The following is a 72089-nucleotide window of genomic DNA, read 5'->3' as shown; positions in this document are numbered from 1 at the left end:
GGCTCCTTCTAAATTGAAGGCGTTCAAGGAGCAGTTACAAGAATTGCTTGATAAGGGCTTCATTTGGCCCAGTGTATCACTTGGGGTGCTCCCGTCTTATTTGTGAAGAAGAAGGATGGTTCTATACGGATGTGTATTGATTACTGCCAGATAAACAAAGTCACAGTTAAGAACATATATCATTGCCTCGTATTGATGACTTATTTGATCAGTTACAGGGTTCCAAAGTGTTTTTTAAGATTGACTTACGTTCAGGCTATCATCAGTTGAAGATTCAGGAGCCTGATATCCCAAATACTGCTTTCAGGACTCGGTATAGCCACTATGAATTCCTTGTGATGTCTTTTGGGCTGACCTATGCCCCAGCAGCTTTTATGCACTTGATGCACAATGTGTTCCGGCCTTAATTTTAATTCATTCGTCATTGTGTTTATTGACCACATTCTGGTGTACTTCCGGACTCGGGAAGATCATGAGCAGCATTTGAGGACTGTGCTTCAGATTTTGAGAGAAAAGAAGTTGTATGCAAAATTTTCTAAGTGTGAGTTTTGGATAGACCTAGTGGCATTCTTGGGCCATGTAGTATCGAGTGATGGGATCCAGGTGGATCCGAAGAAGATTGAAGCAGTGCAGAGTTGGCCCAGACTGTCCTCAGCTATAGAGATTCGGAGTTTTCTTGGCTTGGCAGGGTATTACCGTCACTTTGTAGAGGGATTTTCATCTATTGCAGCACCTATGACCAGGCTGACCCAGAAGGGTGCTTCGTTCAGGTGGATAGAGGAATGTGAGAAGAGCTTTCAGAAGCTCAAGACAACTTTGACTACAGCCCCAGTATTGGTATTGCCTAGCAGCTATTGTTCATGCCTTGATGATTTGGCGGCATTATTTGTACGGTGTTCCTCGTGAGATTTACACCGATCATCGAAGTTGCAGCATCTGTTCAAGCAAAAAGATCCTAACTTGTGTCAGCGGACGTGGTTGGAGCAACTTAAGGACTATGATATCAACAATTTATACCACTCGAGGAAGGCCAATGTGGTGACCGATGCTTTGAGCCGCCGCGCAGAGAGTTTGGGAGTTTAGCATATCTACTAGCAGTAGAGAGGCCCATGGGTTGGATGTTCAGGCCTTAGCCAGCCAGTTTGTAAGATTGGATATTTCTGAGTCGAGTCGAGTATTGGATTGTATGATCTCTCGATATTCTCTTTATGATGGTATCAGGGAGCGTCAGTATGATGTCCCACATCTGCTTGTCCTTAAGGACATGGTACAGCACGGTGATGCTAAGGAGGTCACTATTGGGGATGACGATGCATTAAGGATACAGGGCAGGCTATGTATGCCTAATGTAGATGGTTTGCGTGAGTTGATTCTTCAGGAAGCTCATAGCTCGTGCTACCCTATTCATCCGGGTGCCGCGAAGATGTATCAGAACTTGAGGCAGCATTACTAGTAGAGGAGGATGAATAAGGACATAGTGGAGTATGTGGCTCGGTGCCTAAATTTCCAGCAGGTGAAGTATGAGCATCAGCGGCCGGGTGGGTTACTTCAGAAGTTAGAGATTACGGAGTGGAAATGGGAGCGGATCACTATGGATTTCGTTGTTCGACTCCCACAGACTCAGCGAAGGTTTGATGCAGTTTGGGTGATTGTAGATAGGCTGGCCAAGTCAGCTCATTTCATTCCTGTGATGACTACATACTCTTCCGAGCATCTAGCTCGAATTTACATCCGCGAGATCATCACACTTCATGGCGTACCGGTATCTATCATCTATGACCGGGGTACGCAGTTTACATCACGGTTCTGGAGAGTTGTACAACATCAGTTGGGTACTTAGGTTGAGTTGAGCACAACATTTCACACTCAGACGGACGGACAGTCCGAGCGCACTATTCAAATACTGGAGGATATGCTTCGTGCATGTGTGATAGATTTTGGGGGTGCTTGGGATCAGTTCTTGCCACTTGCAGAGTTTTCCTACAATAATAGTTATCAGTTGAGCATTCAGATGGCATCACATGAGGCTCTGTATGGTAGGCGGTGTCGGTCCCCAGTTGGTTGGTTCGAGCCGAGGGAGGCTATATTATTAGGTACAGACATGGTTCAGGATGCCCTGGATAAGGTGAAGGTGATTCTAGATCGAATTCGCACAGCCCAGTCCAGACAAAAGAGTTATGCGGATCGGAAGGTTTGCAATGTTGGATTCATGGTTGGAGAGCGGGTCTTGCTCCGAGTTTCGTCTATGAAGGGCATTATGAGTTCGGGAAGAGCGGTAAGTTGAGCCTGAGGTTTGTTGGTCCCTTTGAGGTGTTGCGGTGAGTTAGGGAAGTTGCTTATGAACTTTCCTTACCTCCCATTCTAGCAGGTGTTCATCCGGTATTTTATGTTTCGATGCTCCGAAAGTATCACAGCGATCCCTCCCATGTGTTGGATTTCAGCTCAGTCCAGTTGGACAAGGATCTATCTTATGTTGATGAGCCAGTGGCTATTTTAGACAGGCAGGTCAAAAAGCTAAGGTCAAAGAACATTGCTTCTATGAAGGTTAAGTGGAGGGGACAACCGGTCGAGGAGGCGACTTGGGAGACCGAGCAGGATATGCGCAGCCGTTATTCTCACCTTTTCACCACTTCATGTATATCTTTATGTTCGTTCGAGGATGAACGATTATTTTTCAAGAGGAAGGATGTAACGACACTGGTCTTTTTGAGAGTTATATACCCGATCCCCTATTAACTGCTTCTTCCATATCTATTTCTTCTATTGTATATTGCCGGGAGGTTTTGTTATGGTTTTTGGAGTGTTTTGGCACACTTAGTACGTAAATGGAGGTTTAAGCCTTAAGATTTGGACCGTGGTCGGAACTGTGTGAAGACCACTCCGGAATAGAGTTTTGTTGGTTACGTTAGCTTTGTTAGATGATTTTGGACTTAGGGGCGTGTCTGGATAGTGTTTTGGAGGTCCGTAGCTTATTTAGGCTTGAAATGGCGAAAGTCAAATTTTTGAAGATTTGGACCGGTAGTGGAAATTTTGATATCGGGCTTGGATCCCAATTCCGAAAGTTGGAGTAGGTCCATAATGTTGAATATGACTTGTGTGCAAAATTAGGGGTCAATCGGACGTGGTTTGGTTGGTTTCAACATCGGTTGTCGAATTTGGAAGTTTCAAGTTCTTTAAGTTTGAATCAGAGGAGGAATTGTGATTTTAGCATTGTTTGATGTGGTTTGAGGGCCCGTCTAAGTTCGTATGGTGTTTTAGGATTGGTTGGTATGTTTGGTTGAGGTCCCGGAGGCCTGGGGGTGATTTTGGGTGGTTAGTAGCTTGATTGGAGTTAGGAATTTGCAGTTGAAGTGCTACTTCTACTGGTGTAACCGCACCTGCAGAGTGGGGACCACAGGTGCAAGCCCGCTGAAGCGAAGGAGGAGTCACAGATGCGGCCAAGAAGGATCTGGACAGAAACCACAAGTGCGAAGAATTTCCCGCACCTGCGAGAGTCGCAGATGCGGGCAGCTGGGCGCAGGTGCGAGGGGGAGCCGCAGGTGCGATGCATTTTCGCACTTGCGGTAGTCGCAGAAGCGGTCGCATAGCCGCAGGAATGGAGCCTGGGATTCTAAGTGAAATCCATACCTGGGATGGTATTTCCGCAGGTGCGGCATCGCAGATGCGATAGAGAGTCTGCAGGTGCGAGATTTCTGGACAGAACACTTAAATGCAAGGGTTCACGATTTTTGCTCATATTCAACATTATGAGCTCGCGTTTGGAGATTTTTTGAGAGCATATTTGAGGGGTTTCTTGAGGTAAGTCCCTTGTGCTTATTTTTGTCAATAATCTTTCTTCCCCATTTATTCTTCCACCTAATTAGTGTGTGTTTAAGGTGGAATTTGGGAGTTTGAGACTAGGAATTTGGAAGTTTGATTTGTGGATTTGAAGGACCATTTGATGTCGAATTTTAGTAAATTTGATATGGTTAGACTCATGAGTGAATGAGTGTTCATATTTTGTGACTTTTACCCGATTCCGAGACGTGGGCCCGAGTCGACCTTTTAGAGCGAATTTTGGAATTCTTATTAAAAATTTTGATTTCATTAATTAGATTAGTTTATTATAGTTGTATTTATGATATGTAATTATTTTTGGCTCGATTTGGTCCATTCAGAGTCAGATATTTGTGGAAAAGGCATTGTTATCGATTGATTGAGCTTGGTTCAAGGTAAGTGGATTGCCTAACCTTGTGTGGGGAAATTCCCTTAGGATTTGGTACTATTTTGATATGTGAGCACTGTGTACGTAAGGTGACGAGTACGTACACAGGCTAATTATTGTAAAAACCCCGATTTATATTACTAAGTAGTAATATGTTCTTCTTTTAAATTAAGTTATACCGTTTAAATAAGTATTAGAATATCTTCATTCTTAATTGAGCTATCCCAATATGTGTAGCTATCCTGTTTAGTCTAATACCGCATGTCTATGTGCTTTAGCTACTTAATTGAACTATGTGAAGCATGCCTAGTTGATTTCCTATTTTTCCTTGACTTGTACTTAGTCTAAATTGTACGATTTCGTGTTAATTCTACTGTCTGAGCCGTGTATTTACTTTGGGACTACAGAACGTTATTCCGGGAGATCCCCCCTGCATATTTACTTTGGGACTATGGAACGGTATTGTGGGAGATCACCTCGTCTTGAATATTTACTTTAGGACTACGGAACGGTATTCTGGGAGATCCCCCTGTCTTGCATATTTACTTTGGGACTACGGAACAGTATTTCGGGAGATCCCCCTGCACATTTACTTTTGGGAATACGAGATGGTATCTCGGGAGATCCTATGGTATATTTCTGTGTACTGAATTGTTACTTTCTATGAATTTTTTCTTGTTAAATTTCAGTCCTTATTTTACTGCGATATTTCATTCTTGCCTTACTTTATTATTATATATATACCAGTAGGGCCCTGACCTGACCTCGTCACTATGCGACCGAGGTTAGGCTTGGCACTTACTGGGTACAGATTGTGGTGTACTCATGCTACTCTCTGTACATGTTTTTCATGTGCAAATCCACGTGCTCCTTATCAGCCGCGCTAGCAATGAGCCGGGATAACTTTGGAGACTTCAAGATATATATGCCGCGTCCGCAGACCTCAGAGTCCCCTTCTACTCTTCCCCATGTCCATTATCTTCTATATTTTTCTTTTGTTAGACTCTGATGTAAAGAGACACTAGATTTTCCTTCTGTAGTTTGTGATTCACGATCTTCTGGGTTTTGGGATTGTTGTGTATTTTTGAATAGTTGTAGAGACTAGGTGCCGTCATGACATCACACAGAGGGGAATTTGGGTCGTGATAGGCTTTAACCCAACCTAGTAGCCTCTGCTTTTCCGGCCCATATAGCACTTTTGCCCTTCCTCTTCTACGGACAACAAGCGATTCTACGCTCACGCACTTGCATGTCAAAGCCCGCTCCTACGGCCCCAGGCCTTCTTGGCCAAATCCGTTTTCTCGATTTCCCCTCCGCATATGCAGCTTCACAGGTGCTTACAATTCCTCGCACCTGCGCTTGTGCCCAGCTCGCCCAAAATAGCTTTTGCGACCCTCTTGGTCGCTTCTGCGGCTTCGCACCTGCGGCCAAAACCTCCCAGGTGCGGTTACACCACATGCCAGTCGCTTCAGCATTTTCATAAGGCCAATTGCAACACGTTAACCATCTGGAATCCACCCGAGCCCCTCGGGACCTTAACGAAATATACCAACACAACCCAAAATACAACACGAACTTAGTTGAACCTTCAAATCACGTCAAATAACATCAAAATCATGAATCGCACCTCGAATCAAACTTATAAACTTTCAAATTTCCATATTCTATATCTTATGCCAAAACGTATCAGATCAAGTCCGATTGACCTCAAATTTTGCACACATGTCATAATTGACATTACGGACCTACTCCCACTTCCAGAATTGGAATCCGACCCCGATATCAAATAGTCCACTCCCGGTCAAACTTCCCAAAAATCATCAATTTTCCAACTTTCACTAACTGACGCCGAAAGGACCTACAGACTTCCAAGTAAATATCCGGACACTCTCCTAAGACCGAAATCACTATATGGAACTATTCTCAGGCTTGGAATACCAGACGGACACAGATAAATTCTAAATCCATTGCAAACCAAACTTAGAAAATTTGTAAACCTTCAAAATGCCAGCCTTCCATAATAAGCGTTGAAATAGTCTCGGGCTACCCGACACTCGACTCGAAGATACACCCAAGTTCGAAATCATCATGCGAACCTATTAGAACCTTCAAATCCTAATTCCGAGATCATTTATTAAAAATCCAAACCTTAGTCTATTTTCCAACTTAAAACTTCCGAATTCAGAATTTTCTTTCCAAATCAACTCTGAACTTCCCAAAATTCGATTCCGACCACACGCACAAGGCATGATACCTGAAGTGAAGCTACTCAAGTCCTCAAACTGTTAAATGACGTGCTAGATCTCAAAATGACTGGTCGGGTTGTTACATTCTCCCCCACTTAAACATACATTCATCCTCGAACGTGCTAAGAACTGCTCCATAGTTATCCAAAATCACTGTTTATCACCTCGTGAACCTTCCCCATGCCATCACAATCCCAGTTTGGCACCTCAGCTCGAGCCGGACAGAAGGCCCTCCCTTTTATTCAATCAATAAGCCTTAGAACCAAATTCCAACCTTCAAATTTTCTTTACAATACCTGATTCTAACATACGAACACCGTATCAATCAATACACACTATATTAAAACATGATTGTGCATATGTGCTGAAATTACACCACATACCACATAATTCGCATGACCCTAATAACATCCTTTGACAACAATAACTGAAATTCCACTAATCTGATGCCCACAACACACCTCATGACGCATGTAAGTCCTGTTCCAACTCTCGTAATGCTGTCACAATGGAAGAGATGTGTAGGAGTTCATAACCACCTGCCGAATCAACAATTCATTGAGCCTCTCCTCCTGATGAGAACCATTACCTCATTCTGAACTAAATAACGATGTGTTCTCTTCAATATGCCTTATATAAATTTGTTTGCACTGACTTCAGGTCCAATAGTATCATATCACCCAGTATAAGCTACACCAGCCATAAGCAACCTTAAACACTGACTAAGATCATGTATGGTGCCAACAATGCACCAGTAGGCTACAAACTCAAATGCAATACATATGGAAAAGCGTACTCTGAAATGGAACTTCCTAGCTCACGCAACAAATAAAACGATCAAACACAGTTGCGGCATGCAATCCGATCCACACATGGTACAGTTGCGGCGTGCAACCCGATTCAAATAACATACCCATGGCGGCGTGCCACTGATCCGCACATATAAATCAAGAAGAAAACACACACATCAAGCCGTAGAACTTATACTTACGAAATGCTCGAATATTGACCATAAGCACGCCCAGTGCATAATACAAATCCTGGGGAGACGAATAGTGTTGCACACTACGAAACCCAAGCACAACTAACGTGAGATAATTGACCTGCATCTCGAGAGCCATCCTACTCACATAACACTACAAACTACATGGGACCTCACATCGATTCTGATCATACCATACCAGGCTAATAAAATTTCAAGGATCCACAATAACCTATTCATGACACATAAGAACAACTGTCAAATTTGAAACAATTCACATGCCCCACAACCTAAGGAATACAACGCCTCTCAGGCATAAACTCTTGCATTTGCGATATTACCATAACCTCCAAACTTGGTTTCAATCTTTAACAATCAAGTGACTGACATGTCACACTTATACAAATCTTCCCGTGGGGTACACTTCCACGACCTTCCGCTTAGGTAGAAAGGTCCTCACATCCATACCACCAATCATTAAAATTTCGTAAAACAAATTAAAAATCCGTAATTCAATACACAAGGCCTTTTACACAGTACGACGTCCTCAGGTGACACTAAAGAAAATGCCAGCTTACTCTGAACATCTGCTCATCCGAGCTCGTGACATTCTAATCAACATCGAACCGTAACCTTGACCTTCAACTTCCAGTTCTCATGTCGTTCACTGAACCTATCATGTTGCTACGCGATAATACACGTATTCACCATAACCCTTGAACTACTAGTGGAATAAGTCACTCCATTTGCTACAAACCTTTCACTTAGCACATTTACGAAGAACCAATGCAACACGTAACTGAATTCCCAGACCGTGGAGATATACCAACCTCAAGTTGCTATCTAAACGGCCATGACTTTTCTAGAATCTGTTTACACAACAAGACCGTTTGAATTAGATACCTCCCAAATCAATCAAGTTATGGTGGCTGTCAAGCCCACAAGTACAATCAAAAACCATATGTATAACTTCAAGATGAAGGAACTGATCACTTCCACAATCATGTTGATTCAACCATTACTAACCGACCTAACTTCTTCAAATTAACTCTTGACTTGCCTTAGAAATACTAGCAGCTCCATTCAAACATAACGAACTACATTTGTACTCATACTGAGTGACCCGCATCACGAGACCACCTCGTCTCAATACTCATAACTCATCCCATACCTTCCCACATGCGCACAATGGCATTTCCAACTGGTATACCTATTCCGCAAGACCTTCCGTGAAGCCGAATCTATTTCTTCCTATACTCCAATACTGCACTATATGCCCAATGATAAGATAGAACATCCCAGTTCCTTAGGCATTACACTTAAATTCTGGAACCCGCTAGGATCACTGTTGAGAGTCACCCACTCTGACTTGGTCCCGAATATAAGCCAAACTCTAGTGCACTGTTAGGACAGGAACACCCTATCAAAGAAGCACCCGACTAAATTTTCTTGCTTGTAAATAACCCTCACAAGAGAGATAAACTTTCAATCTTCCCAAAACCCAATATGAATTGATAAGGCCAAGTATAACACACGTTCCTCAAATCCTTTGCTCGAATTACCACTGATATTTTCTTTTGTTAGTCATAATAACCCACTAATACACCGCTGACCAGAAACTACACAAGCAGACATCCACGTGATCCAATCATAGATGGTGGGGCTCCCCCACTTAGCTTGACGCTACAATTTCATAACCTTGGAACCCACTAAGATTCTTCCTTCTCAATCACCGTGATGTTACATCGTTAACTCGCCAAATTCTCGAAACTTCCTGTTAAACCCTTCATATAGCATCCCGAATTATCAGCCACAATTTCCTGTTCGACCTCCCACTGGATAGTAAATAGAACTCATCGTAGAAATTTCACCAAAATCACATGACTGCTAACCTGCTCACAGGAGATAACCCACATGTGGAATTCCATGCTGACATCTTCCAACGGCACTGCATTGGGTACAACTACTACAAAATCAGTAGACCCTCCTAAGCCCAGGGCCGTCCACCAGCTGTACAAATCCGTTCGTTCCCTATTGACATCAACTAAGAGTTCAACAATCTCATCCAAACTCAAGTCATATTGCATCTGAACGATAGTTAATTCTTCACATCCCTCCTTATTTCAAGCAAACTTCTTCCTACCATATTCACTATTTCTCCATACAATGACCATTACTCCAAATAAAATACGTAGACCAAATCACCTTTCATCATGATTCCCCAGCCGTTTAATACGTTCTCAAGTTACGTGGCCATTCTACCACAAAATCCATATGCTAATCTACCTCTCCCACTTCGGTTAAACCAATATTCCGCATGTCTTTCCTCATTCTTTGTTACCCAAATGTTGTATCAAATCAAAATCCTGCTATATAGCACCTGAGTTACTAAATTTTTACCAACCTCAAGCCTCTTAGAAGATCATCATCCTCGTGCCATCACATTAGAATTACCAATCCGATCCTAGACCGTTGCACACCGCTATTTCTGACCACTACCCCGGTGGCACCATTTCACAACACACTGCTCCGAAGGCAAAAATCAAAGAAGACCCTAACACCGGCGAACCTTGATGCGTTCAAACAAGGACTATGACACCGCATCACAATGAAAATTTCACCACGCTCAAAAATACCAAGTCTCGTTACTCCATCAACCCAAACCTGAACATTCCTAGTCCAATTACCTTTATTTTGGTGGAATTAAATACTAAGCCTCTAAATCATGCAGTGAGAAATCCTCCTTTCGAGTCATTCACTAGCTTGACACGTAGACATGCACCCTACCATTACCCCAACACTGTGCATAGCCTCAAAACCATAGACAACACCGATACTAAGCTAAAATGATAGAGCCTTCTTCCGCAAGAATACGATAATAACTTGTTTGAATGCGTAGGGAGAAACATCCTACTCCACATCTGTAGTACCACTAAAACTCCTCGATGCCCAATTGACACGAGCTCTTTGCATCGCATAATATCGATTAGGAAGGAAATAAAGGCATAAGCCTCAAATAAATCAAATCGCATGATGAGGAAATCAAGAAGGGAAATGTTCCTAACAGCCCTGTAACCTCTCGAAGATAAGTACAGACGTCTCCGTACCAATCTACAAGACTCTAATAGACTTGCTCATGACTCGTGAGACCTATGTGAACCTAGTGCTCTGATGCCATGCTGTCACAACCCAAAATTTACTATAGTTCATGATGGAGCCTAACGCCGCATTCAGGAAAGCCAATAATAATTTACCAATTTCATTACCCATTTTAGAAATTTGAAATCAACATTTTTCGTTAATAAAATAATATGAAATATAAATTGCATGGTGAATGATATATGAACTACAATGACGAACTACTTGTTGTAACCCCCAAACCCAGTATCACAAGTGCATGAGCATCAACTAAGGAATATAATAAAATAAAACATCTGTATAGAATACAAATGAGATAGGAGAATGTAAATAACTATGATGGAGACACTGTATGTTGCAGATCCGTAGCGTGGAATGCAGCTGTAACAACCCGACCGGTCGTTTCCAGCATTTACGTTCCTTTCTACAATTAGAAGTCTTGAATAACTTCCTACATGGTATTATGACTTGTGTGAATTGGTGGTTTTGGTTTTAAGGTATTTCGGAGTTAGCTTGGAAGAATGAATTTTCATATTGGAAGCTTAAGTTGAAATAGTTGATCGGATATTGACTTATGTGTAAATGACCTCGCAATTTAATTTTGATGATTCCAATAGCCCCGTATGGTGATTTTGGGCATAGGAGCGTGTCCAGAATATTATTTGGAGGTCCGTAGTGAAATTTGGCTTGAAATGTCGAAAGTTAAATTTTTGGGAAGTTTGACCAGGGGGTTGACTTTTTGATATCGGGGTTGGAATTCAATTCCGTAAATTGTAATAGGTCCATTATGTCATTTATCACATGTGAGAAAAATGTGAGGTCAATCGGACTTGATTCGATAGGTTTCGGCATCGAATGTAGAAGTTGGCAATTTCATAAGACTAAAGTTTCAAGTGAGTTCACACAAGACCCAATTTTGAAAGAGAATATCTACATGTATATATGGATTTATATGATGATCTACCTTTATAATGAAATATCTTCGAGTCTAGTTTCTAACGCTTAAAACCGTTTGTCATTTGGACATTCCTACAAGAAGTTATGACCAAATTACCAAAGGCTGGAAAAATGCAATTCTACGACCCATTATGTGATCGCAAAATAGTTATGCGATTGCAAAACTACTTCTGCAACCGCAAAACTACTTTTGCGACCGCAAAACAGGTCGCAGAATGGACCAGAAGAGCCCAGTTTTGGGCGCCGATTTTGCGATCAGTTTTGCGGCCTCCATACCCCTTCTGCGGTCCATTATGCGACCGCAGACCTGCTTTTGGAGGGTTAATTTTTCTATTTTCATAACCCGACCCCATTTTGATAAATAGGCCTTGGGACTCATTTTGGAGCAAAACTCTGACATTGTTAGAGAGAAGGAAGAGTGTTCTAGAGAGAGGAAGAAGCTCAAGTGCTTTGTTCATCAAGATCTTGTCCAAGCTTTGAAATCCAACAAGGAAATATCACAAGATCTTCACCCAAGAGGTAAGGTTCTAACCCCTAGTCTTCAATTTTGAGTTTGGGTAAAGATGGGTGATTAATGGTATGATTCTTGTGTGTAATAGTATCATTTATACATATCAATAAGGTTTATGGAAAGATTGTGAGTTCAAATGGGTATAGATTGGGTTTAAAATGGTAGAAATCTTCAAAGAATTTAATTGAAGATTTGAGGGTTGAGTTGATGTCGGAATTTGGTGAAATTTATATGGTTAGACTCGCGGTTGGATGTGCGTTCATATTTTGTAACTTTTGTCGGTTTCCAATATGTGGGACCCACGAGCGATTTTTGAGTTAATTTCGGATTTTATTGGAAAAATTAGTATTTCCTTATGGAATTAATTACAATAATTGGTATTGATTGAATCGAATTAATTGTGGCTAGATACGAGGCTTTTGGAGACCAATTCTCGTGGCAAGGGCATAGCGGAATAAATAAATACACGGGTTGAGGTAAGTAACAGTTATAAATCTGGTCCCGAGGGTATGAAACCCCGGATTTTTATGTCATGTGATTATTGTGGAGGTGACGCACATGCTAGGTGACGGGCGTGTGGGCGTGCACCGAAGGGATTGTGACTTGGTCCGTCCCGTGAAACTGTAAAGTTGAATAACCTGTTTTTAGCTATAAGCTCTCTTTATTTTGAAAAAATTTGACTGTAAATCGTGTTAAAAATCATGCTTAGGCTATGTGATAGTACTGTTGGGATCCACAGAGGTCGCATGTTTGTTGAATTAATTGCAAATTTTTGTCTTGTACTCAGTCATGATTTTTCTTGTGTATTATACCTTAGTCTTTCTGGATATTTGTTGATATACTATGTTATCTTTGTTTGGGCTGATCTTTGTGATTTCTGAGAGCCCAAGAGACTTGAGAGGTTGAGGACTGAGTAAGGCCAAGGGCCTGTTGGTGAGGTAAGGATATTATGGCACATGAGTTGTCAGTGCAGGATATTATAGCATGTAAGTTGTCCGTGCAGATTATGGCGCTTGGGCTGTAGGAGCCCCTCTGGAGTTTGTACACACCCCCAGTGAGTGCGGGTACCCATTGAATGTGAGTGTTGAGGGCTGAGAGCTGAGTGGTTGAGCTGTTATGATGAGCTGAGTGACTGTTGCCTGAGAGACTGTACTTGCTTTGCATTTGTTGTAGCACTTGGTTGCTATCTGTCATTGTTGGGAAATATCTGAAAGAATTTGTATCTGGATTACTTGAAATTGAACTATATAAAATTGATTTGACTTAAACTGCCAGATTTGAAAGCATGTCTATTCTTCGTTGGAACTACTGAAAGTGAACTATGACTGTGTAGCTCGTCATTATCTTTAGTTCCTTAGTTATTATTCTTACTTACTGAGTTGGTTGTACTCATACTACACCCTGCATTTCGTGTGCAGATCCAGGTGTTCCCGCATATAGCAGGTGTTGATTCTTCCGTACAGCTGATTTTTTGGAGATTCAGGGATAGCTGCCATGTTTTGCAGATCTTGTCTCTCCTTCCCTATCTCTGTATTACTGTATTTTGGTCTTAGACTATTGCAGGCCGTACTTTTCCAGATTTGTATTCATATTAGATGCTCATGTACTCAGTGACACCGGGGTTTGGGAGTGATATATTTGAAAATTTGAGATTTCTTCCGCTAAATTAATTATTTTATTTTCAAATTTAAAAGAAATGGTGGTTTATTGGGATTTTTGGCTTGCCTAGTATTGAGATAGGAGCCATCACGACAAGTGAGATTTTGGGTCGTGACAAGTTGGTATCAGAGCTCTAGGTTACATAGGTCTCACGAGTCATGAGCAGGTTTAGTAGAGTCTTGCAGATTGGTACAGAGGTGTCTGTACTTATCTTTAAGAGGCTGCCGAACCCTTAGGAAAATTTCACTTTCTTGTATTCTATTGTGCGGAATTGATTTAGCTTGAAACGTAACTCTTTGAATTCCTTCAACGCATTCGTATGCGCACATGAGCGCTCGGTATCAGCTGTGCATCACGGCTTGTTATTTCATGAACGAGGTTCAAAATGTGTATTCTGTGTTTTGGTGGTGGGCCAGTCTGGAGGACTTGAGGCCATGGTTAGATCGCAACTTAAGCTCGGTAGCTTCAGTTGTAACTCGTACAATTGGACTTATATGTCCGATGATGACCCTGCAGTGAAATTTGTGGCTCGATGAGCGGTGGAATGGCGGTATGATATGACCGCGGGATGTGTTAAGACGATTTGAATGTGACGTACAGTCTCGAGTATGAATGTTTTGAAAGGTATTTCATATTGTTAAATTTTTGGGGTAAATTAAATTCCCATGTCTTGTTAATGAGTTGGACTCGGATTGACTAAGTGATTGCATAGTAATTGTGACTGCGAAAAGATATAACAAGATGTCAATTTGAGGAAAGGGAGGTTGGTTATCTCCTGGAGAGTATTCTACGTAGGTATGGTCCTTATATGTGAGTGGAGGGTCACTTTTCCGCCAGCAGGGCGTATGTGTTAAAACTTGAATTTGAATCGGGTTGAGAAAATTTAACTTGACTGTCGTGAGAATAAATGCTAACTTAGCGGATGATTGAGGTATTTTATGGTGGGTGTTGCATAAGCTTGAGAAGCATTTTCGTTGAACTAACTGTTGTACTATGATAGTAATGAAGTATGGGTATTATGAGTTATCGAGTGTTTTGTTCTATGGCTTTGAGCCAAGTGGGGGAGTCTGTTATTGATAATTTAATTTCATGGATATATGTTAAATTTTAGTTTTGGTTTGAGGCATACTTGTGGGTTAGTTATGACCTACAGAGGTGGAGATCGAGGATGACTCGGGTAAGTAAATTCCTGGATACGGGTTACATTGAACTTTATGAAAATATGAAAATTATGGAATGATTAAGTTGTTAATTTGAAGGATGTAGTGCGCACTAAGTATGAATTCGATTGGTCGTGTTAAGGCAGGGTTACTTCTTTGACTGTTGATCGTGCTAAAGGAGCACATATCTTTCGGCCCGTTTGGGGCGGAGTAAATTAGATTTAAGAAGAGTGGATGACTCTCGAGAGGGTTTTAATGGATTCAAAATGTATATGTAGAAATTAATTTTTTTTTCGAATTTGTATATCACTAGAAACGGTTACTTACATTGGATGGTATAGGGATGTGCGGTAATTTTGTTTGACTATGAATTCTACATTTCAGTATAAGAAAGGAAAGAAGAACAATTTTAAATTTGCATAAGGTATTTTCAGAGTGAGTGCTACGGTTGGGGTATTTATGGAGGTGCTTAAGAAGAACACAATTGCTTAAGGGTCATAGAGCGTTGTGGTTCTATGCTAATGTTTGTGGGGTGAGTGTGGCTAAATATCGTGGCATTTTAGCAAGGAGAAGTATCAATAGGAAGGCAAATTTGGAAGGGACTAGGAGAAATAGGACAACTGGGTAGTAGGCTAGACCGGTGTGGTAATGGTAGGATCGGTCCTTTAGGTAATTACGACGTGGTAAGACTTTACAGATGTTTTGGTGGCAATATCCTTGGGTTTTGGTGACCTACGTGGTTTGGTCACGTTAGAGGAATTTAATTCTAATAGCTTGGTTATGTGCAGTTGAATTTCAAAGTGTTCATGATGGTTTCTACCATTATTTGAATAGGATACTTTTCTACCGATATAGAGAACGTGTTGTCTATCGTGATTTCCTCCTGGAAAGGAGCAAGAGAACGGTTTCAAACTAATAGAGTATGTAAATTGTTGGTGACTAAAAGTTGATAATAGGAATCTTGTGTTTTTCACATGATGGCATAATAGATGTGGTGTGTTGTGCGGGATTAGGATTTACATGTACATGGTGACATTTCAGTATTGAAGAGAAGGTAACGAATGTTGGACAGCGTGGTCAGTTTCAGATATTTTGATGGGGGTTATAACTGCTTGGTAATTCCTGAGAAGGGTTCGCATTTCAGAAGGCGCGTTGTGTTTTGACTTACGGATGTTCATTGGTATTGTAGTACTCACCTGGTTGATAGACTGCTGATATTCAAATTATTGCTATGTGGAACGGAAGAATTATGAAAGTATTCCCCATGGGATTATCGTGAATGGAAGATGTGTTATTCATTTTAGTGCTGGAGTTGAGATCCGTTGCGGTGATTCATATGTTCGATGAATTTGGACACTGTGAGTTATCAGAAGTATATTGTTTCGAGGTTGCGACCTATTTGAAGTGACTATTTTATTTAAAGCCCGGTGGAGGCACTAGTTGCGTTAATTATTTATGATAGCTACACGCTATGAGTGCATATATATGTGAGGTTGAACCCATGTGTGGGTATCGGGGCAAGTATTCGTACTCGAAAGAATGCTTAGGCTATGATATGCCTAGAGTTGACTGTTAAGCGTAAAGTTATAGATTTTCTTATGTTCGTATCTTTGTTGAAAACTATCTTGGCTACATTTGAGGTTACAAAGATGCTAATTCCCCCGAATAAATGAGGTAGTTACTATTTCTGCGTTAAATCGCCGATTTGAAGTGTGATAGCAGATTTTGCACATGCATACAATATGGCGTGTTATTTGTTTTTTTAACAGTCAAGGAGCATGAGAATCTTATTTCATTAACATATATGCAAGTGTACTTGTTTAATTGCTCATGTATGATATGCTGGGACTGGAGGCCTGTGACCATGCCGGGTGATTCATATTATTGGCACGTGAGTTGTCTGTGCCATGTGTGGAAATTTTATTTCTATGATAATTTATCTGGTTCATTAAATTCCTTCCTCTACAATTGTACACATGCACCTACGGTTGTCCTCTTCATGAAATTTGAGGAGTTGGTTGTAACATTGTGGTTGTGGTGGTGCTTGTTGAACTTGCAATACGGTTCTCTTCCTTGAGACATCTCCCATATTTGGGTACACAGTTGTGGCTTGAGTTATATTGATGTGGCGTGTCTGTGGGATAGTTATATTTAGTAATATAAGGTCATTGGACCTAGAATGGATACTATCGGGCTTGATTATGGTATATTAGCTGGGATAATATTGAAAATCGACTTAGGAGAGGATTATGGTTATAGTTGGGGCGATAGAGCTCCATGACTTGTTGATCTGATAAGGGATCATGAGAGTTCTGCGTGTTTCTTTAATTATTAACAGCGTACGAAGGTGTTGAGATGAGGTTTTGTTCGATATGGGGTTTAATGCTAGTACTTGGTTGGTTTGAAGTAGTTATTGTGATCAGGAATGGTGCTACGAGCGGGCGAGTTGTCTAACATTCTGGGTACATTATATCTGTGAATTTAGTTATGGCTCGATGTTGATTGCTCAGACTCATACAACATGTAAATGTAAGATTCGGGTCTTGAAAAGAATTCTGGATGTTAGAAATTTGGCTCCATGGTTTTTGGGCTAATGTTAAATTAATGATTTTCAGTTATGTTGTGTGGTAAGGCCTATATAGAATAGGGTGACATAGGTCACCCCCGGGTATGTGCGTGGTAAAGTGGAATAGAGATTTGAAGGTTAAGAACAACTCTTGGCACGTTCGAGAATGAACGTATGTTTAAGTAGGGGAGATTGTAATGACCCGACCGGTCGTTTCAAGAATTTACGTTCATTTCTACTATTGGAAGTCTTGAATAACTTCCTACGAGGTATTATGACTTGTGTGAATTGTTGGTTTTGGTTTTAAGGTATTTCGGAATTAGCTTGGAAGAATGAATTTTCATATTGGACGCTTAAGTTGAAATAGTTGATCGGATATTGACTTACGTGTAAACGACCTCAAAATTTAATTCTGATGATTCCAATAGCTCTGTATGGTGATTTTGGGCTTAGGAGCGTGTCCGGAATATTATTTGGAGGTCTGTAGTGAAATTTGGCTTGAAATGTCGAATGTTGAATTTTTGGGAAGTTTGACCAGGGGGTTGACTTTTTGATATCGGGGTTGGAATTCAATTCCGTAAATTATAATAGGTCTGTTATATCATTTATGACTTGTGTGCAAAATGTGAGGTCAATCGGACTTGATTCGATAGGTTTCGGCATCGAATGTAGAAGTTGGCAATTTCATAAGACTAAAGTTTCAAGTGAGTTCACACAAAACCCAACTTTGAGCGAGAATAACTACATGTATATATGGTATTTATGTGATGATCTACCTATCAAATGAAAGATCTTCGAGTCTAGTTTCTAACGCTTCAAACCGTTTGTCATTTGGACATTCCTACAAGTAGTTATGACCAAATTACAAAAGGCTGGAAAAATGCAATTCTGCGACCCATTATGCGATCGTAAAATAGTTATGTGATCGCAAAACTACTTCTGCGACCGCAAAACAGGTCGCAGAATGGACCAGAAGAGCCCAGTTTTTGGCGCCGATTTTGCGATCAGTTTTGCGGCCCGCATACCCATTCTGCGGTCCATTATGCGACCACAGACCTGCTTTCGGAGGGTTAATTTTTCTATTTTCATAACCCGACGCCATTTTGATAAATAGGCTTTGGGACTCATTTTGGAGCAAAACTCTGACATTGTTAGAGAAAAGGGAGAGTGTTCTAGAGAGAGAAAGAAGCTCAAGTGCTTTGTTCATCAAGATCTTGTCCAAGCTTTGAAATCCAACAAGAAAATATCACAAGATCTTCACCCAAGAGGTAAGGTTCTAACCCATAGTCTTCAATTTCGAGTTTGGATAAAGATGGGTGATTAAGGGTATGATTCTTGTGTGTAATAGTATCATTTATACATATCAATAAGGTTTATGGAAAGATTGTGAGTTCAAATGGGTATAGATTGGGTTGAAAATGGTAGAAATCTTCAAAGAATTTAATTGAAGATTTGAGGGTCGAGTTGATGTCGAAATTTGGTGAAATTTGTATGGTTGGACTTGTGGTTGGATGTGCGTTCATATTTCGTAAGTCGGGTTCCAAGATGTGGGACCCACGGGCAATTTTTGATTTAATTTCGGATTTTATTGGAAAAATTAGTATTTCCTTATAGAATTAATTGCAATAATTGGTATTGATTGAATCGAATTAATTGTGGCTAGATACGAGGCTTTTGGAGACCAATTCTCGTGGCAAGGGCATGGCGGAATAAATAAATAAATGGGTTGAGGTAAGTAATAGTTATAAATCTGGTCCTGAGGGTATGAAACCACGGATTTTTATGTCATGTGATTATTTTGGAGGTGACGCACATGCTAGGTGACGGGCGTGTGGGCGTGCACCGAAGGGATAGTGACTTGGTCCGTCCCGTGAAACTATAATGTTGAATAACCTGTTTTTAGCTATAAGCTCTCTTTGTTTTGAAGAAATTTGACTGTAAATCGTGTTAAAAATCATGCTTAGGCTATGTGATAGTACTGTTGGGACCCACATAGGTCGCTTGCTTGTTGAATTAATTATAATTTGTCGTCTTGTACTCAGTCATGATTTGTTTTGTGTATTATACCTTAGTCTTTCTGGATATTTGTTGATATACTATGTTATCTTTGTTTGGGCTGATCTTTGTGATTTCTGAGAGCCCAAGAGACTTGAGAGGTTGAGGACTGAGTAAGGCCGAGGGCCTGTTAGTGAGGTAAGGATATTATGGCACGTGAGTTGTCCGTGCAGGATATTATAGCATGTGAGTTGTCCGTGTAGCACGTGAGTTGTCCGTTCCGTGCAGATTATGGCGCTTGGGCTGTAGGAGCCCTTCCAGAGTCTGTACACACCCCCAGTGAGCGCGGGTACCCATTGAGTGTGAGTGTTGAGGGCTGAGAGTTGAGTGATTGAGCTGTTGTGATGAGCTGAGTGATTGTTGCATGAGAGGCTATACTTGTTTTGCATTTGTTGTTGCACTTAGTTGCTATCTATCATTGTTGGGAAATATCTGAAAGAATTTATATCTGGATTACTTGAAATTGAACTGTATAAAATTGATTTGACTTAAAGTGCCGAATTTGAAAGCATGTCTATTATTCGCTGGAACTACTGAAAGTGAACTATGACTATGTAGCTCGTCATTATCTTCAGTTCCTTAGTTATTATTGTTACTTACTGAGTTGGTTGTACTCATACTATACCCTGCACTTCTTGTGCAGATCCAAGTGTTCACGGACATAGCGGGTGTTGATTCTTCCGTACAGTTGATTTTTTGGAGATTCAGGGGTAGCTGCCGTATTTCGCAGACCTTATCTCTCCTTCCCTATCTCTGTATTACTGTATTTTGGTCTTAGACTATTGCAGGCTGTACTTTTCCAGATTTGTATTCATATTAGATGCTCATGCACTCATTGACACCGGGTTTTGGGAGTGATATATTTGAAAATTTGAGATTTCTTCCGCTGAATTAATTATTTCGTTTTCAAATTTAAAAGAAATGGTGGTTTATTGGGATTTTTGGCTTGCCTAGTATAGAGATAGGCGCCATCACGATAGGTGAGATTTTGGGTCGTGACAGCAGCTCACCACAATTCCCCACATTAGTCGTGACTCTGTGCCCAAAAGACCACTAGACATATATATACCTGCACAAAATGTGCAGCAAGTGTAGCATGAGTACGTAAATCAATGCATACAAAGTAAGTATCAAGTCTAACCTCGAAGAAGTAGTGACGAGAGGTCGACATTGACACTTACTAAAGGTCCAATAAGGCAAAATAATAAAAACACGAGCAGATATGAAGCATACGGAAATAGTGGGGTAAATCTGTAAGTTACATAATCTTCCAAATATTTTTTTTTAAAGTATAAATTTCCAAATCTCGTATTCTACATTAGCATCTCGTAAATGTCAAGTACCAATACCATATAAAGAGTCGGGCATCAGTGGAAAGATTTCTCTCAAGAATATTCGAACTACTAGCGATATAATGCATGATATTGCCGAGGTCGTTCGACCCAATCCAAAATAATGTGTACACTGCCGAAGGACGTGCGACACGATCCATGGATGCATCTATACTGCCGAGGCATTCGGCCCGCTCCACAAGAAAGGAGGATAATTTATGAACCTCCGGAATGAGAAGCGTTCATGAGGATAACACGTAAGGATGTACAATTTCTATTAATGGTCGAGTAACTCGCACAAATGATCAAGTATGTGAAATTTCGGTCTTTTACTATTTCCTCAAATAATTTCCAATATGATTCAGGTACTTCAATTAACAAAGTAAGTAATCATTACAAGTAATTCATGATTTGGGTCCTAAACTACCCAGACTAACTAGACATAAGCATAATTAGTAGCTACGCACGGACTCTTATCACCTCATGCGTACATAGCCCCCACAATTAGCAACCGATATTAATTTGAATCACTTATGGGGTAAATTTTGGCTTACAATGTCGTCCCCAATGCCACTCTAACACCTCAAACCAATGCTTGTCATCCAAACTATGCAAACAATGTGCAAACCAATCAAAATATATTCTAATACCCATAATAAATTAATTTATAATAATTTCCAACTCCCGCTCGAAAAGTCGATAAAATCAACCCTTGGGCTCATGTGCCCGGATTCTAAAAAATTTTGAAGATAAATTTTACCCATAACACCACGAACTCAAATATATAATTTGTTCTCAATTCCATTTCCAATTTCGTGGTCAAAATCCAAAAATACCAAATTCTAGATTTTTCCTTCAAAATCTCAATTTCTACTAATTTTCATGCCTAAAACCATATACAAACCATGTATTTAACTTGTAATAGGTGGAAATCACTTACCTCGTGTTGCTTGATGAAAATCCCTCCTTGAAGTTCTGATGACCCGATCGGTCATCTTGAGAGTTATAGCCCCGATCCCCTACTTAATATTTTCCCCGTACTGTTTTCTGCTTATGTGACTTGCCGAAAAGTTTTATTTTTGGTTTCGAAGTGTTTTGGGATACTTAGTCCCTAAAACGGGAGCTTAAGTCTTAGGATTTTAACCCTAGTCAGAACTGTGCGAAGACGACTCCGGAATGGAGTTTCGTCGGTTCTGTTAGCTCCGTTGGATGATTTTGGACTTAGGAGCGTGTCTGGTTTGTGTTTTGGGGGTCTGTAGCTTATTTAGGCTTGAAATGACGAAAGTCGATTTTTTGGAGATTTTGACGGGTAGTGGAAATTTTGATATCGGGGTCGGATTCTGATTCCGGAAGTTGGAGTAGGTCCATAATGGTTATTATGACTTGTGTGCAAAATTTGAGGTCAATCGGACGTGATTTGATAGGTTTCTGCATCGTTTGTAGAATTTGGAAATTTCAAAGTTCTTTAGGCTTGAATCCGGGTGTAATCGGTGTTTTTGATGGTATTTGAGGTGGTTTGAGGAATCAACTAAGTTCGTATCGGGTTATAGGACTTGTTGGTATGTTTGGTTGAGGTCCCGAGGGCCTCAAGGTGATTTCGGGTGGTTAGCGGCTTGATTAGAGTTAGGAATTTGCAGATGAGGTGCTGCTGCTACTGGTGTAACCACACCTGTGGAGTGGGAACCGCAGGTGCGAATATTTTCCCGCACCTGCGAGAGTCGCAAATGTGGGCAGCTGGGCGCAGGTGCGATGGGGAGCCATAGGTGCGATGCATTTCCACACCTGCGATAGTCGCAGATACGGTCGCATAGCCGCAGGAGCGGAGCCTGGGATGCTAAGTGGAATCCGCACCTGCGATGGTAATTCCGTAGGTGCGGCATCGCAAATGCGACAGAGAGTCTGCGGGTACGAGATTTCTGCACAGAACACTTGTAAATATCTTAATTTTACTCTTTTCATTTCTCCTACCTTATATTGTTTTTAGGTTTATTGTGTGTGTTTATAGAATTTAGCAATAGATTATTAATTAATTTACTAAGAGGTTTAAAGGTTTGGATTAATGCCATTTTCAGTGGAGTTATGCACAAATCAGGCCCAATTGTTTTAGCCCAATTCGGTCGATCCAGTCCAATTGTTGGCTTTCCAAGACCCTGATCAAAATGACGTAGTTTCATAATAAAACTACATCATTTTGTTTAATGAATTGAAGATCCAATCTCATCCATCCATGACCCTCTTGATCCAATGGCCACCATTCAATCTCTCTTCTAATATTTAAAACCCAAATTTTCAAATTTTGCCCCCCAGTTTTGCCTTACCTTCTTCTCTCCTCTTTCTCTCTTCACCCTCTCTCTATGCTGACACCCTGCTCCACCACCGGAAATCGCCCACCAGTGGCGGCCCGCCTCTAATCCGCCCCAAAATCGCACCATACAATCACCTCAACCCCCTATTTCCAAATCTCCAACCCAAATCCCTCAAAATTCGCTCAAATTCCACGATTTTTAGATCTAAGAAACCCCATCCGCCGCCTATTTTTCCAAAATCAAAGAAACTCCGGCCACTATCACCCTACAACATATACATGAATAAATAGAGCTCCGCGAGACCTAATCCTTTCTTACCTATTTCACCCTCCAAAAACCGCACCACTACCGTCCAATCACCCCCCGTTGTCGCGACCACCCCAAGGTCACCACTGCCTCATTTTTCTTTAGCCGACTCGACCCAAAGACTCATGTTCCCTTCTAGTATGATGCCAAAACTTACTTGTTTTGGGGCGTTTGCTAAAAGGGAACTTGTATTTCGGGGTCGGACAGTCACTTTTCGGGTTTGTTTTAGTAGATTAGTTTCTGATTTTTGATTTTTCTATTTTGGTTGTTTCTTGTTAATTAGAGTTTTAAGTTAGGTTTATTTAATTAGTTATCTCTATTTAGTTTAGTTATTTTTTAGATTGTTATTGACTTAAACATGATCTTTAGTATAATAGTTAAATCATTCACGTAGTTAGTCGATTATTTAGTTGTTGTTAGTCATTGTTCGATTGTTAACGATGCTCAATCTGTTTTGAGCATTTATTTTGTGAATTTAATTGTTTGTTTAGTAATTAGTTTGCACAAATCGAATTCATTCCAATCAAGTTGGTTTGTATGTGTAGTTCGATTACATTTTTAGTCTCGTTTATGCTTTGTCAGTCCATAGTTGTTTAAGTTTGATTTGTGTTGAGCAAGTAGTTTTGTGTTGATGGTTAAAATTTGAAGTCTAGGTTATTTTAATCACAAAATAGGGTAATAGTAGCCTACGTTTTACTAGTAGGGTGGCTGAAATGACTTTTGTTTCTCTGCTTGCTTCTGACACAGCAGATTTTTATTCTGTCCTTTTATCTTTTGGACAGATTTTGAATAGAGTTTAGCACACAAAGTCAGTCTTTTGGACAGACTTTTGGTGAACCAAAATCTTTCCAAAAAACCTGACTTTATTTGCCTATTTAAAGGGCTGCTCTTTTCCTATAAAGGGGACTCTCTCACACTTCGAATACAAATCCTTACTCATTGAAAAAGAAACACACACTCTATCTTACACTTTACATCATCTGTATACTCTAAGAAAACACACAACTTGAGAGAAAAGGGATTAGTTGAACACATAAAAGCTGAAACTTGAGAGTAGGGAAGGGATTAAAAAGAAGGCTCTCTGCAGTTCTTTGTTTTAGCGAAACGTCTCCAAAACATATAGGTCTTTCAAGTATCTTTTCTTTCTGTTTTGCTGGGAGTATTCAGATTCGGTCTTCTGAGTTTCCACACAACTTGAGAGAAAAGGGATTAGTTGAACACATAAAAGCTGAAACTTGAGAGTAGGGAAGGGATTAAAAAGAAGGCTCTCTGCAGTTCTTTGTTTTAGCGAAACGTCTCCAAAACATATAGGTCTTTCAAGTATCTTTTCTTTCTGTTTTGCTGGGAGTATTCAGATTCGGTCTTCTGAGTTTCCATTGGTCTTTTGCTGCTGGTTCGAGTTTGCTTTGCTGGGTTCGTTGTCCTACTGTTGGACTCAACATTTTCACTGCTTAAATTTCAGTTTCTAGGTAAAATTTTGAACTCATTATGTAGTTTAAATGTTCATGAATGAAATAAAAATGCCTGAATATTTTTGATGATTATATCAGCTTGTTTTAAGATAATTTAGCTACTTTAACAGGAATATATGACAAGTTTAAAGCTCATATCAGATGGTTTTGGTTATATTAAGTTAGTTTTGAATGATTATGATGTTAGTTCTGCCATGTTCAAATGCCTCTCTGTTTCTTTTCGCCTTTAGCTAAGGTTTTAACTAAAGTTTCATGAGGCTTATGTGTTTGTTTGTGATTTAAAATAAGGTTTTAGTTTTAAGTTTTAGTCGTTTACTTAGATCTCAATTTCTTTTAAGTGGAAGCTCAAGTTTTTGAAGTTGTTCAAGAAAGCTATTTAAAAAAATTTAAGTTCTAAGATGATTTGTTTGAATGTTTAGATTTTTTATAATAAAAAAGAAAGAAGAAAATTAACAAATTCTCATGTCATATCATAGAGTTTGTGATTGTTTTATTTTTATTCATGATCTTTGAGTTTAAAGAAAAGTTTATCAGGATAGTCATCAGTTGGATCTAGTTTAAACTAGAAGATACTTGGGAAATGTCTCGCCGAGATTTTGTTGATGATATAAGTTAACTCATGACATTTTATCTAAACTTTATATTATTAAAATAAAAAATTAAAATAAAAAAAAGAAGAAGAGGTGACGATAGAAAAAAAAAATTGTTGATTTTTTTGGGAATGAAAGTGGGTTTTAAAATATTGATTGATTGATTCTAAACCATATCATTAATTTAAGTCTGTTATGCTTTATTTTTCATTTAATTATTTTATTTTTGTTGTTGTTTTGTATATTTTAAGTTTGTCAAATCTTGAATTAACAGAATAATCTTTTAGTCTTACTGACTGGGAGGTCTTTAGCTAATTGAGTAATTTTAATGAACTTATATTTGACAAGCCCAAAACACTGAAGGCTGGCTAGCCCATTTCTTAAACAAGTTGGACCATCCCCATGCCAAACCCAATAAACTAAGCTGACTCATATTTAAATAATGAGTTGGCCAGCTTTTTACATTTCAATTTAGGCATAATTTTTTTTAATAATCTGATTTTTCTTTTAAATAAGTTAATCACACTTAATTAATTTAAGCGATAGGCAATTTTAGGCACGTTTGAGATGTAGACCATGTGTTCATAAACAATCCTTGGTCGATATTTGTTTTTAATAAAGTAGTCATGTGTGTATTCCCGCTCGTTGACTCTTCAATATTAATTATATTTAAACCATGTGTACCGACACGTTCTTTGTTTTAGTACATATAATCAAATAAGGACCTTGTGTGCTTGCGCACTCCTATGCCAAAATTATTAATTATTAAGCGGTACTAGACAATAGTAACTTACGGTAAATAATACACACTCTATCCAAAAATACTTCAAGCCAATTTTTAGTCAATAAAAGCGATCGTGCTAGAACCACGGGACTCGGGGAATGCCTTACACCTTTTTTCCGGTCAACAGAATTCCTTACCCAGAATTTATTTTCGCAGACCAATAATAATAGAGTCAAATCTTTCTTTGACTAGGGATTCAAATAAAAGGTAACTTGGAACATCAACAAAATCAATTATAAGTGGCGACTCTGTAAATAAAATAATCCCTACTCAATTTTGTCACTTTAATTGAAAAAACCCTTTAATCCACATAATATTATTTTGCGGGTAGAAGAGAGGTGTGACAGCTCTTGCGACTCTGCTGGGGACTATAAGAAGTCGAGCTTGTACATTGATTAATTTTTGGCTTTTATTATTTTTGGATATTAGTGTGTATGTGAGCCTAATGTGCTAATTATCGCTCATTTGCTGCTTTGATATTATTTGAATTGTATATATAAACTATCTTTTCTCGCACCCCATATGAGTTTTCTGATAAGTAATAGTGTTGTGTGTGTTGACTAGCTCCACAAAATTTTCTGTCTGAGATAATGCCAGTGTGCAGACCTGCTCCTGGTGAAGGATTTAATCACACATGTTTAGGCACGGAGAACCACCAGTAAAGCCGGAACCGTTCCACGGCCGACACGTTGATGCTTCTCGGCTTGGGTTGTCTGCCCGAGTAAGTCAGGTCTAGATACCTTCTCCACCAGGATTTAAACCTAAAAGAACAAGCCGCATGCCTGGTTATCCCTATAGGATCATTTTGTTGCATCATTCGACTTAGCGAAGCTAGACACAAAGGTCAGACTCGTATAGGACAGATATCCTTTTTGAGACCATCATGTTCACTTATGTGGTACTTGGTGCATCATTTCGAAGGCTTGTTTGCATTGTCGATAGACTTTAAGATAATTAGAGCGGAGTTGGATACCCAATTTTTACTAACATTTTCGAAGTGGTTCGATGTAAGTGTTTTTTGAAAAAAAGAATTATAACCAAAATTTTCTAACTTTGTAATGACCCAACCGGTCGTTTTGACTGTTAGAACCTTGTTCCCCTAAATAAGACTCCCCATATATACTTTTACTAATTTATGACTTACAGGGATGGTTGATTCGAGACTTGAAAGTGTTGGGGTTGAAATCGGAGCACTTGGTTCCTTAGTTGGTTTTAAAAAGGGAGAGTTTGACTTCGGTCAACATTGTTTAAGAAACCAAATCAGAATTGGGATTTGATGATTCCAACAGGTTTGTATGATGAATTTGGACTTGGGGGTATGATTGGATCGGGTTTCGTATGACCCAGGAGCGTTTCAGCACATATTATGGAAGTTGGCATTTTTGGAAGGATTTCATAAATTTGAGTTGAAGTGTATTTCAATGTTATCATTGTCCGTTTGGGATTTCGAGCCTGGGAATAGCTTCCTATTATGATTCTAGTCTTAGGAGCACGTTTGGATGTTAATTTGGGATCCGTAGATCATTTCGGAGTCATTTGGCGAAAGTTAGAAATTTGAAGGCGTTTAAGAAGTTTGACCGGGAGTGGACTTTTTCATACCGAGTTCGGAATCTGATTCCAAAATTTGGAATAGGTCCGTAATGTGAAATGTGACTTGTGTGCAAAATTTGAAGTCATTCCGGATTGATTTGATGTGTTTCGGCACAAGATATAGAATTTGAAAGTTCAAAGTTCATAGATTTGATTTGAGGTGCGATTCGTCGGTTTGAGGTTGTTTGATGTGATTTGAGTCCTCGAGTAGGTCCATGGTATATGTTAGGACTTATTGGTGTATTTGGTTGAGGTCCGAGTGGCTCGGTTGAGTTTTGGATGGTTAACGGATCAAATTCGGACTTAAAGAAATGCTGGAACTACTGCCTACTGGTTTGATCGCACCTGCAAAGCTTTTGATCACAGGTGCGAAGCTGCATGTACACACAACCAGTCGCAGATGCGTCCAAGAATGGAACTGGGCAGTGCTCGCCGGTGCAAAGCATTTATCTGCATCTACAATGCCGCATGTGCGAAGGGTGGGTGCAGAAGCGGAAAATGGTGAGGAAGCCAGGCAGCGCATGTGCGAAATTTGATTTGCAGGTGCGACTTCTTGTCCGCAGATGCGGAAATCACTGGGACAGAAGCTTAAATTCGGGATTTCGTGATTTTCACCCATTTTCGGATTTTGGAGCTCGGATAGGGCGACTTTGGAGAGGAAATTTTCCAAACAACTTGGGGTAAGTGTTCTTGACTCCCTTGTAATTATATTTCTTGAATTAATCTTCATTTTTGGTGTATGATTATCGAATCTTCAAGAGAAATCGAAGGAAATTTCTATAAATTCATAAAAACGTATTTTCAAGTTTTGAATGCCGATTCGGAGTCGGATTTGAGTGAAATTAGTATGGTTGAACTCGTAAGTGGATGGTTTGATGGATTTTATGAGTTTCGCCGGGTTTTGATAGGTGGGCCCCACTGCCAACTTTTGAGCGGAATTTGAAATTTGTTAAAATTAATTAACGATGGGTATTATAACACATTTTGATTAATTTTGCACATTGTTTGCATAGTTTTGGATCGACAAGCATCGGTTTGAGGTATTAAAGTGGCGTTGGAGCCAGCTACGGAGCTTCGGAACGAGGTAAGTCTCTTGTCTAACCTCATGAGGGGGAAATGACCCCATAAGTAATTGAATTAATAATCGTTGCTAATTGTGGGGGCTACGTACGCACAAGGTGACGAGAGTCTGTGCGCAGCTATTATTAATGCTAAAGTCCGGGTTGTTTAGGACTCAAAGCATGAATTACTTGTGTAAATATATCCTTTATTTAATTAAAGTATTGATATATATTGTAAATTATTAGGGAAAGATAGTAGAAGATGGAAATCTCATATGTTTAATTCCTGTTTAAATTAATTAATTGTTAAAAGAAATTATTCATACTCTCGAATTAATCTTATAATAAATATACTCTCATTTCAGAGGTACATAAGAAAATGTCTTCATTTCTTATGGAGCGGGCCGAACGCCTCGGCAGTATAGATGCATCTATGGATTGCGCCGCACGTCCCTCGGCAGTGTACACGACACTCTGGATCGGGTCGTACGACCTCGGCAGAAATCATGCCTAATAATAATAAATACATTGTACTTTAATATGTTATTGCAGCTTGTGAAGTTAATTAATAAATTCGAAATTGTTGCATCTGAAGGAATTTAATTATTTCTGTTAGTTGAAGAAACATTACTGTTAATTTTATAAATCACGTCGATTTAAATATTGCTATTGTTATTTTATTATTATTAATATTATTGACCCTTAATGAGTGTCAAAGTCGACCTCTCATCACTACCTCTTTGGTGTTAGGCTTGATACTTACTGGGTACACGTTGTTTACGTACTCATGCTACACTTGCTGCACATTTTTATTGTGCAGGTATATATATGTCTAGCGGCCTTGTGGGTGCAGAGGTGTGGATAAAATGTGGAGACTTAGGTGAGCTGCATTCTATGTTACAATCCGTAACCCACAGAGTCTCCTTCAGAGTTATTTATATTTTTTCTGTCTAATTTGTATTCCGGACAGATGTTGTATTTTATTTTAACTTCCTAGTAAATGGCTCATGCACTTGTGACACCAGGTTTTGGGAATGGTTATGAATTATTTAGAAATTTAGTTGCTAAAAATATTTATCATTTACTCTATGAGTTCTATCTTTACTATTTCATTAAAGAAATTTTGATTTCAAAAATACTAAAATGGATAATTAAGTAAAGTATGTATTGTTGTCTTGCCTGAGAGCGGTGTCCAGCGCCATCACGACCTTTAATGGATTTTTGGGTCGTGACAACATGGTATCAGAGCACTAGGTTCACTTAGGACTTAGGTCTCACGAGTCATGAGCGAGTCTAGTAGAGTCTTACGGATCGGTACGGAGACGTACATGCTTATCTTCGAGAGGCTACATGGCTATTAGAAATACTTACCTTTTTGATTCCTTTGAGGCTTATGCCTTAATTTCCTTCCTATTCAATATTATGCAACGTGAAGCGTTTGTTATAAATTGGGGATCGAGGAAATTTTTAATAGTACTACAGATGTATTGCAGGATGCTTCTCCCTGCGTAATTAATTGGGCTATTGTTGTCGCCTTGTGGAAGGCCGCTCTGTCGTTTTAGTTCAGTATCAGTACTACCTAAGGTTTTGAGATTTGGCATTGATTGTTATGATGATTCGTGTGATGTTATCGCACAGTGTTTATGTAATGGTAGAATGCCTGTCTATGTGTCAGGACGGTAAACGACTTGAAAGAAGGTTTTTCTCAATAGATGATTCAAAGGTTCAATGTTTTATTCCCAGCAAAGAAAAGGTAATCGTACTATGAATGTTCAGGTTTGGGGTTGATGGAGTAATGAAGCTTGATATTTTCGAGAGTGGCAAAGTTCTCAATTGTGATGTGGTGTCATCGCCTTGACTAAATCTGTTAAAGTTTGCCGGTGTTATGGTTTCCTTCAACTCGCCTTCACGGCGGGGTGTTAGGAATTGGTGTAGGGGAAGAAGTTGTCAGAAATCGCGGTGTGAAGTGGTTCAGGATCGAATCAGTGTTCCCAGTGTTGATGGCTCGAGAAAGTCGATCCTCAGAAAGGTTTAAAGTTGGTAACAATCTATTGGTTCAAGTGCTACAGAGACGGATTTTGAGTTAAGGAAGCAACTGGGCAGCGAAGGATGAGGAAGGACATGTGGAAAGTATCTTGTGGTGGTTAGATTCCTAGAAGGCCAAGTGTGAGAAACATAAGTCGAGTAGTTGCTTAAAGGAGAGGGGCTGACCAAAGTGGGAGAGTGACAAGGTAATATGGGTTACATGGTAGGATAATTACACGTCTTGAGGAAAGTTTGGAGTGATCCGGGATTCATCATGGACAGTGACTAGGTCTACGGACTTAAGTTGTAATATTGGCTATTATGTTGGGGGAAGATTGGATTGAACATAATTGATTTTTCCTGATATGAAGAGAATGCAACATGACTTCGGGTTGGGATGTATCGTCGCACCTGTAGTTGGTGTCAACGGGGAGTGAACGAACTTGTACAACTGGTATACGAGCACGAGCTCGGGATGGTTTATTGGTTTTGTGGCAATAGTACTCGGTGTAGCATTGTTGGAGGATGTCGACATGGAATTTCCACAGGGGTGATATCTCCCGTAAGCAGATTAGCGGTTGCGGGGTGTCGATGTTGCTTCTATGGAGAATTTTGCTGACTATCCAGTAATAGGGCAAGTATGTGAATGTGGCTAGTGATTCAGAATGTTCATGAAATGTTTAACATAAGGATTTCGAGGAAATAGGTGGGTCGATTAATCGAGATTTGTGTCAATGGGGGATAAGGAGTCTTGGTGGGTTCTAAAGTTATGTAATTGTAGCTTCAAGCTAAGTGGGAGAGCCCCCTCCCCCCTTTCCCATTTACAATTGGACTGCATGGTTGTCTATTTGTGAGGTTTCTGGTTATTAATGTATTGGTGGGTCATTTCAACTTAGGAAAAAAAACATCAGTGGTAATTTGAGCAAAGAATTTAGGGAATGTGTGCCATATGTGGTCTTATCGATTCATGTTCAGGCTTTGGGAAGACTCAGAGTCTATGTTGTGTGTTGATGTGATGTACAAGGAAGGTGATTTGACCAGGTGCTTATTTTAGAGAGTGTTCAATTGCTAGCATAGCCTTGTAGTTGATTATATTCGGGACCAGGTAGGAATGGGTGACTTTCAACAATAGTCCTAGTAGATTCAAAACGTTAAAGTGCGGTGCCTAAGGATTTAGAGCCTATAGTATGGTTAAGTATCGAGCTTTTTGCAGCAGATTATGAAAAGTTTTTGGGGTGTTCTATGTTATCTTCTGTTTGTGGTGTAGCATTGGATTAATGGGAGGAAAATGTCTACGGATTCATAAAGAAAATATCGAAATGGGCGTATCAGTTGAAGATGCGAATGTGTGCACAAGGAGGGTATGAGATGGTTTGTGGGTTTTAAGACAATGTGGCCCTGTGAAATACAGTCACTCGGGGCGAGTGTGGATTGAGTTTGATATAATTTGAATGGAGCTAATGTTATTTCTAAAGAAAGCCTAAAGTAGATTAGAAGAAGTCAGAGTAGTTAGCAATGGTTGAGTTGGCACGATAGCAGCAATGATCAGTTCCTTCAGCGTGTTAAGTTATACATGTAATTTGTGGCGGTGCGTAAGAGGCTTGACGACTAACGTAATTGATTTTAATTGGAGGCATTCGAGTATTATGGTCTGTTATGTGTAGATGGATCCCAAAAGAGTTATGGTGGTTTAGACCACAATGGTTCTCCTGAATTGAGTTAAGCAAAAGGTTGCTATGTGATGAAGTGTTTGATCTATTAGTGGTTCAAGAGTTATGATGAAATTCTTGTACCCTCGCGTATTGGCATGCTAGGTGTAGTGAACGACATGGGAATTGGGAGTTGAGGATCGAGGTTGCGGTTCAATTTTGACAAGAATTTCACAAGCTCGGACGAGCAGAAAATGATTTAGAGGTTTAAAGCAAGCTGGTATTATCTTCAGCGTCACCTGAGATCGGTGTCATGTGTAAGAGGCTTTGTGTATTGATTTGCAGATCCTTGATTCGATTTACAACATTAATATGGCCGGTGGTATGGATGTGAAGACTTGATATCTGGTGCGGAAGGTCGTGGGAGCATATTCCACGGGAAGATTGTATAAGTATGACATGTAGTAACTTAGTTAATCAAGGATTGAGACCAAGTATGGAGATTGTGGCACTATCGCTAATTTGAGCAATTATGCCTAAAGGGCGCTCTATCCAGTTGGTTGAGAATTGTGAAAGTTTGCTTCGAATTTGATGGTTGTTCTTGCGTGTCATAGAAAAATGGTCATTGTGGATCCTTGAGAGATTATTTACCCAAGCATGGTACGATTAGAATCGGTTTGAGGTCCGTTGATGAGTCCAAATGTGGATGTGTACTCTACACCGACCAAGGTATGTTCATTCAGCATAGCATTCCTTATGGAAGAATGTTCGGGCGTGGGATGTTAATTTCGTCGCCAGCTATTTCAAGTGATACTTTATTGTGCCATGTGGAATGTGAGACGGCTCGGTTATCTGTACAATGTGTTGAGGTCCCACACATCTGTAGTATTATGTGAGCAGGATGGCTCTCGAGATGCATATCATATATCGCACCTTAGTTGTGCTTAAGTTTTAGAGCATATGAGGCTACCCGTCTCCCCAGATTTGCACTATGCACTCGACGTGCTTATGGTTGATATTCAGACATTAGTGAGTATAAGAATTTCGGTTCGATGTGTGTTTTCCTTAGATTATTAAGCGCGGATCGGGTGGCACACCGCAACAGGTATCATATGTGAATTGGGTTGCACGCCGAAATAGCGTGATTCTGCGCACAGTTCTCTATATCTATTCCTATGTGTTTTTTTCGCATTTTTCTGAGCATGGTTCATGACATTTTTTTTTCTTTTTCCTCTTTTCAGTTGTTAAATTAGTTACGCGGGTTGAGTAGTTCTTTCCAGAGTTCATTTTTCCTTATGTATCACATTCGAGTTTGTAGCATGTTGGTGCATTGTTGGCGTCATACGAGATCTTGGTAAGGGTTTGAGGCAGCTTATTTCCTGTGTAGTTTATATTGGGTGAGACGAGACTATTGGACCTGAAATCAGTGCAATCAGATTTATATAAGGTGTATTAAAGAATAAATATTGCTATTCAGTTCGGAATGAGATAATGGTCCTTGTCAGAAGGAGAAACTCAATAAATTGTTGACTCAGCTGTTGGTTATGAGTTTCTACACATTTCTTCCATCGTGGAAGCATTTCAAGAGTTGGAATAGGACTTATATGTATCATGAGATGTGCTGTGGACATCATATTCGTGGAATCTCGGCTATTGTTATCGGGGGATGTCATTATGGGCATGTGGATGGTGCGGTGAATGGTCTAAATTCAACAAAGGTATGCAATCCTATATTGGTGCATCGTGTAGTGATTGATACGGTATTCATAGGTTGGAAACATGCATAGTGGAGAATTCTGGATGTTAGAATTGAGCTCTAAGGCTTATTTGCTTAAATAAAGGGGAGAATCTTCAGATTGGCTCGAGCTAATGTGCTCAACTTGGTGTGGTAGCACGGGTAGGTGCATGAGGTGTTAAACAGTGATTTTGGACAACTCCGAAATAGTCCTTAACACGTTCGAGGACAAATATGTATTTAAGTGGGAGAGAATGTAACGACCCAACCAGTTGTTTTGACCGTTAAAACCTCGTTCCCCTAAATAAGACTCCACGCATGTGCTTTTACTAATTTATGACTTGCAGGGATAGTTGGTTCGGGAGTTGGAAGTGTTCGAGTTGAAATCGAAGCACTTGGTTCCTTAGTTGGTTTTAAAAAGGGCGAGTTTGACTTCGGTTAATATTGTTTTAGAAAACGACCTCAGAATCGTGATTTGACGGTTCCAATAGGTTCATATGATGAATTTGGACTTCGGGGTATGATTGGATCGGGTTTCGAATGACCCGGGAGCATTTCGACGCCTATTATGGAAGTTGGCATTTTTGGAAGGATTTCATAAATTTGAGTTAAAGAGCATTTCAATGTTATCGATGTCCGTTTAGGATTCCGAGCCTGGGAATAGCTCTGTATTGTGATTCTTGTCTTAGGAGCGCGTACGGATGTTAATTTGGGGGTCCGTAGGTCATTTCGGAGTCATTTAGCGAAAGTTAGAAATTTGAAGGCTTGTAAGAAGTTTGATCGGGAGTGAACTTTTTGATATCAGGTTCGGAATCTGATTCCGGAATTTGGAATAGGTCCGTAATGTGAAATGTGACTTATGTGCAAAATTTGAAGTCATTCCGGATTGATTTGATGTGTTTCGGCACAAGATATAGAATTTGAAAGTTCAAAGTTCATAGATTTGATTTGAGGTATGATTTGTGTTTTGAGGTTGTTTGATGTGATTTGAGGCCTCGAGTAGGTCTGTGGTATGTTTTAAGACTTGTTCGTCTATTTGGTTGAGGTCTCGAGTGGCTCGGGTGAGTTTCGGATGGTTAACAGATCAAATTCAAACTTAATGAAATGTTGGAACTGTTGCCTACTGGTTTGATCGCACTTCTGAAGCTTTTGATCGCAGGTGCGAAGCCGCATGTGCGCACAACCAGTCACATAAATGACCAATAGTGGAATTAGGCAGTGCTTGCAGGTGCAAAGAATTTAACTGCATCTGCAAGGCCGCATGAGCAAAGGGTGGGCACAGAAACGAAAAATGGTGAGGAAGCCAAGCAGCGCAGGTGCGGAATTTGATCCGCAGATGCGAGGGTCGCAGGTACGACTTCTTGTCCGCAGATGCGGAAATCGCTGAGGTAGAAGCTTAAATTTGGGGTTTAGTGATTTTCACCCATTTTCGGATTTTGGAGCACGGATTGGGCGACTTTGGAGAGGAAACTTTTCATACAACTTGGGGTAAGTGTTCTTGATTCCCTTATAATTATATTTCTTGAATTAATCTTCATTTTTGGTATATGATTATCGAATATTCAATAAAAATCGTAGGAAATTTCTATTAATTCATAAAAATGAATTTTCAAGTTTTGAATGCCGATTCAGAGTCGGATTTGAGTGAAATTAGTATGGTTGAACTCGTAAGTGAATGGGTTGTCGGATTTTGTGAGTTTCGTCGGGTTCCGAGATGTGGGCCCCACTTCCAACTTTTGAGCGAATTTTGAAATTTGTTGAAATTAATTAACGATGGGTATTATAACACATTTTAATTAATTTGCACATTGTTTGCATAGTTTTGGATCGACAAGCATCATTTTGAGGTATTAAAGTTGCGTTGGAGCCACCTATGGAGCTTCGGAACGAGGTAAGTCTCTTGTCTAACCTCGTGAGGGAGAAATTACCCCATAAGTAATTGAATTAATAATTGTTGCTAATTGTGGGGGCTACGTACGCACGATGTGATGAGAGTCTGTGTGTAGCTACTATTAATGCTAAAGTCCGGGTAGTTTAGGATTCAAAGCATGAATTACTTGTGTAAATTGTATCATTTATTTAATTAAATTATTTGATATATATTGTAAATTGTTAGGGAAAGATAGTAGAAGATGGAAATATCATATGCTTAATTCCTATTTAAATCAATTAATTGTTAAAAGAAATTGTTCATACTCTCGATGGTGAACCATGGTATCATGACATAAAATGATTCCTGAAAATAAGAGAATACCCAGAGCATGCCAAAGGAGATCAAAAAAGAACTATAAGGTGGCTCGGCGGCGGTTTCTTCCTGAATGGGGAAATTTTGTACAAAAGGACCCCAGATTTAAACTTGTTGAGATGCGTAGATGCCACAGAAGTTGAGCGGATCGTGAGTGAAGTGAATTCAGGGGTATGCGGACCTCAATGAATGGATATGTTTTGGCAAAGAAAATTCTGCGTGCAGGGTATTATTGGCTTACAATGGAGCGATATTGCTTCAGTTTTGTTTGCAAGTGTCACCAATGCCAGATTCATGGTGGCCTGATTCACTCGCCTCCTTTGGAGTTGCATACCATGTCCTCTCCTTGGCCTTTCATTGCTTGGGGAATGGATGTTATTGGGCTAATCGAGCCAAAGGCTTCAAATGGGCATAGATTTATTTTGGTTGCAATTGATTACTTCACCAAGTCACCAAGAAAGTAGTGGTAGACTTTCTTCATTCCAATATCACATGTCGCTTTGGTATTCCAAAGACCATTATAACTGATAATGCAACCAATCTAAATAGTCATTTGATGAAGGAGGTATGCGAGCAATTTAAAATTGTGCATCGCCATTCTACCCCTTACCGTCCAAAAGCCAATGGAGTCGTTGAAGCGGAAAATAAGAACATCAAGAAGATTCTTAGAAAGATGATCCAAGGTTCCAGATAATGGCATGAAAAGTTGCCTTTTTCTCTTTTGGGATACAACACGACTGCTCGCACATATGTTGGTGCAACTCCTTAACAAATGGTATACAGAATGGAAGCTGTAATACCGACCGAAATCGAGATTCCCTCTCTCTAGATCATTGTAGACTCGGAGATTGAACATACATAATAGGTAAAGACCCATTTGGAACAACTGATGATGCTGATTGATGAAAAACGGCTAGCAGCAGTATGTTTCGGCCAATTATACCAGTAAAGAATGGCACACGCTTACAATAAGAAAGTGTGTCCACGGCACTTTGAGGTAGGCGAACTCGTTTTGAAACGCATTCTTCCACACCAAATAGAAGCTAAAGGAAAGTTCGCCCCGAACTGGCAAGGACCCTACATCATCAAGAATGTGTTACCAAAAGGGGCCTTGCACTTGGTAGATGAAGAAGGACGGGTACCATACATGACGATTAATGCAGATGCAGTCAAAAGATATTATGTTTGATATATACCCACTGCAGAACTTTCACGCATTATTTTCTCAAATCGAGAAGACGAAGGCTATTATTGGTCTTTATCCCAAATAGGTGTCACCCTTTTGTTAACCCTTTTGAGCCGTATTTGTCTTCTTCGTTTTCCCTCTTTTGGAACCCGTGTACTTGTAAACAAAAACAAATCATACAACAAACCGTCTGGGTTCAGTGAACTATGTCCGACCTGATTCTGAAAGGATACGTAGGCAGCCTTACCCTAGGTTCGGTCCCATCTCAACAAAAGTCCATATTCCCAATACTCCAAAACTGAGGGAGAAGTTTGTTTTATTTTACGGTTTTTTCCGCAAAAATGGTTCCAAAAGTTGTAATTTATTTCAAGGTTCTTTTCGCCTTTTCCCTGTCAGGAACTTCTTATCGATCTTTAAGAATGTATGAAGTCCACATGCCAAGGGCGTTTGGAAACCTTCCGTGTGCAGTATCTTAGTTAAAAATAAAAAAAATGTATAGGCACTATAAAGCGACGGTGAGTAGAGAAATGAGAGAGGTCAATTAGCGAAAACCCATAAAGGGTGCTACTAGCCGAATGAAGATCTTCGATCTTTGAGAATGTTTGAAGTCCCCATGCCAAGGGCATTTGGTAACCTTCCGCATGTAGTATCTTAGTCAAAAAAAAAAGAAAAAAAAGAAATGAGAGAGTCTCATCGGTGAAAACCGTATGGGCACTATAAGGTGACAGTGGGCAGAGAAATGAGAGAGTCTTATTGGTGAAAACCCTAAATGGGCACCATAAGGTGACAGTGAGTATAGAAATGAGAAAGGTCAGTTAGTGAAAACCCGCAAAGAGCGCTACTAGCCGAATGAGGGTCTTCGATGCTCCGGCATGAGCACAACCAAGACAGTTTCAAGATGAACATTTGCTACAGATTTTGAGAATTAGACAGCTCAGACGGATCAGGCATCCAGTCCAAAATGCATGTCGTAATTCATTGAAGTCGGCACACACCTGCAGATAAGTCTCCCTATTCCTCTCCCCGAAAAGGACACCTTTTGTTTAGACACAATTCCTTTTTCGCAATCAATTTCTCTTCTATTTTTTCCCATAATTTTTCTTTGAGTCCATTTCAGTCTAATTTTGCATCAAAAGCAAAGCAAAGAAATGACTGCAAAACTGGATACAGTTTACCCGTAATACCGAGCATAATTTGGAGAAAATACACGGCATTGGCGGAGGCAGGAATCTACCTGTGATCCCTTTTAATAAGGCGGACAAAGTATCTCAAAGAAACTGAAAATGTCGCCTAAGCAAGACTTGCTTCATGGGAAAAGTTGATAAGCACTACAAACACAAATTGGTTCTGGGTGAAAGACAACAAAGTTTGATTTTAAAGGAAAATTGCCTTTCCTTAGGGACAAGGATTAGCGGTACCATGGGCATCCGGGTATGAAATAGCCAGTGGCAACATCAGAAAGACAATATCTCTGGAAAGCGATACAGAGTATCTGAGCACCTCGGTACCACACTGACGAAATCAGTTCTTCAACAGCGGAATGGCCGTGAATTCAAACTACTCAGGACATCAAGGCCACAAATCGACCACCACATTAAAAACTCACAAAGTTTTCTTTGTTTGAAGCAGGATCAAAGAAGTACAGAATGGCAATTCTTTAAGGATGAATGTCACCGAACGTAAGCTCCTTAAAATCTCCATTTTTCTTTTTATTTGCAGCATGCATCACTACTGTTATACCTCCCATTTTCCTAGCTTAACCCAGGTAGAACATTTTTGCCTATGGGGATCCAACTCATAGTTCCGGGTAGAAATACTCTCCGCTCAGGATATTTTACGTAGATTAACACGGGACAACCTTTTCGCCTAGAGGGATTCAGCACTTTATCCGTAATACGGGGTACCAACCCCTGGTTACATTCCCTTTAGTAATACAGAGTGCCAATCCCTGGTTACATTCCTTTTAGGAATACAGGGTACCAACCCCTGGTAACATTCCTTCTCAGTAATACAGGGTGCCAACCCCTGGTTATATTCCTTTCGATAATACAGGGTACCGACCCCTGGTTACACTTCTTTTCGGTAATACATGGTACCAACCCCTGGTTACACTCATTTCGGTATTACACGGTACCAACCCCTAGTTACATTCTTCTTCAGTAATACAGCGTACCAACCCCTGGTTATACTTCTTTTAGTCATACAGGGTACCAACCCCTGGTTACACTCCTTTCAGTAATACAGGGTTCCAACCCCAGGTTACACTCCTTTCAGTAATATAGGGTACCAATCCCTGGTTACACTCCTTTTAGTAATACAGGGTGCCAACCCGTGGTTACATTCCTTTCGGTAATACATGGTACCAGCCCCAGGTTACATTTCTCTTTAGTAGTACAAAGTGTGAACCCCTGGTTACATTCTTTTTAGTAATACAGGGTACCAACCCCTGGTTACATTCTTTCTCAGTAATACAGGGTGCCAACCTCTGGTTATATTCTTTTAGGTAATACAGGGTACCGAACCTTGGTTACACTTCATTTCTGTAATACATGATACCAACCCCTGATTACACTTCTTTCGGTAATACAGGGTACTAACCCCTGGTTACATTCCTTCTTAGTAATACAGGGTGTCAACCCCTGGTTACACTTCTTTTAGTAATACAGGGTACCAACTCCTGGTTATATTCCTTTCGGTAATACAGGGTGTCAACCCCTGGTACACTCCTTTTGGTAATTTAGGGTACCAACCCCTGGTTACATTCCTTTCGGTAATACAAGGTACCAACCCCTAGTTATATTCTTTCCTACTAATACAGGGTGCCAACCCCTAGTTACATTTCCTTTCAGTAATACAGGGTATCAACCCGTGGTTACATTCCTTCTCGATAATATAGGGTGCTAATCCCTGGTTACGTTTCCTATCAGTAATATAGGATACCACCCTCTAATTACATTCCCTTTAGGTAACAGAAGTTACTACTCCCCCACCCCCCACCCCCCACCCCCTCTGTGGTTTCATATCCTCACTTAGCTAGTTTATACTACTGTCTTTATCTTCCTTTCAACAAATTAGATAGTTTATAGCTTTCTCTAATAACACACAAAGTTTTCCTAGTGCCAAACTGGGGCAAAAATATTTTATTCTTTTTGTTCGTCTTTGATGGCTTTACCGGCCCCAGCCGTAGAGCACAGATTGCGATGACTTAAAGCTTGCAGTTTTCATTCCTATCATAAGAAGGAAGTCTTTCGGTCGCAAGATAGTTGGAGTCAGCTTTGATAATATGTTAGCAACTCGGCGCCTCAAGATTCATCCTCTCAAATTTGGATCAGGAAAGCAAGCAATCGAGAATGAGCCATAATATTTTCTTCAAAGATCATAAAGATCCAATCTAAGGTCAACACAAGCGAGCAAGTCAAGAATCAAGATTTGACTCGGCAAGACACATAGATAGGAATTTTGTAACTCTTAGTTTGGAGACATGTAGTTCTCTTGTCTTTTCCTTTTGATGTAAGAAGAAAGTAACAGTAATAGCAACAACAACAACAGCAACAGTCTTAAGTCCCGTGTCCGGTAATCCCAGCTACCATTTATTTCCAGAACTACACTGACCTAATTCTTTATAGCCAGGGATATGTAGGAAACCTTAGAAGCAAGGTACAGTCAAATGTTTCAAAAATGCTTTCATTAGAGTGATACACGAGCAAATTTAGCTATGGCATTCACTTTCTTTGCACGAAAAACTCTTCGTGTTCTCGAGGAAAGAGGGGCGGCTGTAAATATCTATTTTTTTCTTTTCATTTCACCTACATTATGTTGTGTTTAGTTTTTTTGTATGTGTTTATCGAATTTAGAATTATATTATTAAATAATTTATTAAGGGGTTTAAAGGTTTGGATTAATGCCATTTTCAATGGAATTATGCACAAATCAGGCCCAATTATTTTAGCCCAATTCGGTTGATCCAGTCCAATTGTTGGCTTGCCAAAACCCGGATCAAAACGACATAGTTTCACAATAAAACTACGTCATTTTGTTTAATGAATCAAAGATCCAATCTCATCCATCCATGACCCTCTTGATCCAATGGCCATAATTCAATCTCTCTTCTAATATTTTAAACCCAAATTTTCAGATTTTGACCCCCATTTTTGCCTTACCTTCTTCTCTCCTCTTTCTCTCTTCACTCTCTCTCACCCTCTCTCTGTGCCTCCACCCTGCTCCGCCGCCGGCAATCGCCCACCGGCGGCGGCCTGCCTCCAATCTGCCCCAAAATCGCACCATACAATCACCTCAACCCCCTCTTTCCAAATCTCCAACCCAAATCCCTCAAAACCCGCTCAAATTTCATGATTTTTAGATCTAGGAAACCCCATCTGCCGCCTATTTTACCAAAATCAAAGAAACTACGGCCATTATCACCCTTCAACACATACATGAATGAATAGAGCTCCGCGAGACCTATCCTTTCCATCCCATTTCACCCCCCAAAAACCGCACCACCGCCGGCCAGTCACCCCCCGTTGTCGCGACCACCCCAAGGTCCCCACTGCCTCATTTTTCTTTAGCCCACTCAACCCTAAGACTCATGTTCCCTTCTAGTATGATGCCAAAACTTACTTGTTTTGGGGCGTTTGCTAACAGGGAACTTGTGTTTCGGGGTCGGACAGTCACTTCTTGGCATCTCTGACGTCTTCTCATGGCTCGAACAACTTCAAGCACGCTCGTTAGGTATAATCGTTATCTCTTTAATTAATTTCTAATTTTTTTTAGTAGATTAGTTTCTGATTTTTGATTTTTCTTTTTTGGTTGTTTCTTGTTAATTAGACTTTCAAGTTAGGTTTATTTAATTAGTTATATCTATTTAGTTTAGTTGTTTGTTAGATTGTATTGATTTAAACATGATCTTTAGTATATCAGTTAAATCGTTCACTTAGTTATTCAATTATTTAGTTGTTATTAGACGTTGTCTGATTGTTAACGATGCCCGTTCTGTTTTGAGCATTTAGTTTGTGAATTTAATTGTTTGTTAAGTAATTAGTGTGCACAAATCGAATTCATTCCAATCAAGTTGGTTTGAATACGTAGTTCGATTACATTTTTAGTCTCGTTTATGCTTTGTCAGTCCATAGTTGTTTAAGATTGATTTGTGTTGAGCAAGTAGTTTGGTGTTGATGGTTAAAATCTGAAGTTTAGGTTATTTTATCACAAAATAAGGTAATAGTAGCCTACTTTTTACTAGCAGGGTGGCTGAAATAATTTTATGTTTTTCTCTCTCCTTGCTTCTGACACAACAGATTTTCAGGTTGTCCTTTCACCTTTTGGACAAATTTTGAATAGTGTTTAAACGGTTGCTCTCCTCCAATAAAGGGGATTCTCTGGCACTTAGAATACAGATCCTTACTCACTGAAAAAGAAACACACATTCAATTACACACTCTATCTTACACTTTACATCATCTGTATACTCTAAGAAAACACAGAACTTCAGAGAAAAGGGATTAGTTGAACACATATAAAAGCTGAAACTTGAGAGTAGGGAAGGGATTCAAAATTAAAAAAGACTCATTGCAGTTCTTTGTTTTAGCGAAACATCTCCAAAACATATAGGTCTTTCAAGTGTCTTTTGGTTCTGTTTTGCTGGGAGTATTCGGATTCTGTCTTCTGAACTTCCATTGGTCTTTTGCTACTGGTTCGAGTTTGCTTTGCTGGGTTCGTTGACCTACTGTTGGACTCAATATTTTCACTGCTGAAATTTCAGTTTCTAGGTAAAGTTTTGAACTCATTATGTAGTTTAAATGTTCATGAATGAAATATAAATGCCTGAATATTTTTTATGGTTATACCAGCTTATCTTAAGATGATTTAGCTACTTTAACAGGAATATGTGACAAGTTTAAAGCTCATATAAGATGGTTTTGGTTATATTAAGTTACTTTTGCACGATTGTGATGTTAGTTCTGCCAAGTTCAAATTCCTCTCTGTTTCTTTTCGCCTTTACTAAAATTTTAACTAATGTTTCATGAGGCTTATGTGTTTATTCGTGATTTAAAATAAGGTTTTAGTTTTAAGTTTTAGTCGTTTACTTAGATCTCAATTTCTTTTAAGTGGAAGCTCAAGTTTTTGAAGTTGTTCAAGAAAGCTATTTAAAAAGATTTAAGTTCTAAGATGATTTGTTTGAACGTTTTGATTTTTTATAAAAGAAAAAAAGAAAATTAACAAATTCTCAGGTCATACCAGAGAGTTTGTGGTTATTTTATTTTTATTCATGATCTTTGAGTTTAAAGAAAAGTTTATCAGGATGGTCATCAGTTGGGTCTAGTTTAAACTAGAAGATACTTGGAAAATGTCTCGTCGTGATTTTGTTGATGATATAAGTTAACTCATGACATTTTATCTAAACTTTATATTATTAAAATAAAAAATAAAAATAAAAAGAAGAAGAGGTGACGATAGAAAAAATATTGTTGATATTTTTTGGAATGAAAGTGGGTTTTAAAATATTGATTGATTGATTCTGAACCATATCATTAATTTAAGTCTGTTATGTTTTATTTTTCTTTTAATTATTTTTTGTTGTTGTTGTTTTGTATATTTTAAGTTTGTCAAATCTTGAATTAACAGAATAATCTTTTAGTCTTACTAACTGGAGGTCTTTAGCTAATTGATTTAAGTTAATGAGCTTAAATTTGACAAGCCCAAAACAGTAAAGGTTGGCTAGCCCATTCCTTAAACAAGCTGGACCGTCCCCATGCCAAGCCCAATAAATTAAGCTGGCTCATATTTAAATAATGAGTTGGCCCCAGCTATTTACATTTCAATTTAGGCATAAGTTTTTTTAATAATCTAATTTTTCTTTTAAATAAGTTAATCACACTTAATTAATTTAAGCAATAAGCAATTTTAGGCACGTTTGACATGTAGACCATATGTTCATACACGATACTCAGTCGATATTGTATTTTATAAAGTAGTCATGTGTGTATTCTCGCTCCTTGACTCTTCAATATTAATTGTATTTAAACCATGTGTACCGACATGTTCCTTATTTTAGTACATATAATCAAATAAGGACCTTGTGTGCTTGCACGCTCCTAGGCCAAAATTATTAATTATAAAGCAGTACTAGACAATAGTAACTTAAGGCAAATAATACACACTTTATCCAAAAATAATTCAAGCTAATTTTTAGTCAATAAAAGCGACCGTGCTAGAACCACGGGACTCGGGGAATACCTTACACCTTCTCCCCGGCCAACAAAATTTCTTACCCGGACTTTATTTACGCAGACCAATAATAATATAGTCAAATCTTCCTTTGACTAGGGATTCAAATAAAAGGTGACTTGGAACACCAACAAAATCAATTTCAAGTGGCGACTCTGTAAATAAAATAATCCCTACTCAATTTTGTCACTTTAATTAAAAAAAATCTTTAATCCACATAATATTATTTTATGGGTAGAAGAAGGGTGTGACAACACTTAAATGCAAGGGTTCGCGATTTTTGCTCATTTTTAACATTTTGAGCTCGGTTTTGGCGATTTCTTGAGAGCATGTTTAGGGGTTTCTTGAGGTAAGTCCCTTGTGCTTATTTTTTATCAATAATCTTGCTTCCCCATTTATTTTTCCACCTAGTTAGTATGTATTTAAGGTGGAATTTGGGAGTTTGAGACTAGGGATTTGGAAAGTTTAATTTGTGGATTTGAAAAACCATTTGATGTCGGATTTTAGTAAATTTGATATGGTTAGACTCGTGGGTGAATGAGTGCTCATATTTTATGACTTTTACTCAATTCCGAGACATGGGCTGGGTCGACCTTTTAGGAAGAATTTCAGAAATTTTATTAAAGTATTGATTTCATTAATTAGATAAGTCTATTGTGGTTGTATTTATGATATGTAATTGCTTTTGGCTATATTTGAGCCATTCGGAGACGGATATTCGTGGAAAAATATTGTGACCGATTAATTGAGCTTAGTTCGAGGTAAGTGGCTTGCCTAACCTTGTGTGGGGAAAATTCTCTTAGGATTTTGTACTGTTTTGATATGTTAGCGTCGTGTACGTGAGGTGAAGAGTACGTACATGAGATAATTATTGTAAAAACTTAATTTATTTTACTGAGTAGTAATTTGTTCTTCCTTTAAATTGAGTTATACCGTTTAAATGAGTATTAGTATATTTTCATTCTCAATTGAGCTATCCCAATATTAGCTATCCTGCTTAGTCTAATATCGCATGTCTACCTGCTTTAGCTGCTTAATTGAACTCTATGAAGCATGCCTAGTTGATTTCCTATTTTTCCTTGACTTGTATTTAGTCTAAATTGTAGGATTTTGTGTTGTAACTGTTAATTTTATTGTGTGAGATGTGTATTTACTTTTGGGACTACGGAACGGTATTCCGGAAGATCCCCGTGCATATTTGTTTTAGGACTATGGAACGGTATTCCGGGAAATCCCCCTGCATATTTACTTTGGGACTACGGAATGGTATTCTGAGAGATCCTCTTTGTCTTGCATATTTACTTTGGTACTACGGAATAATTTTTCGGGAGATCCCCCTGCACATTTACGTTTGGGACTACGAGATGGTATCTCGAGAATCCTCTGTTGTATTTTTGTGTACTGAGTTGTTACCTTCTATGAATTCTTTCTTGTTAAATTTCAGTCTTTATTTTACTGCGATATTTTATTTTTGCATTGCTTTATTATTATATATAGCAGTAGGGCCCTGACCTGACCTCATCGCTATTCGACCGAGGATAGGCTTGGCACTTACTGGATACCGATTGTGGTGTACTCATGCTACTCTATGCACATGTTTTTCGTGTGCAGATATAGGTTCTCCTTATCAGCCGCACTATCAGTGAGCCGGGATAGCTTTGGAGACTTCAAGGTATATCTGGCGCGTCCGCAGACCTCAGAGTCCCCTTTTACACTTCCCCATGTCCATTATCTTCTATATTTTTCTTTTGTTAGACTCTGATGTATAGAGACACTAGATTTTTCTTCTGTAGTTTGTGATTCACGATGTTCCAAGTTTTGGGAATGTTGTGTAGTATATTGAGGAGTTGATTATTGTACATACCAAGCGGCATGGTATTCAATTATGGCATTTTTGCTGTAGTTAGTTATTAAATTTATGTTTTCATTTTATTATTCTGCAAATGTTAGGCTTACCTAGTCATAGAAACTGGAGAGTTGTACAGTAGGAGTTAGGTACTCGGGTTGAGTTGAGCAAAATATTTCAACCTCAGACGGATGGACAGTTCGAGCGTACTATTTAGATACTAGAGGATATGCTTCGTGCGTGTGTGATAGATTTTGGGGGTTCTTGGGATCAGCTCTTGCCACTTGCAGAGTTTGCCTACAACAACAATTATCAATCCAGCATTCATATGGAACCGTATGAGGCTCTGTATGGTAGGCGGTGTCGGTCCCCGGTGGGTTGGTTCGATCCGGGCGAGGCCAGATTATTGGGTACGGACTTAGTTCAGGATGCCTTGGAGAAAGTTAAGGTGATTAAGTATAGACTTTGCACAGCCCAGTCCAGACAGAAGAGTTACGCGGACCAGAAGGTTCGCGATATTGCATTCATGGTTGGAGAGCGGGTCTTGCTCCATGTTTCACCTATGACAGGCATTATGAGGTTCGGAAAGCGGGTCAAGCTGAACCCAAGGTTTATTGGTCCCTTTGAGGTGTTGCGGCGAGTTGGGAAAATTGCTTATGAGCTTGCCTTACCTCCTAGCTTAGTAGGAGTTCATCCAGTATTTCATGTTTCGATGCTCCAGAAGTATCACGGAGATCCGTCCCATGTGTTGGATTTCAGCTCAGTCCAATTGGACAAGGATCTATCTTATGTTGAGGAGCCAGTCTCTATTTTAGATAGGCAGGTGAGAAAGCTATGGTCAAAGAACATTGCTTCAGTAAAGGTTCAATGGAGGGGTCAGCCGGTCGAGAAGGCGACTTGGGAGACCGAGCAGGATATGTGCAGTTGTTATCCTCATCTTTTCACAGCTTCAAGTATGTCTCTATACTCGTTCGAGGACGAACTATTATTTTAAGAGGGGAAGGATGTGATGACCCGGCCGGTCGTCTTGAGAGTTATAGCCCCGATCCCGTATTGACTGTTTTCCCCGTACCGTCTCCTTATGTGACTTGCTGGGAGGTTTTGTTTTTGGTTTCGGAGTGTTTGGACTTAGGAGCGTGTCTGATTTGTGTTTTGGAGGTCCGTAACTTATTTAGGCTTGAAATGAAGAAAGTCGATTTTTTGGAGATTTGGACTGGTAGTGGAAATTTTTATATCGGGATCGGATTCCAATTCCAGAAGTTGGAATAGGTCTGTAATGTTGATTATGACTTGTGTACAAAATTTGAGGTCAATCGGACGTGATTTGATAGGTTTCCGCGTCGTTTGTAGAATTTGGAAATTTCAAAGTTCTTTAGGCTTGAATCCAGTATGTAATTGGTATTTTTGATGGTATTTGAGGTGGTTTGAGGATTCGACTAAGTTAGTATCGGGTTATAGGACTTGTTGGTATGTTTGGTTGAGGTCCCGAGGGCCTCGGGGTGATTTCGGGTGATTAGCGACTTGATTGGAGTTAGGAATTTGCAGTTGAGGTGTTGCTGCTACTGGTGTAACTGCACCTGCGGAATGGAAACCACAGGCGCGAGCCCGCATAAGCAAAGGAGGAGCCGCAGATGTGGCCAAGAAGGATCTGGGCAGGAACCGCAAGTGCAAATATTTTCCCGCACCTGCGAGAGTCGCAGATGAGCGCTGCTGGGCGCAGGTGCGAGAGGGAGCCGCAGGTGCGATGCATTTCCACACATGCGATAGTCATAGATGCGGTCGCATAGCCGCAGGAGTGCAACCTAGGATTCTAAGTGGAATCTACACCTGTGATGGTGTTTCCACAGGTGCAGTATCGTAAATGGGGCAGAGAGTCCACAGGTGCGAGATTTCTAGACAAAACACTTAAATGCAAGGTTTCGCGATATTTGCTCATTTTCAACATTTTGAGCTCGGGTTTGGCGATTTCTTGAGAGCATTTTTGAGGGGTTTCTTGAGGTAAGTCCCTTGTGCTTATTTTTTATCAATAATCTTGCTTCCCCATTTATGTTTTCACCTAGTTAGTGTGTATTTAAGGTGGAATTTGGGAGTTTGAGGCTAGGAATTTGGAAAGTTTGATTTGTGGATATGAAGGACTATTTGGTGTCGGATTTTAGTAAATTTGATATGGTTAGACTCGTGAGTGAATGAGTGTTCATATTTTGTGACTTTTACCCGATTCTGAGATGTGGGTCGGGTCGACGATTCAGGACGAATTTTGGAATTTTTATTAAAGTATTGATTTCATTAATTATATGAGTCTATTTTGGTTGTATTTATGATATGTAATTGCTTTTGGCTATATTTGGGCCATTCGGAGCCCGATATTCGTGGGAAAGGCATTGTGACCGATTGATTGAGCTTGGTTCGAGGTAAGTGGCTTGCCTAACCTTGTGTGGGGGAAATCCTCTTAGGATTTGGTACTGTTTTGATATGTGAGCGTCGTGTACGTGAGGTGACGAGTACGTACACGGGCTAATTGTTGTAAAACCCCGATTTATTTTACTGAGTAGTAATCTATTGTTCCTTTAAATTGAGTTATACCGTTTAAATGAGTATTAGTATGTTTTCATTCTCAATTGAGCTATCCAAATATGTGTAGCTATCCTGCTTAGTCTAATATCGCATGTTTACGTGATTTAGCTGCTTAATTGAACTTTATGAAACATGCCTAGTTGATTTCCTATTTTTTCTTGACTTGTATTTAGTCTAAATTGTAGGATTTCGTGTTGTAGTTATTAATTCTATTCTGTGAGCTGTGTATTTACTTTTGGGATTACGGAACGGTATTCCGGGAGATCCCATGCATATTTATTTTGGGACTACAGAACTGTATTCCGGCAGATCCCCCTGCATATTTACTTTGGGACTATGGAACGGTATTCCGGGAGATCCCCCTTGTCTTGCATATTTACTTTGGTACTACGGAACGGTATTCCGGGAGATCCCCCTGTAGATTTACATTTGGGACTACGAGACGGTATTTCGGGAGATTATCTGTTGTATTTCTGTGTGCTGAGTTGTTACCTTCTATGAATTATTTCTTGTTAAATTTGCATTCTTTATTTTACTGTGATATTTCGTTCTTGCCTTTCTTTATTATTATATATACCAGTAGGGCCCTGACCTGACCTCATCACTACTAAACTGAGGTTAGGCTTGGAACTTACAAGGTATCGATTGTGGTGTATTCATGCTACTTTCTGCACATGTTTTTTGTGTGCAGATCCAGGTGCTCCTTATGAGCTGCACTATCAGTGAGCCGGGACAACTTTGGTGACTTCAAGGTATATCTTCTGCGTCCGCAGACCTCGGAGTCCCCTTCTACTCTTCCCCATGTCCATTATCTTCTGTATTTTTCTTTTGTTAGACTTTGATGTATAGAGACACTAGATTTTCCTTCTGTAGTTTGTGATTCACGATATTCCAGGTTTTGGGAATGTCGTATAGTATATTGAGGAGTTGGTTATTTTACATACCAAGCGGCATGGTATTCAGTTATGGAGTTATTGCTACAGTTAGTTGTTAAATTTATATTTTCATTTCATTATTCTGCAAATGTTAGGCTTACCTAGTCATAGAGATTAGGTGTCGTCACGACGTCATACGGAGGGGAAATTGGGTCATGATAGAAGCTCTCCAAAATCACCCCAACCAAGTGAAAAATGAGAGAAGAAGAGCCAAATCCCGCTCTTAAAACGATTCTGTCCAACGATATTTTCGCATCTGCGGGACAGTAGCCGCTCTTGCGGCGACCAGCGGAAATTCCATCACAGGTGCGGCTTTAACTCAACCCAGCATCCTCCACTTTTGCGGCTCATATAGCGCTTCTGCGGAAAACAAGCCTCATGCGCTCACGCACCTGCATGCGAAAGTCCGCTCCTGCGGCCCCAGAACCTCTTGGCCAAATCCGCTTTTGCGATCTCCGCTCCGCATCTGCGGACATTTCCTCGCACCTGCGTTCATGCCGAGATCGCCTAGAACTGCTTCTGTGACCCTCTTTGCTGCTTCTGTGGCTCCGTACCTGCGGCCAAAACCTCACAGGTGCGGGTTACACTAGATGTCAGCTGCTTCAGAATTTTCATAAGGCCAATTTCAACACGTTAACCATATCCACCCGAGCCCCTCAGGACCTTAACCAAATATACCAACATGCCCCAAAATACAACACGAACTTAGTCGAACCTTCAAATCACGTCAAATAACATCAAAATCATGAATTGCACCTCGAATCAAACTTATAAACTTTAAAATTTCCATATTCTATATCGTATGCCGAAACGTATCAGATCAAGTATGATTGACCTCAAATTTTGCATACAAGTCATAATTGACATTACGGACCTATTCCCACTTCTGGAATTGGATTCCGACCCTGATATCAAAAAGTCCACTCCCAGTCAAACTTCCCAAAAATCATCAGTTTTCCAACTTTCACTAATTGATGCCGAAATGACCTACGGACTTCCAAATCAACATGCAGACACTCTCCTAAGAACAAAATCACCATACGGAACTATTCTCAGGCTCGTAATACCAAACAAACATCGATAATATCTAAATCCATTGCAAACTAAACTTAGAAAATTCTTAAACCTTCAAAATGCCAACCTTCCATAATAAACGCTGAAATATTCCTGGGCTACCCGACACTCGACCCGAACATACGCCCAAGTCCGAAATCATCATGCGAACCTATTGAAACCTTCAAATCCTGATTCCGAGGTCATTTAATATAAATCCAAACCTTAGTATATTTTCTAACTTAAAGCTTCTGAATTCATAATTTTCTTTCCAAATCAACTCTGAACTTCACGAAATTCGATTCCGACCACACGCACAAGTCATGATATCTAAAGTGAAGCTACTCAAAGCCTCAAACCGCCGAACGATGCGCTAGTATTCAAAACGATTAGTCAGGTCGTTACGAAAATATTGTATTTTAGTACTCTTAAAATAAAAGATTCAGCAGCGAAATAGCAAATGAAAGCAACAGTACTAGGATTAAGGGAAAGGGTCCATATAAAGGAAGATTTTTCAAATAATTAATTTGATCCTGTGTAATAAGGTTTGCATACACACTACTCTCCCCAGACCACACTTGTAAGATTATACTGGTTTATGTTGTTGTTATCATGTGTGATAAGGACAAAAGTCACTGATCTAAATAAAAGCAGACTTTACCATTCAGAGAAAATAACAGGACATCGTGGAAACTCAATTAATTCACCTAAACCTACTATCTATGTTACTCGAATTCTCCAAAAATATTGTTGCACCTCTCTCAGATCCTTTAAAAATCTACCACTTTAGGAGGATCTTAATCTAGAATTTTTATAAGATGGGTGCACCACTAAAGAAAGGAGAAAAAAGAATGTATTAAGTGGGAATTGATCCTTGCTCCTTTAGGTAAATAACTCAGCATTCAACTAAATGCACCATTTAGCCTCTTTGAAGCATGGATGCGGGCAAATAATATTAGATCATTCCTAGAAAATATGTACATAAAATACCTAATTTGACGAAAAGACCATGGGTTCACGTGCCTCATATAAAAGCCTATATGTGTGCCCATGTGTATCCAGCGGCATTTTTAAGAGTGCAAGAAAAATGTACATAGCTCCATAACTTAAAGATAAATGATAGGACATCGTGCTAACTCAAACAATGGCATTCACCTAAACTTATGACTATAGCTCCAGACCAAACCAGAACGCAGACGGTGGCAATTCTAGATATCCAAATGTACGGCAGACCTATATTGCTCGTACTCTTCAAAAATACCGCCGGTTGTGTCTCGGATCCTCCAAAAGTAGTGTGTTTTTGGAGGTTACAACCCGGTTGCAGCAACATTTTTGAGAGTATGAGCAATATAGCGGCGGATTACCCCTGGAAACTCCCATGCTCCTATTTGTCCCTAAACTTATTCTCTCTATCTAAGTTAGTTCCTCTTTCTTCCTCACATACATTTCCAGTTTTCTCTAACAACCTCAATCACTTCAAAGTTCTCTTTGTAGCTTCTGGCATACAAAATTGGGATGGTTGGTTCAGAATTTGGTAGTGATCGGGTTGAAATCGGAACAATTGATTCCTTTGTTTGGCTTTAAAAGGCTAAGTTTGACTTCGGTCAACATTTTGAGAAAATAATTCCGGAATCGGAATTTGACGGTTCCAATAGGTTCATATGATGATTTCGGACTTGGGCGTATGTTCGAATTGGGTTTTGGATAACTCGGGAGCATTTTGGCGCTTAATAGTGAAAATTAACTATTTGAAGGTTTAATGTCCTTTAAATTTGGTTTGGAGTAGGTTTTGGAGTAATCGATGTCCATTTGAAATTCCGAGTTCGGGAATAGCTCTGTATGGTGATTTACAGCTTGCACGCCAAATTTGGTGTCATTCCGAGTTGTATAAGTATATTTTAGTGCGTTCGGAGTAAGTTTGAAGAATTTAAAATTTCTAAGTTGAATCAATTTGGTTTGGGATATGATTCTTAGTTTTGATATTGTTTTACATGTTCCGATAGTTAGAGCAAGGCCCCGAGAGACCTGGGTGTTAACCGAACGAGGCTTGGACTGATTTAGGAATTTGGAGGAAGAACTGAAGCTTTCTGCTTCTGGTACGATCACACCTGCGCTTGGACAGCCGCATGTACGAGTTTTGTCCGCAGAAGCGGAAAGGGAAGGGGAGGCAATCAACTGCAGATGCGGCGAGACTGGTCAGTCAAGTGAAACTCGCACCTACGAAACTTTTCCGCAAGTGCGGTACACCTCCGCAAGTGCGAAACCACTGCTTGGCAGAATGGGTTAAAAATCGGGGCTCGGTCATTTTGAGAGCCCATTTTTCTTTCATGTTTGAGCGATTTCAGAGCTTTTTGAGAGGGGATTTAAACTAGCAACTTGAAGGTAAGTTAATTCTACACACTTTGAGTTATATATATAGATTATAGGTAGATTATAATAGGTAAATCTTAGAAATCAAGGGTTTAGATAAAAAACCTAGATTCTTATAAAAATGAGATTTTAACCACGAAAATGGCTATGGAATTGGATAGAAATTGTATATTTGAGTTCTTGAGATTATGGGTAATGTTTTCCTCCAAAGTTTTCCGGAATCCGGGCACGTGAGCCCTGGTGAATTTTAGGAATTTTACCATTTTGGATAGGGTAATTTATTTAATAGATAAATTTTTAATTATTGAACATGTATTAATTATTTTATATAACTTTTGGATCGCTTCGGAATTTTCGGCATCGAATTGAGGTTTTACGTGATATTTTGATCGGAAAGTGGACTTTAAGACAAGGTAAGTCTCTTGTCTAATCTTGTGAAGGGGAATTTACCCCATAGGTGATTATATTAATAATTGTTGCTAATTGTGGGGGCTATGTACGCACGAGGTGACGAGAGTCCGTATGTAGCTACTATCTATGCTAAAGTCCGGGTAGTTTAGGACTAAAATCATGAATTACGTGTGTAAATTGTATCCTTTATTTAATTAGATTGTTTGAACTATATTGTGAATCTTTAAGGAAAGATAGTAAAAGATGGAAATCTCATATACTTAATTTTCTGTTTAAATTAATTTATTGTTAATTTTTTTTTTCATCCTTTTGAATTAATCTTATAATAAATATACTCTCATTCCGGAGTTACATAAGAAAATGTCCTCCTTTCTTGTGGAGGGGGCCGAACACTTCGGCAGTATAGATGCATCTATGGTTCGCGTCGCACGTCCCTCGGCAGTGTACACGACACTCTAGATCGGACAGTATGACCTCGGCAGAAATCGTGCGTAATAATAATAATAATTACACGATACCTTGATATTTTAATTGCAACTTGTGAATTAAATTAATAGATTGGAAATTGTTGTATTTGAAGGAATAATAATAATTACTCTAGTTAAAGAAAATTATACTTAATTCTATATATAATGATTGATTTAAATAATTCTATTTTATTATTATTTATTATTATTGACCCTTAGTGAGTGTCAAAGTCGACCTCTCGTCTCTACCTCTTCGAGATTAGGCTTGATACTTATTGGGTACACATTGTTTACGTACTCATGTTATACTTGCTGCACTTTTTGTGCAGGACCTGAGACAGGTGCTATAGTTGGACCTATCAGCACGCACCCACGATATCTAGAGGCTTAGTGATGAGCTACACTTCTGAGCCATTCTGCAGCAACTAGGGCCCCTTCCTGAAATATTTATTCTGTCTATTTTATTTCAGACAGTATTTGGAATTTTTGTATAATCTACTAGATGCCCATACACTTGTGACATCAAGTCTTGGCACACACTAGTAGAATTTTTGGATTTAATTTTTTTTCTTGGTTATTTTGATTTACTAGACCTTTTCATATTGTTTTAATTCTTGCAAGTAAGAAGAGTTTAATTTCTCAGTTAATTTTAAAGAATTGAATATGGGTTTAACATACTAGTTGGCTTGCCTAGCTATTGTGTTGGGCGCCATCATGACCTGTAGGTGAAATTGGGTCGTGACAACATGGTATCAGAGCACTAGGTTCACGTAGGTCTCACATGTTATGAGCAGGCCTAATAGAGTCTTGCGGATCGGTACTGAGATATTTGTACTTATCTTCGAGGGGCTATAGGGTGTTAGGAAACTACCCTTCTTCATCTTCCATCGTGCAATTGACGTAGTACTAAATATATTTCTTTTATTCAATCACATATGGTGAGGACGCGCTCTAATGAGGTTCAGACCATGGAAGATCTATTCTCCCAGTTGCTAGAGGCCGAGGGAGGGCTCCAGACCATGGTTAGGGATGAGGAGGTCCCAAAATTGTTCCAGTTATGCCACAAGTGGGTCCAGCAGAGGATCCCATTATTGAGGAACAGGGCAAGGTGCCCGTGGCAGAGCTAGATCCGGTGGATTTCATGTCTGCACCGTTGTTCCAGGATGTCATGGGCCATATACTGCGGTTCATGGACACTATGACTCAGGCTGGTTTATTTTCGGCAGACCCAGCCATATCTCAGGTAGGCGGAGGAGCACAGACTCCGACCGCACAAGCTCATGGGCAGGCAGTTGCTGTATATCAGACCCGGGGTGCACTACCCGTAGATGGAGCCCAGCCAGTGGCAACAGCTGCACTTGAGCCCATGCCAGCTGCAGCCGCTGATTCGCAGAAACTATTGGACAGATGGACTAGACTACATCCTCCTGTCTTTAGGGGTGAACGACATGAGGATCCACAGGATTTCATTAATCGGTTCAGGGATAGACTGCACAACATTAGGATATTGGACTCTCATGGGGTAGACTGCTACTTTACAGTTAGAGGGCAGAGCCCGTAGATGGTGGAAGTCTTATCTTCTTGGCAGACTAGCAGATTCTCCTCCCATGACTTGGGACAGGTTTACTCGTATTTTCCTGGACAAGTATATTCCACCCTCCCAGAGGGAAGAGTTGAGCTTTCAGCTTGAGCAGCTCCAGTAGGGTCAGATGTCAGTGACCGATTATGAGGCGAGGTTCTCTGACTTCTCTTATCATGCACTTATGATACTCCCTACTGAGGTAGAGAGAGTACAGAGGTTTGTTGCGGGTTTACATACTGGAATTCAGGCCACTATGGCCCGAGAGGTTGAGATGGGTACTTTTTATGAGCTAGTCGTGGAGATATCTCGGAGGATTGAGGGTGTGCGTCAGCGGAGCCGAGAGCAGGTTATGAGAGATAAGCGGTTTAGGTATTCTGGAGAGTTTAGAGGTGCTCCGTCTGGGGGCAGAGGTCAGGTCATGAGAGGGCGGTCCAGCAGGCCCCCATATCCAGCACCATCACCTCCTCGGGGTGCTCCAGTGCGACCTTATTTCAGTGCTATGCCGGAGAGTTCTTATCGCCCACCAGCTATTCAGGGTTCTTCCAGTGGGTATTCAGGTCACCAGGGCCAGACTTTTGGTCAGCATCTCATTGCGCCGAAAATTTGTTAGGAGTGCGGGGTTCCCAATCACATGCAGAGATTTTGCCCGACGCTTCGGGGTAGACCAATGCAGTAGGGTTAGAAGCCTATGATTACTGCACCAGTTGCTCCACCAGTCGTCCGACCACCAAGAGGTGGAGGACAGGTGGGTAAGGGTCATCCTAGAGGTGGAGGCCAGCCAGTTGGCGCTCCAGCTCAGTTCTATGCTTTTCCGGCCAGACCAGATACAGAGGCCTCAGATGCCATTATTACAAGTATTATTTCTATTTGTGGCAAAGATACCTCAGTATTATTTGATCCAGGATCTTCATATTTCTATGTGTCATCTCTATTTGCTCATTTCCTGGGTGTTTATTGTGAGTCCTTGAGTACTCCTATTTATGTGTCCACTCATGTGGGTGATTATGTTATTGTGGATCAGATCTATCGGTCTTGTGTTGTTACATTCTGTGGTTATGAAACTAGAGCAGATACCTTGTTGCTTGATATGACCGATTTCAAGATTATTTTGGGCATGGACTGGCTATCTCCATATCACATCGTCTTAAATTGCCATGCTAAGACTGTTACCTTGGCTATTCCAGCATTTCCTATGCTGGAGTGGAAGGGTTCGTCTGTTAGTGCATCTAATCGGGTTATTTCTTTTATGAAGGCTCAATACATGGTTGAAAGGGTTGTTTAGCCTATCTAGCCTATGTTCGGGATACTACTGTAGAGACTCCGACTATCGATTCAGTGTCTGTAGTTCGGGAGTTCTCCGATGTATTTCCTTCAGATCTTCCAAGCATGCCACCAGATCTTGATATCGATTTTTGTATTGACTTGGCTCCAGATACCCAGCCTATATCTATCCCACCGTATCGCATGGCTCCGAAAGAATTGAAAGAACAACTTGAAGAGTTACTAGCCAAAGGGTTCGTTAGACCGAGTGTGTCGCCTTGGGGTGCACCAGTATTATTTGTGAAGAAGAAGGATGGAACGATACGAATGTGTATTGATTATCATCAATTGAACAAAGTCACTATTAAGAATAAGTACCCATTGCCGCGTATTGATGATCTATTTGACCAGTTGCAGGGTGCTAAGGTGTTCTCTAAGATCGACTTGAGGTCGGGGTAGCATCAGTTGAAGATTCGAGATTTGGATATTCCAAAGACTGCTTTCCGGGCTAGATATGGTCATTATGAGTTTTTGGTTATGCCCTTCGGTTTAACTAACGCCCCGATAGCGTTTATGGATTTGATTAATATGGTATTCCGGCCATATATTGATTCCTTTGTCATTGTCTTCATTGATGACATTTTGTTCTACTCGCGCAGTAAGGAGGAGGACATGCAGCATATGAGAGCGGTGCTTCAGACGTTGCTGGAACAAAAACTATATGCTAAGTTCTCTAAATGTGAGTTTTGGATAGATTTTGTAGCATTTTGGGGCATATTGTATCGGGTGAGGGCACTAAAGTTGATCCTAAAAATATCGAGGCAGTTCAGAATTGGGGTCGTCCCACTTCGGCGACTGAGATCAGGAGTTTTCTGGGTTAATGAGGTTATTATCATCGGTTCGTGGAAGGTTTTTCATGTATTGCAGCACCTTTGACCAAATTAACCCAGAAGGGTGCTCCGTTCCGATGGTCCGATGATTGTGAGCTGAGCTTTCATAAGCTCAAGACAGCATTGACTACAGCACTAGTGTTAGTGTTGCCTTCTGGTTCAGGGATGTATACAGTGTATTGTGATGCTTCACGCGTTGGTTTGGATTGTGTATTGATGCAGGAAGGGCGAGTTATTGTATATTCTTCATGGCAGCTGAAGCACCACGAGAAGCATTATCCGGTGCATGATTTGGAGTTAGCTATGATTGTTCACGCTCTTAAGATTTGGAGGCATCATCTTTATGGGATGTCTTGTGAAATTTACACTGATCATCGCAGTTTGCAATATTTGTTCAAGAAGAGAGACCTAAATTTGAGACAACGCAGATGGCTCAAGTTACTAAAAGATTATGATGGACCTAATCCGGGCAAAGCAAATGTGGTTGTAGGCGCCTTGAGTAAAGAGGCGGAGAGTATGGGTAGTTTGGCTTTCATTTCAGCAAAGGAGAGGCCATTAGCTTTGGATATTCAGTCCTTGGCTAACAGACTTGTGCGGTTGGATATTTCATAGCCCAACCGAGTTCTTACATGTGTTGTGACCCAGTCTTCACTATTTGAGTAGATCAGGGCTCGCAAGTATGATAATCCACACTTAATGGTTCTTCGAGAGACGGTACTACGAGTGGTGCCAAGGAAGTTACTATCGGCGCAGATGGTGTTCTGCGACTCCAGGATCGTCTATGTGTTCCTAATATAGATGGAATGAGGAAAACGATCCTAGAGAAGGCACATACTTCTCGGTATTCTATTCATCCAGGTGTTACGAAGATGTATCGTGACCTGAGGCAGCATTATTGGTGGCAGCGAATGAAAAAGGACATAGTTGAGTATAAAGCTAGGTGTCTAAATTTCTAGCAAGTTAAATATGAGCAACAGAGGCTAGGTGGCCTACTTCAACGGATGACTATACTAGAGTAGAAATGCGAACGCATTACTATGGACTTTGTAGTTGGGTTGCCGCGAACCTTGCGGAAGTTTGATGCAGTTTGGGTCATTGTCGACAGGTTGACCAAGTCGGCACACTTTATTCCAGTGGTGACTACGTATACTTCAGAGAGGTTGGTGTAATGATCCGACTTGTCGTTTTAAGAATTAATGCCCCGTTCAGTGACTTAAGATCTCGAACAGCTTCGCAATATGTATTATGACCCACAAGTGTGGTCGAGTTTGATTTACCGAAGATTCGGAATTAAATTAAAAGAACGATTCTTATTTAGAAGTATAAATGGAAAGAGTTGACCGGAAAGATCACTTTTGAGTAAACGATCTCGGATTCAAATTCTCATGGTTTCAATAGCTATGTATGGTGATTTTGGACGTATGAGCTTGTCCGGAAAATAATTTGGAAGTCCATAGTGAAATTTGGTTTGAAATGGCGAAAATAGAATTTTTGGGAAGTTTGACCGGGGAGTTGACTTTTTGATATCGGGGTCGGAATCCAATTTTGAAAATTTGTATAGATCCGTTATATCATTTATGAATTGTGTGCAAAATTTGAGGTCAATCAGACGTGATTTGATAGGTTTCGGCATTAAATGAAGAAGTTGGAATTTCTTAGTTTCATTAAGCTTGAATTGGGGTATGATTCGTGGTTCTAGCATTGTTCTATGTAATTTGAAGTTTCGACTAAGTTTGTATGATATTTTAGGACTTGTTGGTATGATTTGACGGGTCCCGAGGGGCTTAGGTGTATTTTTGGATCATTGGTTGAAAGACTAGTAAAGTTAAGAAATTTGGGAGTTTGACCATGGTCAATATCGGGTCAAGACGACCTCCTTTCAGTGTTTTGAGTGAGCGAGCAGGTCCATAGCATGTTGTATGATTGAAATTCATATATGGTTTGTGTCCGGGAGGTTCCGGATGAGTTTCAGGGTGATTTCGGATCATTTCAAAGAAGTTTGAGTTTCCTAGTTTCTTGTGAAACACTGTTCATTCGCAATTGCGAACGATTTATGGCAATTGCGAAAACACTGTTCATTTGCAATTGCGAACCATTTATGGCAATTGTAAAAACACTGTTCATTCGCAATTATGAGCCATTTATGGCAATTGCGAAAATACTGTTCATGTGACGTACTGTTCATTCGCAAATGCGAAGTTTTTGTCCGCAAATGCGAACCTCGACAAAAACTTAAGGATTGAAAATTTGTCATTTCTTCATTTTCGATTGGGAGTTTTGGAGCTCGGTTTTTGGGCGATTTTGAGGATTTTTTCACGACTTCGACTGAGATAAGTATTCTATATCCTAAAGTGATTATATTTCATGAATCAATGATTATATTCATCATTTAATTTGAATTTAAATGGAAGAAATCAAGATTTTTATAAAATCTTCCAAAAACAAAAATTTAAAATTTGGAGGTCGAGTTGTTATTGGAATTCGATAAAATTGGTATGGTTGAACTCGTATCGGAATGAATGTTCGGATTTCATGAAAATTATGTCGGGTTCTGAGGGGCGGGCCCCGCGTTAAGTTTTGTTGACTTTTTGGAATAAAATTTTAAGTTGACGTATTATTATCCGGAATTGTTTCTGATGAATTTTAATGAAGTTATACAATTAATTTGGATAGATTTTAGCTGTCCGGAGGCCAATTCAAGCAAGAAGGCTATTTTGGAATATCGGCCTAACTTCAAAAAGGTAATTGTCATGCTTAACCTCGAGTGGGGAAATTACCACTTATGCATTGCGTCTTATGTGCCATTTGTGAAATGTGAAAAGTCGTGTACGCGAGGTGACGAATACGTACTCAGGCTTATACGTGCAAAATTCATTGAAATAAAGTCTTAGGCATTATTGCGTAGTAAATTGGGAAATTGTGGAAAATTATTAAATCATCTGTTTGCCATGCCTAAATTCTTATTGTTGAATTTGTTTTTATATGATAATTTGATATGATTGTTACTTGAAATATTTATGAAATTGCGTGAGTATTGTTGGTTTAATATTTCTTGGAAATTAATTCCAATATGAATCTTATGCAAATAATTAATTTAAGCGAGCTTAAGAATAAGTGTTAATATAATTATCTAAATTTGCATTAATGAAGGTTTTGCTTTACGATGAGTAGTTTCTATCTCAATTGATTGTTTTTGGGTGTTACATACATTGTGTGGAGCCTTGGGCTATTTGTTGTGAAATTAATTGATTTTGTTATATTTTTGGAATTTGGTTGTGGCCATTGGGCAAATTGTGATATGAATTGAATTTATTCAAGAAGAGATAACAAAATGGCACATAATTGGGATGGTTGGTTCAGAATTTGGTAGTGATCGGGTTGAAATCGGAACAATTGATTCCTTTGTTTGGCTTTAAAAGGCTAAGTTTGACTTCGGTCAACATTTTGAGAAAATAATTCCGGAATCGGAATTTGACGGTTCCAATAGGTTCATATGATGATTTCGGACTTGGGCGTATGTTCGAATTGGGTTTTGGATAACTCGGGAGCATTTTGGCGCTTAATAGTGAAAATTAACTATTTGAAGGTTTAATGTCCTTTAAATTTGGTTTGGAGTAGGTTTTGGAGTAATCGATGTCCATTTGAAATTTCGAGTTCGGGAATAGCTCTGTATGGTGATTTACAGCTTGCACGCCAAATTTGGTGTCATTCCGAGTTGTATAAGTATATTTTAGTGCGTTCGGAGTAAGTTTAAAGAATTTAAAATTTCTAAGTTGAATCAATTTGGTTTGGGATATGATTCTTAGTTTTGATATTGTTTTACATGTTCCGATAGTTAGAGCAAGGCCCCGGGAGACCTGGGTGTTAACCGAACGAGGCTTGGACTGATTTAGGAATTTGGAGGAAGAACTGAAGCTTTCTGCTTCTGGTACGATCACACCTGCGCTTGGACAGCCGCATGTACGAGTTTTGTCCGCAGAAGCGGAAAAGGAAGGGGAGGCAATCGACTGCAGATGCGGCGAGACTGGTCAGTCAAGTGAAACTCGCACCTACGAAACTTTTCCGCAAGTGCGGTACACCTCCGCAAGTGCGAAACCACTGCTTGGCAGAATGGGTTAAAAATCGGGGCTCAGTCATTTTGAGAGCCCATTTTTCTTTCATGTTTGGGCGATTTCAGAGCTTTTTGAGAGGGGATTTAAACTAGCAACTTGAAGGTAAGTTAATTCTACACACTTTGAGTTATATACATAGATTATAGGTAGATTATAATAGGTAAATCTTAGAAATCAAGGGTTTAGATAAAAAACCTAGATTCTTATAAAAATGAGATTTTAACCACGAAAATGGCTATGGAATTGGATAGAAATTGTATATTTGAGTTCTTGAGATTATGGGTAATATTTTCCTCCAAATTTTTCCGGAATCCGGGCACGTGAGCCCTGGTGAATTTTAGGAATTTTACCATTTTGGATAGGGTAATTTATTTAATAGATGAATTTTTAATTATTGAACATGTATTAATTATTTTATATAACTTTTGGATCGCTTCGGAATTTTCGGCATCGAATTGAGGTTTTACGCGATATTTTGATCGGAAAGTGGACTTTAAGACAAGGTAAGTCTCTTGTCTAATCTTGTGAAGGGGAATTTACCCCATAGGTGATTATATTAATAATTGTTGCTAATTGTGGGGGCTACGTACGCACGAGGTGACGAGAGTCCGTATGTAGCTACTATCTATGCTAAAGTCCGGGTAGTTTAGGACTAAAATCATGAATTATGTGTGTAAATTGTATCCTTTATTTAATTAGATTGTTTGAACTATATTGTGAATCTTTAAGGAAAGATAGTAAAAGATGGAAATCTCATATACTTAATTTTCTGTTTAAATTAATTTATTGTTAAATTTTTTTTTCATCCTTTTGAATTAATCTTATAATAAATATACTCTCATTCCGGAGTTACATAAGAAAATGTCCTCCTTTCTTGTGGAGGGGGCCGAACACCTCGGCAGTATAGATGCATCTATGGATCGCGTCGCACGTCCCTCGGCAGTGTACACGACACTCTGAATCGGACAGTATGACCTCGGCAGAAATCGTGCGTAATAATAATAATAATTACACGATACCTTGATATTTTAATTGCAACTTGTGAATTAAATTAATAGATTGGAAATTGTTGTATTTGAAGGAATAATAATAATTACTCTAGTTAAAGAAAATTATAGTTAATTCTATATATAATGATTGATTTAAATAATTCTATTTTATTATTATTTATTATTATTGACCCTTAGTGAGTGTCAAAGTCGACCTCTCGTCTCTACCTCTTCGAGATTAGGCTTGATACTTATTGGGTACACATTGTTTACGTACTCATGTTATACTTGCTGCACGTTTTGTGCAGGACCTGAGACAGGTGCTATAGTTGACCTATCAGCACGCACCCACGATATCTAGAGGCTTAGTGATGAGCTACACTTCTGAGCCATTCTGCAGCAACTAGGGCCTCTTCCTGAAATATTTATTCTGTCTATTTTATTTCAGACAGTATTTGGAATTTTTGTATAATCTACTAGATGCCCATACACTTGTGACACCAGGTCTTGGCACACACTAGTAGAATTTTTGGATTTAATTTTTTTTCTTGGTTATTTTGATTTACTAGACCTTTTCATATTGTTTTAATTCTTGCAAGTAAGAAGAGTTTAATTACTCAGTTAATTTTAAAGAATTGAATATGGGTTTAACATACTAGTTGGCTTGCCTAGCTATTGTGTTGGGCGCCATCATGACCTGTAGGTGAAATTGGGTCGTGACAACATGGTATCAGAGCACTAGGTTCACGTAGGTCTCACATGTTATGAGCAGGCCTAATAGAGTCTTGCGGATCGGTACTGAGATATTTGTACTTATCTTCGAGGGGCTATAGGGTGTTAGGAAACTACCCTTCTTCATCTTCCATCGTGCAATTGACGTAGTACTAAATATATTTCTTTTATTCAATCACATATGGTGAGGACGCGCTCTAATGAGGTTCAGACCATGGAAGATCTATTCTCCCAGTTGCTAGAGGCCGAGGGAGGGCTCCAGACCATGGTTAGGGATGAGGAGGTCCCAAAATTGTTCCAGTTATGCCACAAGTGGGTCCAGCAGAGGATCCCATTATTGAGGAACAGGGCAAGGTGCCCGTGGCAGAGCTAGATCCGGTGGATTTCATGTCTGCACCGTTGTTCCAGGATGTCATGGGCCATATACTGCGGTTCATGGACACTATGACTCAGGCTGGTTTATTTTCGGCAGACCCAGCCATATCTCAGGCAGGCGGGGGAGCACAGACTCCGACCGCACAAGCTCATGGGCAGGCAGTTGCTGTATATCAGACCCGGGGTGCACTACCCGTAGATGGAGCCCAGCCAGTGGCAACAACTGCACTTGAGCCCATGCCAGCTGCAGCCGCTGATTCGCAGAAACTATTGGACAGATGGACTAGACTACATCCTCCTGTCTTTAGGGGTGAACGACATGAGGATCCACAGGATTTCATTAATCGGTGCAGGGATAGACTGCACAACATTAGGATATTGGACTCTCATGGGGTAGACTGCTACTTTACAGTTAGAGGGCAGAGCCCGTAGATGGTAGAAGTCTTATCTTCTTGGCAGACTAGCAGATTCTCCTCCCATGACTTGGGACAGGTTTACTCGTATTTTCCTGGACAGGTATATTCCACCCTCCCAGAGGGAAGAGTTGAGCTTTCAGCTTGAGCAGCTCCAGTAGGGTCAGATGTCAGTGACCGATTATGAGGCGAGGTTCTCTGACTTCTCTTATCATGCACTTATGATACTCCCTACTGAGGTAGAGAGAGTACAGAGGTTTGTTGCGGGTTTATATACTGGAATTCAGGCCACTATGGCCCGAGAGGTTGAGATAGGTACTTTTTATGAGCTAGTCGTGGAGATATCTCGGAGGATTGAGGGTGTGCGTCAGCGGAGCCGAGAGCAGGTTATGAGAGATAAGCGGTTTAGGTATTCTGGAGAGTTTAGAGGTGCTCCGTCTGGGGGCAGAGGTCAGGTCATGAGAGGGCGGTCCAGCAGGCCCCCATATCCAGCACCATCACCTCCTCGGGGTGCTCCAGTGCGACCTTATTTCAGTGCTATGCCGGAGAGTTCTTATCGCCCACCAGCTATTCAGGGTTCTTCCAGTGGGTATTCAGGTCACCAGGGCCAGACTTTTGGTCAGCATCTCATTGCGCCGAAAATTTGTTAGGAGTGCGGGGTTCCCAATCACATGCAGAGATTTTGCCCGAGGCTTCGGGGTAGACCAATGCAGTAGGGTTAGAAGCCTATGATTACTGCACCAGTTGCTCCACCAGTCGTCCGACCACCAAGAGGTGGAGGACAGGTGGGTAAGGGTCATCCTAGAGGTGGAGGCCAGCCAGTTGGCGCTCCAGCTCAGTTCTATGCTTTTCCGGCCAGACCAGATACAGAGGCCTCAGATGCCATTATTACAAGTATTATTTCTATTTGTGGCAAAGATGCCTCAGTATTATTTGATCTAGGATCTTCATATTTCTTTGTGTCATCTCTATTTGCTCATTTCCTGGGTGTTTATTGTGAGTCCTTGAGTACTCCTATTTATGTGTCCACTCATGTGGGTGATTATGTTATTGTGGATCAGATCTATCGGTCTTGTGTTGTTACATTCTGTGGTTATGAAACTAGAGCAGATACCTTGTTGCTTGATATGACCGATTTCAAGATTATTTTGGGCATGGACTGGCTATCTCCATATCACATCGTCTTAAATTGCCATGCTAAGACTGTTACCTTGGCTATTCCAGCATTTCCTATGCTGGAGTGGAAGGGTTCATCTGTTAGTGCATCTAATCGGGTTATTTCTTTTATGAAGGCTCAATACATGGTTGAAAGGGTTGTTTAGCCTATCTAGCCTATGTTCGGGATACTACTGTAGAGACTCCGACTATCGATTCAGTGTCTGTAGTTCGGGAGTTCTCCGATGTATTTCCTTCAGATCTTCCAAGCATGCCACCAGATCTTGATATCGATTTTTGTATTGACTTGGCTCCAGATACCCAGCCTATATCTATCCCACCGTATCGCATGGCTCCGAAAGAATTGAAAGAACAACTTGAAGAGTTACTAGCCAAAGGGTTCGTTAGACCGAGTGTGTCGCCTTGGGGTGCACCAGTATTATTTGTGAAGAAGAAGGATGGAACGATACGAATGTGTATTGATTATCATCAATTGAACAAAGTCACTATTAAGAATAAGTACCCATTGTCGCGTATTGATGATCTATTTGACCAGTTGTAGGGTGCTAAGGTGTTCTCTAAGATCGACTTGAGGTCGGGGTAGCATCAGTTGAAGATTCGAGATTTGGATATTCCAAAGACTGCTTTCCGGGCTAGATATGGTCATTATGAGTTTTTGGTTATGCCCTTCGGTTTAACTAACGCCCCGATAGCGTTTATGGATTTGATTAATATGGTATTCCGGCCATATATTGATTCCTTTGTCATTGTCTTCATTGATGACATTTTGTTCTACTCGCGCAGTAAGGAGGAGGACATGCAGCATATGAGAGCGGTGCTTCAGACGTTGCTGGAACAAAAACTATATGCTAAGTTCTCTAAATGTGAGTTTTGGATAGATTTTGTAGCATTTTGGGGCATATTGTATCGGGTGAGGGCACTAAAGTTGATCCTAAAAATATCGAGGCAGTTCAGAATTGGGGTCGTCCCACTTCGGCGACTGAGATCAGGAGTTTTCTGGGTTAATGAGGTTATTATCATCGGTTCGTGGAAGGTTTTTCATGTATTGCAGCACCTTTGACCAAATTAACCCAGAAGGGTGCTCCGTTCCGATGGTCCGATGATTGTGAGCTGAGCTTTCATAAGCTCAAGACAGCATTGACTACAGCACTAGTGTTAGTGTTGCCTTCTGGTTCAGGGATGTATACAGTGTATTGTGATGCTTCACGCGTTGGTTTGGATTGTGTATTGATGCAGGAAGGGCGAGTTATTGTATATTCTTCATGGCAGCTGAAGCACCACGAGAAGCATTATCCGGTGCATGATTTGGAGTTAGCTACAATTGTTCACGCTCTTAAGATTTGGAGGCATCATCTTTATGGGATGTCTTGTGAAGTTTACACTGATCATCGCAGTTTGCAATATTTGTTCAAGAAGAGAGACCTAAATTTGAGACAACGCAGATGGCTCGAGTTACTAAAAGATTATGATGGACCTAATCCGGGCGAAGCAAATGTGGTTGTAGACGCCTTGAGTAAAGAGGCGGAGAGTATGGGTAGTTTGGCTTTCATTTCAGCAAAGGAGAGGCCATTAGCTTTGGATATTCAGTCCTTGGCTAACAGACTTGTGCGGTTGGATATTTCATAGCCCAACCGAGTTCTTACATGTGTTGTGACCCAGTCTTCACTATTTGAGTAGATCAGGGATCGCAAGTATGATAATCCACACTTAATGGTTCTTCGAGAGACGGTACTACGAGTGGTGCCAAGGAAGTTACTATCGGCGCAGATGGTGTTCTGCGACTCCAGGATCGTCTATGTGTTCCTAATATAGATGGAATGAGGAAAACGATCCTAGAGAAGGCACATACTTCTCGGTATTCTATTCATCCAGGTGTTACGAAGATGTATCGTGACCTGAGGCAGCATTATTGGTGGCAGCGAATGAAAAAGGACATAGTTGAGTATAAAGCTAGGTGTCTAAATTTCTAGCAAGTTAAATATGAGCAACAGAGGCTAGGTGGCCTACTTCAACGGATGACTATACTAGAGTAGAAATGCGAACACATTACTATGGACTTTGTAGTTGGGTTGCCGCGAACCTTGCGGAAGTTTGATGCAGTTTGGGTCATTGTCGACAGGTTGACCAAGTCGGCACACTTTATTCCAGTGGTGACTACGTATACTTCAGAGAGGTTGGTGTAATGATCCGACTTGTCGTTTTAAGAATTAATGCCCCGTTCAGTGACTTAAGATCTCGAACAGCTTCGCAATATGTATTATGACCCACAGGTGTGGTCGAGTTTGATTTACCAAAGATTCGGAATTAAATTAAAAGAACGATTCTTATTTAGAAGTATAAATGGAAAGAGTTGACCGGAAAGATCACTTTTGAGTAAACGATCTCGGATTCAAATTCTCATGGTTTCAATAGCTATGTATGGTGATTTTGGACGTATGAGCTTGTCCGGAAAATAATTTGGAAGTCCATAGTGAAATTTGGTTTGAAATGGCAAAAATAGAATTTTTGGGAAGTTTGACCGGGGAGTTGACTTTTTGATATCGGGGTCGGAATCCAATTTTGAAAATTTGTATAGATCCGTTATGTCATTTATGAATTGTGTGCAAAATTTGAGGTCAATCAGACGTGATTTGATAGGTTTCGGCATTAAATGAAGAAGTTGGAATTTCTTAGTTTCATTAAGCTTGAATTGGGGTATGATTCGTGGTTCTAGCATTGTTCTATGTAATTTGAAGTTTCGACTAAGTTTGTATGATGTTTTAGGACTTGTTGGTATGATTTGACGGGTCCCGAGGGGCTTAGGTGTATTTTTGGATCATTGGTTGAAAGACTAGTAAAGTTAAGAAATTTGGGAGTTTGACCATGGTCAATATCGGGTCAAGACGACCTCCTTTCAGTGTTTTGAGTGAGCGAGCAGGTCCATAGCATGTTGTATGATTGAAATTCATATATGGTTTGTGTCCGGGAGGTTCCGGATGAGTTTCAGGGTGATTTCGGATCATTTCAGAGAAGTTTGAGTTTCCTAGTTTCTTGTGAAACACTGTTCATTCGCAATTGCGAACGATTTATGGCAATTGCGAAAACACTGTTCATTTGCAATTGCGAACCATTTATGGCAATTGTAAAAACACTGTTCATTCGCAATTATGAGCCATTTATGGCAATTGCGAAAACACTGTTCATGTGACGTACTATTCATTCGCAAATGCGAAGTTTTTGTCCGCAAATGCGAACCTCGACAAAAACTTAAGGATTGAAAATTTGTCATTTCTTCATTTTCGACTGGGAGTTTTGGAGCTCGGTTTTTGGGCGATTTTGAGGATTTTTTCACGACTTCGACTGAGATAAGTATTCTATATCCTAAAGTGATTATATTTCATGAATCAATGATTATATTCATCATTTAATTTGAATTTAAATGGAAGAAATCAAGATTTTTATAAAATCTTCCAAAAACAAAAATTTAAAATTTGGAGGTCGAGTTGTTATTGGAATTCGATAAAATTGGTATGGTTGAACTCGTATCGGAATGAATGTTCGGATTTCATGAAAATTATGTCGGGTTCTGAGGGGCGGGCCCCGCGTTAAGTTTTGTTGACTTTTTGGAATAAAATTTTAAGTTGACGTATTATTATCCGGAATTGTTTCTGATGAATTTTAATGAAGTTATACAATTAATTTGGATAGATTTTAGCTGTCCGGAGGCCAATTCAAGCAAGAAGGCTATTTTGGAATATCGGCCTAACTTCAAAAAGGTAATTGTCATGCTTAACCTCGAGTGGGGAAATTACCACTTATGCATTGCGTCTTATGTGCCATTTGTGAAATGTGAAAAGTCGTGTACGCGAGGTGACGAATACGTACTCAGGCTTATACGTGCAAAATTCATTGAAATAAAGTCTTAGGCATTATTGCGTAGTAAATTGGGAAATTGTGGAAAATTATTAAATCATCTGTTTGCCATGCCTAAATTCTTATTGTTGAATTTGTTTTTATATGATAATTTGATGTGATTGTTACTTGAAATATTTATGAAATTGCGTGAGTATTGTTGGTTTAATATTTCTTGGAAATTAATTCCAATATGAATCTTATGCAAATAATTAATTTAAGCGAGCTTCAAAATAAGTGTTAATATAATTATCTAAATTTGCATTAATGAAGGTTTTGCTTTACGATGAGTAGTTTCTATCTCAATTGATTGTTTTTGGGTGTTACATACATTGTGTGGAGCCTTGGGCTATTTGTTGTGAAATTAATTGATTTTGTTATATTTTTGGAATTTGGTTGTGGCCATTGGGCAAATTGTGATATGAATTGAATTTATTATATTGGCATGTTAATTTCCCATGTAAATTGTTGTGTTGTGTGAGTTACTAATTTGGGGAGATAAGGGTGGCATTTCACCATTGATATTATGTGGGTATAAGGGTGGCATTTCATTGTTGTTGTGTTTGTTGGAATATTGTGTGGACGGAGCGATAAGGGTGGCTACAGGAGTGATAAGGGTGGAAATAGGAGCGATAAGGGTGGATATTGATATTGTCTGGGCGGAGCGATAAGGATGGCTATAGGAGTGATAAGGGTGGCTATTGTCAGGGACGATATATGATGATGTGGGATTATGGTGTTGACAATTTTCATGTGATGTTGTGATTTTCTTGTGTTTATTTATATACCTTGTGCAACTTGTCTTATTGTTGGTAAATTGATAACAATCTTATTTATGTTGAAATTGAGAGCATGTGGCTATTGCCAGGTGGATTAAAAAAAAAAAGAAATATGGGCATCCGTATTTTTATGATTATGAAATGAGGTGTCACATGGTGACTTTTTAATTGAAAGAATTATATTCTAAATATTTATTTGGAAGGTTTTTTACTTAGAAAGTATTATATGAAAGAATTTTATTTGAAAGATATTTATTTGAGGAAATTATATTTGAAAAGATTTATTGAAAGAATTATATTTGAAAAATAATTATTTGAGAAAATTATATTTGAAAGAGAGTTATCTGGAAGAATTATATGTGAAAGACATTTATTCGAAGGACTTGATTTAATTGGGTGTACTTGTGTTTATTAATTGTTTAGTGATGTTAATGGTATTCTTGTTGTCTGTTGTGCATATCACTGGTTGTTCCATGTTGTCCTATTGTTATTTGTTTCCTATAATTTTGTATACTATATTGCACAGGCTATTAAACTAGTGAGTGTCTTGACTGTACCTTGTCTCTACTCCATTGAGGTTAGTCTTGATACTTACTGGGTACCGACCGTGGCATACTCATACTACACTTCTGCACATTTTTGTGCAGAGCCAGGTATTGAAGATATCGGACTTGTGCAGAGTTAAAGCGCGATCATAAGGATTCAAGGTAGAGTTGCTTGGCAGTCGCAGTCCCTTGGAGTTTTTTTATTTCATTGTACTGTTAATTTGTAATCAAAGAGTATTGTATATTCGGTCCTCGTGATCATTCCATGTATTCAGTTAGAGTTCGTGACTCAGTACTACCAGTCTTGGGAGGTTGTGTATTGTAATTATTTTCGCTGTTAGATTTTAATTCAATAAAAAATGGCTTCAAAATGTAAAAGAAATTGGCTTACCTAATCTTAGAGACTAGGTGACATCACGACGCATGTGGTGTGATTTTGGGTAGTGATAGTTGGCCCAGATTTATATTCAGGAGATAGTTCGATTACACGGTGTGACAATTTCTATCATATCAAATAGAGTCCCTCAGTTTACTTCACATTTCTGGAGAGCAGTGCAGAGTTAATTAGGGACCCGTGTAGAGCTCAGCACAGCCTTTAATCCGCAGACAGATGGGCAGTCGGAGCGGACAATTCAGATTTTGGAGGATATGCTCAGGGAATGTGTGATTGGCTTTGGAGGTCAGTGGGATTGTTTTTTGCCTTT

General features: G+C 39.7%; 1 long non-coding RNA gene across 1 annotated transcript; it reads left to right on the top strand.

The window, feature by feature from the left end:
• The first annotated feature begins 41927 nt into the window (after positions 1-41927).
• On the top strand, positions 41928-46910 carry LOC138899555 (uncharacterized). The gene is made up of 2 exons (XR_011411257.1): positions 41928-42489; positions 46597-46910. It is a non-coding gene; the product is annotated as an uncharacterized lncRNA (long non-coding RNA).
• Positions 46911-72089: the final 25179 nt, after the last annotated feature.

This window comes from Nicotiana tomentosiformis, chromosome 9 (genome assembly GCF_000390325.3).
Source record: "Nicotiana tomentosiformis chromosome 9, ASM39032v3, whole genome shotgun sequence".
In the NCBI taxonomy this organism is placed as follows: Eukaryota; Viridiplantae; Streptophyta; class Magnoliopsida; order Solanales; family Solanaceae; genus Nicotiana; species Nicotiana tomentosiformis.
Note: the sequence above shows the minus strand (reverse complement) of the source record. Positions and strands in the feature narration are given on the sequence as shown.